The 66794-nt window shown below is 36.4% G+C and overlaps 1 long non-coding RNA gene across 1 annotated transcript; it reads left to right on the top strand.

The window, feature by feature from the left end:
- Positions 1 to 6330: 6330 nt before the first annotated feature.
- LOC128554190 (uncharacterized) lies at positions 6331 to 44942 on the top strand. The gene is made up of 2 exons (XR_008369545.1): positions 6331 to 6451; positions 33969 to 44942. It is a non-coding gene; the product is annotated as an uncharacterized LOC128554190 (long non-coding RNA).
- The last annotated feature ends 21852 nt before the right edge of the window (positions 44943 to 66794 follow it).

Genomic DNA, 66794 nt, shown 5'->3' with positions numbered 1-66794 from the left:
TTGTCGGTTGGTCCATTGGTTTTCATGGTTTCCAGACAATAACTCATGAACGGCTTGACAGCTTTCAAAATATTTTGGTACACAGGTGTAACATAAGAAAATACAGGTCAAGCGACTTTGAGGTCAGTAGGTCAAAGCTTAAGATCACAATGACCTGGAACAGTTAAAAGGTTTCCAGATGATAACTTGAGAATTCTTTGGCCAAGGATCATAAATTTTAGTACACAGATGTAACATCATAAAATGCAGGTCATTTTCAACTTTGAGGTCAGTAGGTTAACGGTCAAGGTCACAGTGATCTGGAACAGTGAAACGGTTTCAGGATGATAACTTGAGAACACTTGGGCCAAGGATCATACATATTGGTACACAGGTGTAACATCATAAAATACAGGTCATGTTCGACTTTGATGGTAGTAGGTCAAAGGCCAAGGTCACAATGACCCAGAACAGGTAAACGGTTTCCCGAAGATAACCTTAGAATGCGTAGGCCAAGGATCATAAATTTTGGTAAACGGATATAAAATCATAAAATGCAGGTCAGGTTCAACTTTGATGTCAGTAGGTCAAAGGTCAGGGTCACAATGACCCGGAACAGTTAAACGGTTTCTGGATGTTAACTTGAAAACGCTTAGGCCAAGAATCATGAAAGTTGATAGGGAGGTTGGTCATGACCAGCAGATGACCTCTATTGATTTGAGGCCAGTAGTTCAAAGGTCAAGGTCACAGTGACCTGGAACAGTTAAACCAATTAAGGATGATAACTTGAGAACGCTTATTTAAATAAAACTTCATATACATTTTCACCACTATGAGGTTATGCGGCCCGTCAAGTTTTAGTCAGATTGCCCAAGTAACACCAGAGTTATGGCCCTTAGAAGTTTCTAGTGTTAACTATATAGGGTACTATAAATATGGCAATTTCTGCATCATAACGTTTGATATATTTGACCTAGAACTATGACACTTAGACAGAATTTAGATCACCATCATGTGGTTGTGCACTTACAATTTCGTTCGGATTTCTTCTGTAACTTTAGAGTTATTGCCCTTTAATTGTATAAAAATCCACATATTTGTACATAACAAACTTACCATTTGGTAGAATTTCATTAAATTTCTTTCATTCTTTTCCATGAAAATTTATTATAAACATGTGAAGTTGTGTACCTTCGCCTACCCCCCCAGCCCCCCACCCCCCAAAAAAAAAAAATGATAATTTGTCATTCCTTATTTTAGATATTATTAGCTCGATTATTGGAAGAATAAGTAGAGCTATCCTACTCACCATGGCGTCGGCATCGGTGTCGGCATCACACCTTGGTTAAGTTTTTCGTACCAGTCCACATTTTGACAAAGTCTTTTGAGATAAAGCTTTGAAACTTTCAACACTTGTTTACCATCATTATGGCCAGTTATAGGCAAGAGCATTTAACTCCATCAAGGATTTTGGCTGAATTATGGCCCCTTTTGACTTAGAAATCATGGTTAAGTTTTTCGTACCAGTTCATATTTTGACAAAGTCTTTCAAGATAAAGCTTTGAAACTTTCAACACTTGTTTACCATCACCATGGCCAGTTATAGGCAAGAGTACATAACTCCATCAGGGATTTTGGCTGAATTATGGCCCCTTTCGACTTAGAAATCTTGATTAAGTTTTTCGTACCAGTTCATATTTAGGCAAAGTCTTTTGAGATAAAGCTTTGAAACTTTCAACACTTGTTTACAATCACCATGTCCAGTTATAGGCAAGAGCACATAACTCCATCAATGATTTTGGCTGAATAATGGCCCTTTTTGACTTAGAAATCTGGGTTAATATTTCGTACCAGTTCATATTTTGACAAAGTCTTTTGAGATAAAGCTTTGAAACTTTCAACACCTGTTTACCATCACCATGTCCATTTATAGGCAAGAGTACATAACTCCATCAAGGATTTTGGCTGAATTATGGCCCCTTTTGACTTAGAAATCTTGGTTAAGTTTTTCGTACCAGTTCATATTTTTTGTAAAGTGTTTGACATAGGGCTTTGAAACTTTTATCACTTGTTTAGTATAATAGTCTCTATCTGTAGGAAAGAGAACATATTAACTCTGTCATCTATTTTGGCTGAATTATGGCCCTTTTTGGACTTTGAAATTGGTTCTGTTTTCATACAAGTCCATGTTTTGTCAAAACTATTTGACATATGGCTTTTAAACTTTGAACACTTGCTTATCATTATGATTTACATCTGTAGGCAAGAGTACATAACTATTTTGACTGAATTATGGCCCTTTTTGGACTTTGAAATCGGCTCATATATTGCCACTTAGTGCAAGACTTATCGAAATCAAAGTAATACAGGAACATTGTTTGTCTAATCTATTTATTTCTTTTGTCTGAATATCCGTGGAAATATTTTGACCCCATTCTTCAATCAATTCTTCGAAAATGTTGAGCGCTCTGTCATCAGACAGCTCTTGTTCAAACCTTTCATGAATATTTATCAACATGCAAGTTGTACCATTCCCCCACCTCGCTCCTCCACTCAACATGTGAAGTTGTAATCGCACTGCATTTAATTTTAAAGCTAAGCTTATTACAGTAAGCACATTCCATTCAAAATAATTTCTTTAGTCAGGATCAACGTATCATACATTTATTATGTACACTTTAAACATTTGTTTTCTGTTAAATTGATTTTGACTTATGAAATTATTTGCTTCTTAGTAACATCCTTAACTTTTTGCCGAATATATATTTTTTTGCCATTCCTCACCACAAACCCTTTCTGCGGGGGATACCAATTCATCGAATTCGCTTGCTTTATTTGGGTTTTACGGCGCACCAACACAGTATAGGATCATGAAAGTTGATTGTGAGGTTGATCGTAACCAGCATATGACACCTAATATGATTTTGAAGTCAGTAGGCCAAATGTCAAGGTCGCAGTGACCCGGAACAGTTAAATCGTTCCCGGACAATAACTGAAGAATGCTTGAGCCTAGGATCAAGGAACTTAAAAGGGATGTTGATCATGACCAGGAGATGACTCGTATTGATTTTGAGTTCAGTAGGTCAAGGTATCAATGACCCAGAACAGTAGAATGTTTTTGCAGGGTTGACAGATTTAAATAATTTTTTTGTCGACTATTCAAAGAATAGTAGAGCTTTTGGACTCGCCGTGCTTCTGCGTCCGTGTCGGCATCCAGATTTGGTTAAATTTTTTTATGTAAGCTGGTATCTCAGTAACCACTCGTTGGAATGGATTGAAACTTCACACACTTATTCACTGTGATAAACTGACTTATATTGCACAGGTTCCATAACTCTATTTTGCTTTTTTACAAAATTATGCCCCTTTTTCGACTTAGAAATTTTTGGTTAAGTTTTTGTATGTAAGCTGGTATCTCAGTATCCACTAGTGGGAATGGATTGAAACTTAACACACTTGTTCACTGTCATGGTCTGACATGCACTGTGCAGTTTCATAACACTATTTTGCATTTTGTCAAAATTATGCCCTTTTTTCAACTTAGCAGTTTTTGGTTAAGTTTTTATGCCCCCGAAAGGGAGGCATATAGTTTTTGAACCGTCTTGTCTGTCGGTCTGTCCGCAATTTTCGTGTCCGGTCCATATCTTTGTCATCGATGGATGGATTTTCAAATAACTTGGCATAAATGTGTACCACAGTAAGACAACGTGTCGCGCGCAAGACCCAGGTCCGTAGCTCAAAGGTCAAGGTCACACTTAGACGTTAAAGGATAGTGCATTGATGGGCGTGTCCGGTCCATATCTTTGTCAACGATGGATGGATTTTCAAATAACTTGGCATGAATGTGTACCACAGTAAGACGACATGTCGCGCGCAAGACCCATGTCCGTAGCTCAAAGGTCAAGGTCACACTTAGACGTTAAAGGTCATTTTTCATGATAGTGCATTGATGGGCGTGTCCGGTCCATATCTTTGTCATTCATGCATGGATTTTAAAATAACTATGCATGAATGTGTGACACAGTAAGACGACGTGTCGCGCGCAAGACCCAGCTCCGTAGGTCAAAGGTCCTAAACTCTAACATCGGCCATAACTATTCATTCAAAGTGCCATCGAGGGCATGTGTCATCCTATGGAGACAGCTCTTGTTGTAAGCTATAGTATCCACTAATGGGAAAGGACACTTGTTCACTGTCATGATATGACATACATTGCAAAGGTTTAATAACTCTGCTTTGCATTTTTACAAAATTATGCCCCCTTTTTAACATAGCAGGTTTTGGTTAAATTCTTATTTGTAAACTTATATCTCAGTACCCACTTTTGGGAATGGATCACACACTTGTCCACTGTCATGAGTTGATAAGCACTGTGCAGGTTCCATAACTCTGTTCCACATTTTTGCAAATTTATGCCCCTTTTTCGACTTTTGTATTCATTCAATTGACAAGGCTGTCGAATAGTCGAGCGTTGCTGTCCTCCAACAGCTCTTGTCCAACACAGGTGTAACATCATCCAATTTAGGAGAAGTTCAGCTTTAACATTGGCTTACTTCTGTGACAAGGCCATATTGTGGGGGTAATATGTGTCACTCCTGTGACAGCTCTAGTTAAATTTGGAGTGTTTAGCTGCTTCTCAAGGCTGCTGGAGCTAAAGACAGAAAAAGCTTTAAACAATTTATGTCGTGAACCAGATGATGAATTTTCATCAAAATTGTTCTGTAGCACAATTCTAAGGTCCAATCCCGAATTAACATCATTACAAGATCCTCTCCAAAGCTTGTTGAAATGGGTGCACTTGAAAGGAGCAGCTAGAGTTAAAAATAAAAAATCCTTTTGATTACTTCTTCTCATGGACAAGTGCACCGGCAGCTTATGATATCCAAATATATGAATGAATGACATATGATGTTTCTGCTCATATCTTTGAAGATAAAAGTTTACATCAGAACCACAGGCATGGGTCCAGTGTATATTTAACCAGGTTTTCAACGAAAACCTGAGTTATTAGATTGGGGTATGTCGTTGGTCGGGCGGGCGGGCGGATGGGCGGCAGCGTCAAACTGGTGTTTCCGGTCAATAACTTTTGTTTCGGTAAAGATATTCGAATAAAACTTAGTACGTATGTAGCTTATATCAAGACAAAGGCTGGGATTGTTTTTGGGGTTTCTGGGGTCAAGGTCAAGGTCACTGTTACTTAAAATAGAAAAAGGGTTTCCGGTCAATAACTTAACTTAGGAATGAGCTATCATGATGAAACTTGGTGTATAGAAAATTTATATAAAGTTGTAACTTGGGATTGATTTTGGGGTTTCTGGGATCAAGGTCAAGGTCATTGTTACTAAAAATAGGGTTAGGGTTAGGGTTGTGCTTTAAAGTGGTGCACTGTGATTCAGTATACTTTTTTATTCTTACGAAAAGTGTTGAAAACCCGGTTTCGTGGCATTGCCACGTTTCTTGTTTTTGTTTAATATAAAAAAAATCTTTTTTTTTCTTTTTTTTTCACACAAATATTCTTTTTATATGTTAGTCAAATAAAAGAAAATCGATGACCAAAAATCAGGTGAAAAGGTGAACTATGCGAGCGCAACGCTATGGGAAGCTACTTGGCAAACTTGTAGAACATTCCAAAATCGGAGTTTATACACTTGCAGCTGCTACTTGCATGATCACACCTTCGAAACATTTAAAGCCTTCCATAAATACTAAACTGACCCCATAAATTGCTTTGAAATACACAGTACAAATCTCTACGAGCGAAATATTTCGGTTATCCCTGGCGATTTCATTCCGGATAGAGGACGTGTTCCTGGCTTTTATCACTTCGTTTAGCAGCTGAAATCGCCGGGGATAACTGAAATATTTCGCTCGTAGAGACTTGTACTGTGTATTTCAAAGCAAAATATGGGGTCAGTTTAGTATTTATGGAAGGCTTTAAATGTTTCGAAGGTGTGATCATGCAAGTAGCGGCTGCAAGTGTATAATGTTCTACAAGTTTGCCGAGTAGCTTCCCATAGCGTTACGCTAGCATAGTTCACCTTTTCAATGTATATGATACTGTGTCCGGATTTTTAGTCATCAATTTTTTTTTTCATTTGACTAACATATAAAAAGAATATTTGTGTGAAAAAAAGGGATTTTTTATATTAAACAAAAAATATACACTGAACCCGTGCCTGTGATCAGAACATTTTTAACAATAAATTGCAAAGACATTGAATATTTGCTAGTGTATATTTTGTATTCTTCTGTTAAGGATTGTTGATTTATAAGATTTGTAGTAGATACCCAAATTATTACTGAGTCATTTTCATGTATTGACAAAATCAAAATGCTGTAAATTTTTTTAAATATAGGTGATTTATATGAGAATGCAACAACAACAGAAATGAAAGATAGACTGGCAAAACGAAATAAGAATGAGGAAACCATTTATGAAAACCCAGAGCCGTCAAAACCATCTGAAGAAAAGGTATTTATAGTTTCTTTTACCTTTATTAGCCCTCCTGAGCACGAAATGCTCAAGGGTGAGCTATTGTGGTCAGTGATTGTCCGGCATCCTTTACCAAGATTGTTCAAGTTATCACCCTATGGTCAAATATGGGGGTCACATGGTTAACATAAACTTATATAGGGAAAAACTTTGAAAATCTTCTTGTCCAAAACCACAGGGTCTAAAGCTTCGATATTTGGTATGTAGCATTATCTGGTGGTCCGGTCCTTTACCAAGATTGTTTAGATTATCCCCTAGGGTCAAATATGGCTCCATCCTGATGGTCACATGGTTTATATATACTTATATATGGAACAACTTTAAAAAATCTTCTTGTCCAAAACAATAGGGTCTAGAGCTTTGATATTTGATATGTAGCATTACTGTAAGTGCATTAATATTAGCGGAGTATTAATTTTCATGCTATTAGTGGGATTGGGCATGCACTAATTATGTCTAGCTCTAATATTAGACTGAAATGAAAGGCTTTCCTAATAAAAAAGTAACACATAATTATATCCTATTGAAAATACTGTGATTACAATGCAACAGAACACAGAGAAACACAGAGAAATACATATTTATTGTGTAAATATGACAATAACTGCATTCCTATCTAATATTCTGTAGAAAGTTTTGAAAAGAATAATTAAACCTGTTAAAACATTAGTACAAAAGTCATCTTTTTTAAGCCCCCGGCATCTACTGATGCGGGAGGCATATAGTGATTATCCTGTCCGTTAGTCCATCCGTACGAGGTTAACCAAATGGGACCGTTTCGTCTAGCATCAATACCCCTTACTAGAATGACTTGATACTAATGCAGATGTAACCAGTGACCATTCCTTATCTTCAAACATCACCTGACCTCAGTTTGACCTTGATCTTGACCTCGTTTTGGACTTAGGTTGCTTTGTATGGGCCATCTCTTGGTTAACCAAATGGGACCGTTTCCTCTAGCATCAATACCCCTTACTAGAATGACTTGATACTAATGCAGATGTAACCTGTGACCATTCCTCGTCTTCAAACATCACCTGACCTCAGTTTGACATTGACCTTGTTTTGGACTTAGGTTGCTTGTATCGACAAGGATGCCACAGGGGGCATCAAGCGTTTATTGAACGCAGCTTCTTGTTTGTAAATTAAGTTTCATTTTTTTATCTTCGCCATTTTTAGCTAACCTGAGCCAAAGGCTCAGAGTTAGCTATTGTGATCGCTCACCGTCCGGCGTCCGGCCATCCACACTTTCCTTAAAACAACATCTCCTCCTAAACCATCAGGCCAATTTTGATGAAACTTCACAGGGATGATCCTTGGATGGTCTTCTTTGAAAATTTTTCAAAGAATTGAATTTCATACAGAACTCTGGTTGCCATGGCAACCGAAAGGAAAAACTTCAAAAATCATCTTGTCCAAAACCGCAAGGCCTAGGGCTTTGATATTTGTTATGTAGCATCATCTAGTGGGTCTCTGCAAAGATTGTTCTAATTAACCTCTAGGGTCAAATATGGTCCCGCCCCGGGGGTCACATTGTTTATATAGACTTATATAGGGAAAAACTTTGAAAATCTTCTTATCCAAAAACTTAATGCTAAGGGCTTTGTTATTTAGTATGTAGCATCATCTAGTGGGCCTCTACAAAGATTGTTCAAATTATCCCCCTAGGGTCAAATATGGCCCCATCCCGGGGATCACGTGGTTTATATAGACTTATATAGGGAACATTTTTGAAAATCTTCTTGTCCAAAATGGTAAGGCCTAGGGCTTTGATATTTATTATGTTGCATCAACTAGTGGGCCTCTACAAAGATTTTTCAAATTATCCCCCTAGGATCAAATATGGCCCTGCACGGGGGTCACATGGTTTATATAGACTTATATAGTGAAAAACTTTGAAAATCTTCTTGTCCAAAACCGTAAGGCCTAGGGCTTTGATATTTATTATGTAGCATCATCTAGTGGGCCTCTACAAAGATTGTTAAATTTATCCCCCTAGGGTAAAATATGGCTCCGCCCCGGGGGTCACGTGATTTATATAGACTTGTATAGGAAAGAAACTTTAATAATCTTCTTGTCCGAGACCACAAGACCTAGGCTTTTGATATTTGTTATGTAGCATTGCATTGTGGTCCTCTACCAAAATTATTCAAATTATATTCCTGGGGTGAAAAGAGGCCCTGCCACGGGGTTTCCTAGTTTTACATAGACATATATAGGAAAAGACTTTGAAAATCTTCTTCCCTGAAACTGCAAGGCTTATGCTTTTGATATTTGGTATGTTGCATTGCCTAGTGGACTACTACTTTTACAATTGTTCAGATTATGCCCCTGGGGTAAAAGAGGCCCTGCCAAGAAGGGTCCCAAATTTTACATAGACTTGTATAGGAAAAAACTTTAAAAATCTTCTTGTCTGAAAGTTCAAGGCCTATGCCTTTGATATTTTGTATGAATCTTTGCCGAGTTGATCTCTAACAAGTTTGTTTGAATTATGCCCCTGTGGTGAAAAGAGGCCCCACCCCAGAGGTCACTTGATATATGAGTTATAATGGAAAAAATACTTCAAAAATTAACAGATCATATTTCCTAGACTGTTTAATTATAATTACCTGATGACCCCAAGTGATAAGGGTCACCTGACTGTGACCTTGACCTACTAACCTACTTTCTTGTTTTTAATGTACAGCCTTGAAATTTGGATGACATGTATAGTTTTGCACACCAATCTGAAAACTGACTTTCAGTGACCATGAATGTAACCTACTGACCTACTTTCTTGTTTTCTAAGATACAACCTTGAAATTTGAATGACATGTACAGTTTTGCACACTTACCTTAGAACTGACTTTCAGTGACCATGAATATGACCTACTGACCTACTTCATTGTTTTTGAAGCTTTAGCAAAGAAATTTGTTCAAGCAAGCAACGTAACTCAGGTGAGCGATATAGGGCCATCATGGCCGTTTTGTTACAGAAAATGACCTGTCCAGAAGACTCGAAATGTTATTTAACCTTTTGTATAGATAAAAGAACTTAAAGAAGTAACGGGTCGCTTTTAACAAAATTATATTATGCAGGCGAACATGTTACTTTATTAAACACACTGTGACTTCTTTGATTCCGATAAAAATATATTAGATATGAAAAGTTATTTATAATGTTGATGGTGTAGTCACGGCTGTGCATTACTGCCAAGCAAAGTCGATACGGCTGACATGTATTTCTGTGTAAATATCAATATAAATTTACTATATAAAACATATATAAGCGTCTTAGGTGCCAGAAACATAATTTAGCCATACAATATGTTATTTTAAAACAAATTAATTTACGCGTATATAGGGAGCAAATTGATTATATTTCTTTTGGACAAAGATTAGGTGGGCTGTTGGTCTAGTGGTAACACGCTTGACTGTCAATTCAGAGGTCCGGGGTTCGAATCCCGGTCCAGGCACTGGAAATTTCTGAGATGCTCCCGAGTGTCTCGCACCTAACTTAGAGGCCTGTACTAGTTCTTCCTAGGAAAGATGGCTTCGCGTGTTTCAGTGCTATACACTGGGCATGTTAAATAACCAGACTGTCTATTCGCAAATAGCTAGGCTTAGTTAGCCGGACAAGTCTGTATCTAAAAAGGATTTCTCTATCTGTCTGGGGGCTTTATCTCACTCTGTCCCTTTATCTAAAGAAGAAAAAATATGTTAACAAATGTTGTTAGTCTATTTGTATAATGAATTTTGTTACATAGTGTAAGGACTGATGGTACTGTTAGACTCTAGAGACCTTTGATACTAGTATGCTGCTGGTGACCTCTTCATTATGTGAGTTGAATACTTACCTTGATATTGGAGCATAATAGGTTGCAGGTAGCTATGTACAATGGGGACCTCAAAGCATATTGTGCTGCTGTGTAATCTTTAGTAAATGTCCAAGATTCAGCCCAGATCCAGAGCTGGAAAGAAGGTGCCCATGACCCCCACCTCCCCAGTTTGCTGAGAAGTGACCTATACTCATCAAAGTTGCACCAAAGTATTTTGGTTAAGGATTAATATTTTTTCAAAATTTAGACTCAAAAGTGCACCAGAGGCCTCAATTTCATACCTATATTTCAATATTTTCCAGGGGGAGAACACACTGGTCCCCTGAAAATCAGGAAAGTACCGCTCCCAGTACCTCAAATTAAAACCAAAAATGCACCAGAACCCACCATTTCGTACTTGTATTTTAAAATTTTCCAGGGGAAGAGCACTCTGACCCCCCTAAAATGACTGGCATACCTCCTCCCATACCTCAAAATTTAGACCAAAAGAATGCACCAGAGCCCACCATTTTGTACCTGTATTTCAAAATTTCCAGGGGGAGAGCCCTCTGACCCTCCTAAAATGACTCCCATACCTCAAATTTAGACCCAAAACTGCACCCGGAGCCCACCATTTTATACCTGTGTTTCAAAATTTTCAAGAGGGAGAGCTCCCTGATCCCCCTAAAATGAATGGGATACATCTTCCCATACCTAGAAATTAAGACCTAAAATGCACCAGAGCCCACCATTTCATACCTGTGTTTCAAAATTTTCCAGAGGGAGAGCCCCCTGACCCCGTAAAATGACTGGGATACCTTTTCCTATACCTCAAAATTCAGACCAAAAAATGCAGCCAGATCCCACCATTTCATACCTGTGTTTCAAAATTTTTCAGGAGAGCCCCCTTACCCTCCTAAAATGACTGGGACACCTCCTCCCATACCTAAAAATATTGACAAAATAATGCACCAGAGCCCCACCATTTCATACCTGTATTTTAATATTTTACAGTGGACAGCCCAATCATCCCCTATCCTCACCACTAAAATGAGGGGAGTACCTCTCCAGTACCTCAGAACTAAGACATTATATCAAAAACATTTAAAGGGAGACCCCACTAATCCCTCCCCCAACTTGGACAGAGACCCCCCCACCTCCCATACCTACCCCATCTCCCATACCTTCCCCATCTTGGCGCTATGCACTTCGTGGGTGAGGCGCGCTGGTGATGCTTTTATTCTAAATCTGGCAAGTTTGTTCTCATAAGTTCCTACTATTTATCATCAGATTCCTACTTTTTCCCTACTTTTCTCCTACTTTTTTTAGCTCATCTGATTTTTTGAAAAAAAATGATGAGTTATTGTCATCACATGATCGGTGTCGGCGTCTGTGTCGGCGTTGCCTGGTTAAGTTTCATGTTTAGGTCAGCTTTTCTCCTAAACTATCAAAGCTATTGCTTTGAAACTTGCAACACTTGTTCACCATCATAAGCTGAACCTGTACTGCAAGAAACTTAACTCCATCCTGCTTTTTGTAAGATTTATGGCCCCTTTTGTACTTAGAAAATATCAGATTTCTTGGTTAAGTTTTATGTTTAGGTCAACTTTTCTCCTAAACTATTAAAGCTATTGCTTTGAAACTTGCAACACTTGTTCACTATCATGAGCTGACCCTGTACATCAAGAAACATAACTCCATTCTGCTTTTTGCAAGAATTATTGCCCATTTTGGACTTAGAAAATCAGTTTTCTTGGTTAAGTTTTATGTTTAGGTCAGCTTTTCTCCTAAACTATCAAAGCTATTGCTTTAAAACTTGCAACACTTGTTCACCATCATAAGCTGACCCTGTACAGCAAGAAACATAACTCCATCCTGCTTTTTGCAAGATTTGTGGCCCCTTTTGGACTTAGAAAATATCAGATTTCTTGGTTAAGTTTTATGTTTAGGTCAACTTTTCTCCTAAACTATTAAAGCTATTGCTTTGAAACTTGCAACACTTGTTCACCATCATAAGCTGACCCTGTACTGCAAGAAACATAACTCCATCCTGCTTTTTGCAATAATTATTGCCCCTTTTGGACTTAGAAAATCTGTTTTCTTGGTTGAGTATTATGTTTGTCAGCTTTTCTCATAAACTATCAAAGCTATTGCTTTAAAACTTGCAACAGTTTTTCACCATCATAAGCGGACGCTGTACATCAAGAAACATAACTCTATCCTGCTTTTTGCAAGAATGATGGCCCTTTTTAGACTTAGAAAATCATGGGCAGGACAATATTTCTATTATACAAAAAAATCAGATGAGCATCAGCACCCGCAAGGCGGTGCTCTTGTTTTTATATCAGAGGCTCCTACTTTACTCCTACTTTTTCATCAAAGGTCACTTGAAAGCCTGCTGGAACAGTTAAACGGTTTCTGGATGATAACTTGAGAATACTTTGGCCTAGGATATAAATTTTGGTACACAGGTGTAACATCATAAAATACAGGTTAAGTTCAATTTTGGAACATGGCATTCCCTGTTTGATATTTGTCCTTGTTTTATTAGGTCAAAGGTCAAGGTCCCAAGGAGCCGGAACAGTTAAACGGTTTCTGGATGATAACTTGAGAAAGCTTGGGCCTAGGGTCATGAAAGGTGATAGGAGGTTGATCATGACCAGCAGATGGCTCCTATTGATTTTAAGGTCAGTAGGTCAAAGGTTAAGGTCACAGTGACCCGAAACAGACTGTTTCCGGACAATATCTTAACGCTTGGGCCAAGGATCATGAAAGTTGATAGGAAGGTTGGTCTCGTGACCAGCAGATGACCCCTATTGATTTTGAGGTCAAAGGTCAATGTCACAGTAACCAATAACAATTAAATAGTTTCCGGATGATAATTTTAGAACACTTGGGCCTAGGATTACGAAACTTAATAGGGGGAGGGTATGGATAATCTGTTTTTTGGTCAATTGGTGGGTACTATTTATCCTAGGGAGCTTCAGTTAATTAAAACTAACAATTCGGATACTGATGCTTCATTTTTAGATTTACATCTCTCTATTTATGACAATATTATACATACCAAAATTTATGACAAGAGGGATGATTTTAATTTTAGTATTGTAAATTTTCCCCATTTGAATGGGGATGTACCTCAGGCTACATCTTATGGGGTATATATTTCTCAATTAATTCGGTTTGCCAGAGCGTGTAGTCATGTCAAGCATTTCAATGAACGTAATCAGTATATATTACAAGTAAACTTCTTCAGCAAGGCTACCGTTATTACAAAATGCGTAAATATTTTGCTAAATTTTACTATCGTAATTCTGATTTAGTTTTAAAATTCAATAGTAATTTAAAGACACTTCTGCGAGAAGGTATTTCTAAACCCGTTTTTTATGGGGATGTGGTTTACAAACTTCGTAAGATCTTGGGTCATGGTAATTTTCCAAATGTATTTGGTAAAATTATAAAACGTTTTATTAAAAGAGGTTACGACCCAACTGTTTTGAGACATACCGCATGTTTAGTGTTCAACCCGTTTACAGTTGGACACTACGCTTCCCTCATTGATTGTGTCTGACGGAAGAGGGGGAGGACTCTATGATAAGCAGTTTTTAAATCCTACCAGCTCTGTCTTCTGAAAAGGCATTGAGTACATACGTTTTTGGTTCTTTTTTTTTTTTTTTTTTTTTTTTCGGGGGGGGGGTTGGGTTTAACGTCGCACCGACACAATTTAGGTCATATGGCGACTTTCCAGCTTTGATGGTGGAGGAAGACCTCAGGTGCCCCTCTGTGCATTATTCCATCAAGAGCGGGCACCTGGGTAGAACCACCGACCTTCCGTAAGCCAGCTGGATGGCTTCCTCAGTTTTTGGTTCTAAAGGTTTGCTTTTTATATATTTATACACGAGCATTTTTGTGTTTTACATGCCATGCCTTTTTGTTTCCATTACTTGTGTTAGAGATTCACCTGGAGGGGATTACTTTTATTTACACTGTCCCGTGTCTTTTGAACATGGTGGGGGTAAGAGTGAGGTTGGGTGCGCACCATAAACCGGTTTAAGCTCCCCAGTGGTGTTTTTGCCACTGACCGTTCCAAGGCGATGCCCCACTGTGTTCCTTTGTTTGTTCGTTTTGTCCTAATGTGTCGGCTTTTTGTGTGTGAGCGCATGTATGTGTTTGTGGTGTGTGCGTCTGCATACTGTGGGTTTCGTTTTGGGGAGGCTGCGTTTTTGGTACGTGGCATTCCCTGTTTGATATTTGTCTTTGTTTTTTTTTATCATTATCAGCAGATGACAACTACTGATTTTGAGATCAGTAGGTCAAAGGTCAAGGTCACATTGACCCAGAACAGTAGAACTCTTTTTCAGGGTTGACAGATTTAAATCATTTTTGATACACAGGTGTAACATCATCATATATAGGAAAAGTTTGACTTTGACATTGGCTAACTAAATTCTGTGACAAGGCCGTATTGTGCGGGTATAATTTGTCATTCCTGTGACAGATCTAGTTATATTTAAAACATGTTCCTTTTTAGCTCACCTGAGCTTTTGTGATCGCCCTGTGTCCGTCGTCCGTCCGTCAGTCGTCAGTCGTCCGTCGTCAACAATTTGACTGTTAACACTCTAGAGGTCACAATTTTGGCCCAATCTATATGAAACTTGGTCAGAATGTTACCCTCAATAAAATCTTGGACGAGTTTGATATTGGGTCATCTGGGGTCAAAAACTAGGTCACCAGGTCAAGTCAAAGGAAAAGCTTGTTTACACTCTAGAGGTCAAAATTTTGGCCCAATCTTAATGAAACTTGGTCAGAATGTTACCCTCAATAAAATCTTGGACGAGTTGGATATTGGGTCATCTGGGGTCAAACACTAGGTCACCAGGTCAAATCAAAGGAAAGGCTTGTTAACACTCTAGAGGTCACTTTTTTTGCCCAATGTTAATGAAACTTAGTCGGAATGTTACTCTCAATAAAATCTTGGACGAGTTTGATATTGGGTCATCTGGGTTCAAAAACTAGGTCACCAGGTCAAATCAAAGGAAAAGCTTGTTAGCACTCTAGAGGTCACAATTTTGGCCCAATCTTAATGAAACTTGGTCAGAATGTTATCCTCAATAAATTCTTGGACGAGTTCGATACTGGGTCATCTTGGTTCAAAAACTAGGTCACCAGGTCAAATCAAAGGAAAAGCTTGTAAACACTGTAGAGGCCACATTTATGACTGTATCTTCATGAATCTTGGTCAGAATGTTAATCTTAATGGTCGCAAGGTCCAGTTTGAATCTAGGTCATGTAGGATCAAAAACTAGGTCACCAGGTCAAATCAAAGGAAAAGCTAGTTAACACTGTAGGGGCCACAATTATGACTTTATCTTAATAAAACTTGGTCAGAATATTAATCTTGATAATCTTTAGGTCATGTAACTTGGTCAGAATATTAATCTTGATGATCTTTAGGTCAAGTTCCAATCTGGGTCATGTGGAGTCAAAAACTAGGTCACCGGGTCAAATCAAAGAAAAAACTAGTTAACAGTTTATAGAGATTACATTTATGACCATATCTTTATGAAACTTGGTCAGAATGTTAATCTTGATGATCTTTAGGTCAATAGGTCAGGTGAGACATACAGGGCCTTCATGGCCCTCTTGTTTTACTTTTGGAATAGATTTTCTTCAAACGGATGTATTTAAACATGACCTATTATTACAGTTTAGTAAAATTAAGTTTCCTTACCATATTTATGAAAACTAATGTATATGTTCTATAATGTAGCATCAGTGCCTATAATAGCTACTGGTAATGCTAATGATGGATAGTCACAATTGAAAATAGTTTTGTTTTGAAAAAAACAAACAACAAAAAAAAGAAATCAATATACAACTGCAAACATGTCAAACAGTTTTCAAGATAATATAGACAAAAACAAGGGAGAATCGTTACTTTTAAATATACTGCCTTCTGTCTAATGCCGGTTTTAGAAAGATATATTTTGGTGTGGTCAGCTAATAACATACAAATGGCTACCACCAATAAATTGGTATAACATAGTTTCTGACTCTAAATATGTATATCCTTCAAAAACAGCAAGGAGCTTTATTCCACCTGGATGGTACCGCTGATCAAATTTACCGGTTCGGGCACATTGACTAAAATAGTTGTAGAATTTACCATTCCCCATTGGTTTCAATTTGAATATCACTGAAAAATATACAGAAGTATTTAATAGAAGTTAAGATCTACAGAGGTATTGATTATAACTTAGATTCAAGATTTGTTTCAAGTCCCAAACAAAGACATATTCAAGTTTAAGAATGTACATAAAATGATGCATCTCTCCCATATTTATGACATAAATTGGCATTTGTTGCAGGAAGAATTTTTAACTGATATGATTTTGTTATAAACACATGCTTCCTGTTTTTCATTACACTAATGTTTAAAAAGTTTATCTTTATCTGAAAACACTTAGGGGTGAATTTCATGATTTTTAAACCCCCACCACAAGTGGTGGGGGGTTATAGGAATGGTCTCAGTCGGTCCTTCCATCCGTCTGTCCGTAACACTTTCGTGTCCACTCCATATCTCCTAAACCCTTTGAAGGATTTTCATGAAACTTGGGTCAAATGATCACCTCATCAAGAAGATGTGCAGAACCCATGAGTCAGCCTTGTCGGCTCAAGGTCAAAGGTTTGAGCCTTCCATTTTGTGTCCGCTCAATATCTCCTAAACCCCTTGAAGGAATTTTATAAAACTTGGATCAAATGATCACCTCATCAAGGCGATATGCAGAACCCATGAGTCAGTCATGCCGGCTCACGGTCAAGGTCACAACTTAGGGTCAATGGTTTTAGCCTTCCATTTTGTGTCCGCTCATATCTCCTAAACCCTTTGAAGGAATTTTATAAAACTTTGGTCAAATGATCACCTCATCAAGACGATGTGCAGAACACATGAGTCAGTCATACCGGCTCAAGGTCAAGGTCACAACTTAGGGTCAAAGGTTTTAGCCTTCCATTTTGTGTCCGCTCTATATCTCCTAAACCCCTTGAAGGATTTTCTTTAAACTTGGGTCAAACGATCACCTCATCAAGGGGATGTGCAGGACTTATAAGTCAGCCATGTCGGCTCAAGGTCAAGGTCACAACTGAAGGTCAAAGGTTTGAGCCTTCCATTTCGTGTCCGCTCTGTATCTCCTAAACCCCTTGAAGGAATTTTATAAAACTTGGGTCAAATGATTACCTCATCGAAACGATGTGCAGAAATTATGAGTCAGTCATGCCAGCTCAAGGTCAAGGTCACAACTAAGGGTCAAAGGTCTGAGCCTTCCATTTTGTGTCCACTCTGTATCTCCTAAACCCCTTGAAGGATTTTCATCAAACTTGGGTCCAATGATCACCTCATCAAGAACTCATGAGTCAGCCATGTCAACTCAAGGGCAAGGTCACAACTGAAGGTCAAAGGTTTGAGCTCTGTATCTCCTAAACCTCTTGAAGGATTTTCGTGAAGCTTGGGTCAAATGATCACTTCGTCAAGACGTTGTGCAGAATTCATGAGTCAGCCATTTCAGTTCAAGGTCAAGGTCACAGCTAAAGGTCAAAGGTTTACCCTTTCACTATCCATAGCAGTGGCGGGGGATTTAGCTGTCTTTCAGACTGCCTTGTATATTTAGTTTTAGATGATTGAACCCTTTTACATACATATTATTCCTTTAACCTTTCATAAAACTTTGAGAAGGTCTCTATACCCTTATTGTTTTGTCACAAGATCATTAGAAATTTAGAAAAGGGTGATAAGATTCTATATGTTGCTGAACATAATCAAACTTATTTTTACGAATTCAAATGATTGAATGATAATGTCATAAAACAGGCTGCAACAACTTTCATAATTGACAGATCTGAGTGTTCCATATCGAAAATTTTCTTCTGGTATTGTTCTTTAAGAAGTCTATTACCTTAAATATGTGCCACAGAATAGCTGTGTTGTATCTTATTTTCATGATGGTAAATATGCATGATTTTGCATGAGAAAAATGAGAATGACAAAAAGATTCTATCCAGCTACAAACTGACTGTGATTCATTTTAGGCAAAGGTATAAAACATTTTAATAGCTCACCTGTCACATACTGACAAGTTGAGCTTTTGTGATCACCCTTCGTCTGTCGTCAGTCCGTGCGTCCGTCCATGCATGCGTCTGTCCGTCCGTCAACAATTTCTTGTCTGTACGATAGTGGTTTCATTTATGATTTTATTTTAACCAAGCTTGCACACAACTTGTATCACCGTAAGATCTCGGTTCCTGTCTTAAACTGGCCAGATCCCATTATGGGTTCCAGAGTTATGGCCCCTGAAAGGGCCAAAATTAGCTATTTTGAGCTTTTCTGCACAATAGCAGCTTTATTTATGATTTGATTTTTACCAAACTTGCACACAACTTGTATCACAATAAGATCTTGGTTCCTTTCTGGAACTAGCCAGATTCCATTATGGGTTCCAGAGTTATGGCCCCTGAAAGGCCCAAGATTAGCTATTTTGACCTTGTCTGCACAATTGCAGCTTTATTTATGATTTGATTTTTACCAAACATGCACACAACTTGTATCACTATAAGATCTTGATTCTTTTCTGGAACTGGCAAGATTCCTTTATGGGTTCCAGAGTGATGGCCCCTGAAGGGGTCAGAATAAGCTATTTTGACTTTGTCTGCACAATAGCAGCTTCATTTAGTATTTGATTTTAACTAAACTTGTACAAAACTTGTGTCACCATAAGATCTTGGTTGCTTTTTTGAACAGGCCAGATCCCATAATGGGTTCCAGAGTTATGGCCCCTGATAGGCGGAATTAGCTATTTTGACCTTGTCTGCACAATAGCAGCTTCATTTATGATTTGAATTTAATCAAACCTGCACAAAACTTGTGTCACCAAAAGATCTTGGTTCCATTCTTAAACCGGCCAGATCCCGTAATGGGTTCCAGAGTTATGGCCCCTGAAAGGGCCAAAATTGGCTATTTTGACCTTGTCTGCACAATAGCAGCTTCATTTATGATTTGATTTTAACCAAACTTGCACACAACTTGTATCACCAGAAGATCTTGATTCTTTTTTATACGCCCGCAGGGACGTATTATGTTATCACCTCAGTGTCTGTCTGTCTGTCTGTGTGTTGGTTAGCAATTTCCCTTCCGCTCTTGAATCCCTTGATGGATTTCAGAGAAACCTGACACAAACGTTCACTCATTGAAAAGATGTGCAGAGCGCATGTTTCGGATGGCTAAATTCAATGTCAAAGTCACACTTAGTGGTCAAAGGTCATATGACTTTGTTTTATTTGAATATTGCTCTGCATTTGCGTTGCATTGCAGTGCTCTTGTTTTTATTTGGCAGATCCTTCTTTTGTTCGCTTACAATATTTTTTTTATTACTTCCCTTTTATGTTACTATAAATAGCTTATTTAGTAACTTTTTTATTATTGGCTGTAGGGAAAAACTGAGACCACTTTTCTGTGGTACAACATGGATGGTACCTCCAATTTTTGGGTGTATTTTGACATATCTGTACCTTGTAAAAAAAAAATTCTTTTTGTTTTTGGTTAAAGCAGTGGTACTCAGGTGGGCGATATAGGGCCATCATGGCCCTCTTGTTGAGTGTATGTTGCAGTATGCACAGCATATGATATATTAAGTAGAGTTTAGACCACACTTTATTTCTACAGGGCAAGATAGTTACTTGTCTATGTTTTTAGCTCACCTGAGCAATGCTCAGTTGAGTTTTTCTGATCGCTCGATGTCCGGCGTCCGGCGTCTGTCTGTCAACATTTAGCTTGTGTATGCGATAGAGGCTGTATTTTTCAAATGATCTTCATGAAATTTGGTCAGAATGATTACCTTGATGAAATCTAGGCCGAGTTCGAAAATGGGTCCCTTGGGTCAAAAACTAGATCTCTAGGTCAAATCAAAGAAAAACTTTGTGTATGCAATAGATGCTGTATTTTTCAATTAGTCTTCATTATTTTGGTCAGAATGATGACATTGATGAAATCTAGGCCGAGTTCGAAAAGGGGTCATCTTGGGTCAAAAACTAGGTCACTAGGTCAAATCAAAGAAAAGCCTTGTGTATTCAATAGAGCCTGTATTTTTCAATTGATCTTCCTGAAATTAAGTCAGAATGATAACCTAAATGAAATTTAGGCCTAATTTGAAAATGGGTCATTTGGGGTCAAAAAGTAGGTCACTAGGTCAAATCAAAGAAAAACCTTGTGTTTGCGATAGAGGCTGTATTTTTCAATTGATCTTCCTTAAATTAAGTCAGAATAATTGCGTTGATGAAATCTAGATAGAGATATGAATATGGGTCATCTTGGGTCAAAAAGTAGGTCAGTAGGTAAAATCAAAGAAAAACCTCGTGTATGCGATAGAGGCTGTATTTTTCAACTGATCTTCATGAAATTTTTTCAGAGTGATAGCTTTGATTAAATCTAGGTCAATTTCGAATATGGGTCATCTGGGTTCAAAAACTAGGTCACTAGGTCAAATCAAAGAAAAACTGTGTATGCAATAGAGGCTGTATTTTTCAATTGATCTTCATGAAATTTTGTCAGAGTGATAGCCTTAATGAAATTTAGGTCAAGTTCGAATATGGGACATCTGGAGTCAAAAACTAGGTCTCTAGGTCAAATAAAAAAATACTTGTTTATACTTAAGATTTTTGCTCCAATTTTAATGATAATTGGTCAGAATACTTTTTCCATGAAATCACTAGGTCAAACATGTTTACACTGTTATGGTGTGTTATGGTGTGTTTCTCAGGTTAGCGACCTAGGGCCATCCTGGCCCTCTTGTTTTAACTATACAGTTTACTGAAAAGAGACTGACTGAAAAAATTGCAAACAAGAGCTCGTCGAACACGAAATGCCCCCATTGATGCATTCAGTAATTGCACAAGGAACAAATTATTTGCTCACTGTAAACAAAAGTTCTACTGTTCTGGTTCAATGTGACCTTGACTTTTGACCTATTGACCTCAAAATCAACAGGGGTCATATACTGGTCATGGTCAACCTCCCTATTAAGTTTTGTGATCCTAGACCCAAGCGTTCTCAATGGATCATCCGGAAAGGGTTTAACTGTATCAGGTCAATGGGACTTTGACCTTTGGCCTACTGACCTCAAAATCTATAGGGGTAATCTACTGGTCATGACCATCCTCCCTATCAAGTTTCATGATCCTAGGCCCAAGCGTTCTCAAGTAATTGTCTGGAAACGGTTTAAGTGTTTCGGGTCACTGAAACCTTGACCTTTGACATACTGACCTCAAAATCAATAGAGATTATTTGCTGGTCATGGCAAACCTGTCTATCGTCTTTCATGACCCTTGGCCCAAGCGTTCTAAAGTTATAACCCAGAAATCGTTCAACTGTTCCTGGTCAGTGTGACCTTGAACTGTGACCTAATGACCTCAAAATCAAGAAGGATCATCTGCTGGTCATGACCAACCTCCCGTGATCCTAGGACCAAGCAATCTTGAGTTATCATCCAAAAACCGTTTAACTTCTCTGGGTCACTGTGACCTTGATCTTTGACATACTGACCTCAAAATCAATAGGGGTCATCTGCTGGTCATGACTAACCTCCCTATCAACTTTCATGATCCTAGGCCCAAGCGTTCTTGAGTTATCAACCGGAAACCGTTTAACTTTTCAGGGTCACTGTGACCTTGACCTTTGACATACAGATCTCAAAATCAGTAGGGGACATCTGCTGATATGACCAACCTTCCTATCAACTTTCATCGTCCTAGGCCCAAGCATTCTTGAGTTATCATCCGAAAAAGGATTGGTCTACATACCTACCGACCGATAGACCGACAGACAGACCGACATTGCAAAACAATATACCCCTCCTTCTTCGAAGGGGGGCATAATGAAGTTGTGAAAACACATTAATTGTGGGAGGGCCTAAATTGTCCACTTACCATCCTTCAAAAAGCTGTATTATACTTGTATTAATGGCAAGATTTTTACGATTTTTAAGTTCCTGTAGGAGGAAAAAGTAGGCCCCTAGGTTGTGGTGGGTCTTTAAGTCTTTACTAAAATTTGCAAGGTTTTGCCATATTTTAGGATTTACACATTTCAAAAATATCTATGAACAAATTATTTTACGGTATGGTTCACCTAATGGTGAATATTTCAAATGTTTAAAACAGTGTTACAGCGAAATACTGTATTCAGTGAGAGACTTGTATGCAAAATTCAAAGAATTTTTATCGTGCCTTTTTTTTTATAAATTTTGTATAAATCAAGTTTCCTCAAGCTCAAGTAGAGACAAATTTCAAAGTAGTGGCCACTGTCCAAAACGTTTACAGAGAATTCATTTTACCATTAATTTTGATAAAAGAAACGTCAAACTATTGGTAAACAGTTTTAAAACACAAAATAAAACTATGAATATCATTTTTGCTACAGTGCCTCAAGTAAAAGGATTTAATGAGGCAGAATTCTAACTCCTAACATTGAAAAATTAAGGTCGAGTCCTGTGGGAAATTTTGCCCACTTCATTCAAAAATAACTTTGGGCCAGAAGTAAAACTTACCTTCATTTCTTTCACAATATGTAATCTAAAAAGTAAAGGCAAAATAGAGAAACTTTTACCGCATGTAATGCAGTATTTTCAAAGATGTCTAACTCTATCCCCTTCTATTTTCAGAGGTAAATTCACTTTGAACAGCACGAAATCACTTATCAAATGATTTTTTTTTTACTTTTGTACAAAAATTAATAATATAAAGTCTTGAAAAAAAGTAAAAACTTACTATACACCGTTCAACCAGATCTAGTGACAGTTCTGTATATATATGTACCTATTTTGGTAAAAGTGAGTTTTGGCCTGATGTTTACATTTTCCCGCAATATCTTAGCAGAAAGAATTATACAGATTTATTCCCTGTTTGAAAAGGACTCTACTGACGAAATGTAAAAATCAGGTCAATACTCACTTTTACCAATATAGTTGTATTAGCCCGGCTTATAAATCCTAAAATATGGCCGAACCTTGCACATTTTAGTAGAGACTTAAGATAATACATTTCTTAAAGGACAATACCAGAAGATAAATTCTGGATATGGAACACTCGAATCAGTCAACCATGAAAGCCTGGGCAAACTGTTTTATGACGTCATCATTAGGACTATTGAATTCATAAAAATAATTTGATCATGTTCAGCAACGTATAAAATTTTATCGCCCTTTTCGAAATTTCTTATAATCTGGTAACAAAACAATTGGGCTATGTAGAGCTTCTCAAAGTTACATTATTTTAAGAAATATCAAAGAAAGGTTACTTTTGGAATAATTTATATGAACAGGGATAAATCATCTAAAACGACGTATCACTTTTCGTAAACTTAACATCCTGTTTTCAAACAAAGACAAAATTTTTATAAAATAGTGTTATAAAAAAGAGGAAACATGTGTTCATAATTAGATTATATCGCTTTAGAATTCTTCCGACTATAAATGCCTTTTCGGATCATTTTAAACTTGTCCACACATACGGGAGAGATGTCTCATATTTTGCTCATTCTAAATGTTGTTTATTTCTTTCTTGTGGATACGAACTAAACCTTGCATTTATGTAAAAACAATTCATACGTAGATCTTAATTCGAACTTAAAATTCTTTTCTATACTTTTGCATTGATATATTACTTGATATAACATAATGAAGAACAACGTAGAGTGGTTAATTTCATGACTATTTCGCAACAGAGCTAGGCTAAGGGATGGCATATAAAATACTAAGAAAATCAAACTCTTTCTAACTGTTAAAAAGCAAGGAACGTATATAAAACTGAAAGAAGAAATATTCCCTTAAAGAATATTTGTAAGAATATGTCAGAGAGATTTTATTTGTACCGCGATGTTGCATACAGCTGTAAACTGTATCACAACATGCACTTACCAAATCTTCTAGTGTAATACTAAGACTTTTATTCAAATACCTTTCAAATTACTACATGCACATATGTTTACTCATTTAGAAAAGTATATTGATAGTAAAATATCAAAATTACAGCTAATTGAAACATCCAATATCAAATACTTTTATTCACATTAATGCCTCAACCCATTTAGAAGGGACTCAATGTAAAAAACTTAATATATTTATTAAAGTATCTAGCTCATATTTTATTGTATATTGTAGTCATTTAAAACGTTTGCAAGTTGATCCCGATAAGGTAAAATATCCGGAAAGAAGATGTATTGTGTGTGTGGGAAGGGAGAGAGAGGGGTGGTGGGGGGGGGGGGGGGTACTCATCCTTCGAATATACTTTTTAACTGATGAATAAAACTGAACATTTGCGCATATTTGAAACGATTGCCTTACTAAATTTCATTTTTTTTTCACCTGACCGAGATACATTATTCAATCATATAAATTAATGAGAAAAAATGTATGATTGCTTAACGTTTTTCTTATAGTGTGGCGACTTTGATCTAACATATTTGTATCAAACTGCATTTCACCAGTGAGATGATATACTGTGCTAGTCTGTCGTATGACTGTAGACAAAATATTTATAAATGTACTTTTACATATGTTTCTAAGTCACAAAGTACATTACAATTTGGACAGGCTACCTCATTAGTATATGTTAAAATTTTTCTTCTGCATTATAAACGATAAACTTATGTACCATTACTACGACTTTACGTAAAGGTGGAACAATTGCGGTATGGTAAATGTGTATGTTACGGGATGTGACCAATGGGAAAAGTGCATTGTGCACCACATTAATACATTTGCTGTAGGGTTCCCGAGAAGTATAACTCCCCAAATACGTAAAATCAGACTGAATATTTCAAGTAGTAGTTATAAGATACATATCGCCATCGTGGTTTACAAATTTATATTATGGTATGAAATACATGATTTTTATGTAAAGCGCGTGTGAAGACTACCGCCCTCTATAACCTAAACACGTCCATATGTTTCATACCCAGATGTGAACCGCTAAACCACAGTCTATTTCTGAAAGGGAATATAAGATGAATATAAGCATTTTTACACAACTTAGTACTCTAAAACGATTGCATTTGATGAAATGAAATGAAATAAATAGTTCTACCGATGTTAATTGGCTTTCCAAAACGGGGCTACAAATATCAGAACGTTTGGATGTACGATTGCTTACAGACATCGCGTCGTCATTCTTTTGTGTTTGCACTGGACATTCGTCATAAGACACTTTCATGATGATGCATGCTAGTATAACTATATGCCGTAAGTTGAAAAATTTATCTATAAAAACAGTTAAAGTAATGCAAAACTTAATCAGTGTAAACAATGTTAAAGAAAGACAAATAAAAAATGTACTTATTAATATAATATATGATATAAATAGCAAATTAGAAGTTTCCATTTTGGTATGTACTGCACTGATGCGTTAGAAATACGAACCCCTTAACATTTAAAACACGAATATATTTAGCTGATTCTTATTTTAAACTATGGCCATAGACCTTTAGGAATTGATAGGTCAATAATAACTCTGTAAGACTTTTTCATGCTTTGTGTGATTAAATTATATTCTGATGTCAATTTTCTTTCAATCTGTAAATATCCATATGTCAGATATAAATACAGTTTGATTAACGTAAGAAATAAATCGCGACTTAGTACTGTTCATTTGAGTATATCTTTTATTATGTTAGTTTGCAAAAATATACAGAATGATACACATACCATGCCGTTACAAAGAGTAAAACAGCTTTGTTAGATTTACAGGAACATTTCACTTAAAATATCACAGTCATGTCTTTATATAAATCACGTTGTTAAAAAATATCGCATTTTAAGTAGATATATTAAAAACATTTTGGTTCAATTTCTGCGCATCTGAGCTCTGAACCGTGATAAATCGGGTGAAAAACCACTCCACGGCCTTCTTTATTTTTACTCTTACATGGTCATTGAAATTTTATGATAAAATTTTGCTGGGCTTCATTTATCCAAGCAGTAATAAACCGGACGTTATGCCACTATTTGACGCCATAGTGGACTTCATAATGCTGTCTTACCGGTCCGCGCGTCAACCGTTGTTTATCGCACATTATAACCCAACCGAATTCATTTTCCTAGCTGATTATTGTGTACTTTTATATATCAATACATTTTCCTGACGTCACAATTATTACGTCAGTCGCGCAGGAAAAGAAATTAACACAAAACAGAAAATAGGCAAATACAAGCATTCGATGGATGTCGTCAAGGATGTACTTTAAAGTCCTTCGTAACGTGTTAGAATCGAAATAATATATCTAATTTAGTGATTTGCTCTTCATTGTTTGTCGTTCTGATGAGTATTATTATATCACTCGAGCTACGCCCCCATGATATTAATCTTTATTTCTTAAATATGCTGAGATTGACTACTTTCGTCTTTGTTTAACTTGCAACCAAATCCAGCTATGTCAGAATATGTAATCTATTTAATGGTAAATTGCCTTGAATGATTCCACTCAATTATTCTTTTTGAGACCAGGAACAGTTTAATCTAAATACATAAGTGCCTGGATACTTGTAACTAACTAATATATAACACATTTATCACGGTAATGCAACAAATATGCAAAATCTATTTCCATTTACCGATTACCTCCCTTTTAATTGCGTTAACTGATTTTTTTTTCCAGGAAAATGATATATTCGATTGCGGATAATGTCACAAAAGTGTAATAGGTGTTGTTTTAAGGGTTTTGTATTGAAAAATGAAAATTATATTACAAACATTTTACGGTAGTTTTGATAAAAAAGAAGGACCGATAGCTGTTTATAAACCACAATGAATATTTTTGTCTTTTTCTGAAATATATTATTTATTTACATTATTTCAATTTTGCATTCCTATAAGGATAAATTATATAACAATTTTGTCAGGATTCATTAAAAAATATAACTACTAAGAGCATTTTTATCAAAATAACGGAAGTCGTTGCGCATGAATAAACTTGAGAGTAAACCTGCTTTTAATACTATAAATAGAAAGATATTAACATAAAACACTTAAATCCAAAAAATCTTAAAGTTTTATTAAAAATTGAGCGAAATATAACGATATAAAAAGAAATTTGCTGAAAATATCCTTTATATGAGTTGTCTGCCCCTGACAAGAAAAGGTGCGAAAAGTCAGTGTTCCATATCCAGATTTCTATTTGACATAACCTTCAATCATTTTATGTTCATGGCTTGTCTCTACTAAAAAGAGCAAGATCGAATGACTTATAAGCCGGGCTATATACTGAACTGTGTATATACTGAACTGTCCTCAGCAGACAATCGGTATCACTAGATCCGGTTGAACGGTGTGTTACTAGAAAAAAAGGAATATAGGGGGGTGGGGGGTTGGGGTGAGGAGTGTCCCAGCGGGGATTGAACCTATGCCTCCTGAAGAATTTAAGTCAAAAGTAGGAATATGTTAGAAACTGGGTTATGCAAGGTCAGAAAGTAGGTCTTTAGGTCAGAGGTTAAGATCAAAGTGACTTGAGACTGAAAACAATTTTTGTTTGAGTAAATAATGCTTTTGCCTTCAGTCATCAAACTTCAAATGATGACTGTCTGTGGTCAGCAGATGACTCTTGTTTTGGGGATCAGTCTATCCATTAACCATTTTCTTGAAATGACATCTCCTAGGAAATCATTTGGTGGAATTTGATCAAATATAGCCAGGAAGTTCCTTAAATGGTCCTGTTTCAAACTTGTTGACTATTGATTGGCGAGTTATGTGCTCTTGATTTAGCAATTATTTCCATGTAGCATCTTAAATTGATCTTTTTCAAGTTTGTTCAGTAGTTCATCTGGACCATTGTTAGGGACTGACAGAGCTTAAAAAAATAAAACCTTTAAACAGGTTCTTTTTGTCAACTGAATCTTTGATCAACTTTCATATGGTTCTGGTTAACCTTTTAGGCCAAAAAAAATTAATGTTTAGTTTCTCAGGCCACTTTTTTTGCAAAATTTAATGAGGCAGTGTGGATTTTTGTGCCCCCCCCCCCCCCATGAGTGATGGGGGCATATAGATTTGCTCTTGTCCGTCCGTCCGTGTGTCCGTCCGAAGTTCGTGACACGCCTAGCTCAAAAAGTATTTTATATAAATTAATGAAACCTTGCATGAGTCTTCATCATGATATGAACTTGCGCACCTTCTATTTTTTGTCTGGCTCCGCCCCCTAATTTTAGAGTTATGAACCCTGAAATAGTCAAAAATGCACATTTTCACCTCTAATAAGACCCCCCGGGTCAAATATGGCCCCGCCCTGGGGTTCATATGGATTACATAGACTTATATAGGGAAAAACTTTGAAAATCTTCTTGTCCAAACCACAAAGCCTAGGGCTTTGATATTTGTAATGTAGCATCATCTAGTGGTTCTCTCCCAAGTTTGTTCAAATTATCCCCCTAGGGTCAAATATGACCCCGCCCCGGGGTTCACATGGTTCATATAGACTTATATAGGGAAAAGCTTTTAAAATCGTCAATAACCTACAATATTCAAATTTGGACCACATGTATATTTTTAGTGGCAAGATGAACCTTGACTTCAGTTGACCTTGATTTTGACCTAGTGACCTACTTTCACATTTCTGTAGCTACAGCCTTCAAATTTGGACCACATGCATAGTTTTGTGCACTAGAAAAAACTTTGACCTTGACATTGACCTAGTGACCTACTTTCACATTTTTGAAGGTACATGCTTCAAATTTGGACCACATGCATAGTTTCTTGTTCCGAAATGAAATTTGACATTGATTTTGAGCTAGTGACCTACTTTCACATTTATGTATCTACAGCCTTCAAATTTGGACCACATGCATAGTTTTGTGCACTAGAAAAAACTTTGACCTAGACATTGACCTAGTGACCTACTTTCACATTTTTGAAGGTACATGCTTCAAATTTGGACCACATGCATAGTTTCATGTTCCGAAATGAAATTTGACATTGATTTTGACCTAGTGACCTACTTTCACATTTCTCAAGCTACAGCCTTCAAATTTGGACCACGTGCATAGTTTTGTGTACCGAAAAAAACGTTGACCTTTACATTGACCTAGTGACCTACTTTCACATTTTTGAAGGTACAGGCTTCAAATTTGGACCACTTGCAAAGTTTTGTGTTTCAAAATGAAATTTGACCTTGATTTTGACCTAGTGACCCACTTTCACATTTCTCAAGCTACAGCCTTCAAATTTGGACCACATGCATAGTTTTGTGCACTGGAGAAACTTTGACCTTGACATTGACCTAGTGACCTACTTTCACATTTTTGAAGGTACAGGCTTCAAATTTGGACCACTTGCATAGTTTCATGTTCCGAAATAAAATTTGACCTTTATTTTGACCTAGTGACCTACTTTCACATTTCTCAAGCTACAGCCTTCAAATTTTGACCACATGCATAGTTTTGTGTACCGAAAAAAAACTTTGACATTGACATTGACCTAGTGACCTACTTTCACATTTTTGAAGGTACAGGCTTCAAATTTGGACCACTTGCATAGTTTTGTGTTTTTGAAATGAAATTTCACCTTGATTTTGACCTAGTGACCTACTTTCACATTTCTCAAGCTACAGCCTTCAAATCTGGACCACTTGCATATTTTTGTGTTCTGAATTGAAATTTGACATTGACTTTAAATAGTACCTACTTCCACATGTCTCAAGCTGCAGCCTCCAGATTTGAAGCACATGCATAGTTTTGTATACTGAAATGAACTTTGACCTTGAAATTGATCTTGTGACCTACTTTCACATTTCTCAAGCTACAGCTTTCAAATTTGGACCACATGCATGGACCACATGCACAGTGTTGTGTACCGAAATGAAATTTGACATTGAGCTAGTCTTGAAATTGGAACACTCAAAAATGGCTCAGTGGTGGGCACCAAGATCACTCTGTGATCTCTTGTTCATCTGAATCCGCCCACTATTTCTAGAGTTATGGCCCCTGAAATAGTCAAAAATGCACATTTTCACCTTGTGACACGCCTAGCTCAAAAAGTATTTGATATAAATTGATGAAACCTTGCATGAATCTTTATCATGATATGAACTTACGCACCTCCTATTTTTCATCTGGGTCCGCCCACTATTTCTAGAGTTATGGCCCCTGAAATAGTCAAAAATGCACATTTTCACCTTGTGACACGCCTAGCTCAAAAAGTATTTGATATAAATTGATGAAACCTTACATGAATCTTTATCATGATATGAACTTGCATACCTCCTATTTTTCATCTGGGTCCGCCCCCTCTTTCCAGAGTTATGGCCCCTGAAATAGTCAAAAAATGCACATTTTCACCTAATGTGCCTCACCAAAAAGTATTTAATGTAAATTCATGAAACCTTGCTTGAGTCTTTATCGTAATGTGACCTTGCACACTTCTCATTCTTCTTGAGAATTTTAGCGTTTATTACAGAGTTATGGCCCTTGAAATAGACAAAATAGTGGATTTTTTGTTTGTGATGCTCATAGCTCAAAAAGTATATGGTATAGAATAATGAATCCATTTCATAATTGTTTTTTTAGGCTATACCCCATTAAGACTGCAAACATTTGAATGATTTCCCCTTATTTCTGACAAATGTACCAGTGGGGAGCACACCCTGTGTCCTACAGACACATTCTAGTTTTTTATTTTTATATATTTTTTTATTAACGAAATTGCCCGTTTTATATGGAATCCAGTGATGTACATCCATTTTTAAGACACTTAAAGACATTGCATCTTATGTAGAAAATAATTTATAAGGACAATACTTGTTCTGAATGTTGCATTTGGCACTCGGTATATTCTGAGAAAATTACTACATATACTAAATAAGATATTGTTGAAACATGGACATCAAACGAAATTGACGACAGACAAAACATGATCACAAAAGCTCACATTGTCACTACGTGTGACAATTGAGATCAAACAAATTATCTATTAAAAGAAACTGGGATGAAAGCACTGTGTAAGTTTGTATATATTATGATATGTTTGATGATTTTTTTAAATTTGTGTTGATAGGAACACTATAGCGGAATGTTGGCAGATTCAACCCATGTCCGGCAGCCCATATTAAGCCCGGGTTTCGCGGTGTAGGAGATGCAGTCCTGCACTTGTAATCTCTGAAACCTCTGACTGAAACAGGGTTGTAGGTTCGAGCCCTGCTACCAACTAGGATTCTTTATGCGAGAAAGTAGGCAGTTGCTTATGGACTTTAGGGTCTAGTACAGGTCTTTCCCAGGAGTGATGATGGTTAGGTGAACTGATATAACTAAAATAATGTTGAAAACGGGCATAAAACCGAACACTGAAACTGACCCATATTTAACAAACACTTCTTTAATGTACGCTTATAGAATAAACAGAATACCAAACGCCTATTATGCTGCTTTCTCCTTGATTTGAGTCTCTTAAATCTTTAATGGGTGTGCATATTTTTGTTAACCTGTCCAATAAAATGAAGGTGAGCTTCTGTGATCGCCCTGTGTCCGTCGTCCGTCGTCGTCAGTCGTCAGTCGGTCGTCAACAATTTGACTGTTAACACTCTAGAGGTCAAAATTATGGCCCAATCTTAATGAAACTTGGTCAGACTGTTACCTCAATAAAATCTTGGATGAATTCGATATTGGGTCATATGGGGTCAAAAACTAGGTCACCAGGTCAAATCAAAGGAAAAGCTTGTTAACATGCTAGAGGTCATAATTTTGGCTCAATCTTAATGAAACTTGGTCAGAATGTTACCCTCAAAAAATCTTGGATGAATTCGATATTGGGTCATCTGGGGTCGAAAACTAGGTCACTAGGTCAAATCAAAAGAAAAGCTTGTTAAAACTCTAGAGGTCACAATTTTGGCCCAATCTTAATGAAACTTGGTCAGGATGTTACCCTCAATAAAATCTTAGATGTGTTCGATATTGGGTCATCTGGGGTCAAAAACTAGGTCACCAGGTCAAATCAAAGGAAAAGCTTGTTAACACTGTAGAGGCCACATTTATGACTATATCTTCATGAAATTTGGTCAGCATGTTAATCTTGATGATCTCAAGGTCCAGTTTGATTCTGGGTCATGTAGGGTCAAAAACTAGGTCACCAGGTCAAATCAAAGGAAAAGCTAGTTAACACTATAGAGGCCGCATAGAGGCCACATTTTTGACAATATCTTAATGAAATTTGGTCAGATTGTTAATCTTGATGATATATAGGTCAAGGTCAAATCTGAGTCAAGTGGGGTCAAAAACTAGGTCACTAGGTCAAATCAAAGAAAAAGCTTGTTAACAAACTAGAGGCCACATTTTTGACTGTATCTTCATGAAACTTAGTCAGAATGTTAATCTTTATATTTAGGTAAAGATCGAATCTGGGTCATGTGGGGTTAAAAACTAGGTCACTAGGTCAAATCAAAGGAAAAGCTTGTTAACAATCTAGAGGTCACAATTTTGGCCCAATCTTAATGAAACTTAGTCAGAATGTTACCCTCAATAAAATCTTGGACGGGTTCGATATTGGGTCATCTGGGGTCAAAAACTAGGTCACCAGGTCAAATCAAAGGAAAAGCTAGTTAACACTGTAGAGGCCACATTTATGACCATATCTTAATGAAATTTGGTCAGAATGTTAATCTTGATGATTCCTAGGTCAGGTGAGCGATACAGGGCCTTCATGGCCCTCTTGTTGTTTGTTGTTACAAAAATATTTGCATTTAACAATGGACATTAAGAATTACAATGTTATCATCTTTTATATGTACTTTTTGCACGAGACTGAAAGAGGTCAAACTCCACATCATTTTAAATCTTTCTCATCGATTCGAGCCCTTTGTTTGGTCGGTCAATAAGTATTAATGTTTGCACAGTCTAAAGCAAATTTTTTATCAAGATTGAATTCTTGTTCACCAATTTCAACAGTCAGAATATGCTCGGGATGCTTTTAATTTGAAATTTGAGCTCACAATTTTACCTACTGTGTAATATCCTTTTGAAATAAGCAGAATGAGGCAAAATATTAAAACAGGTATTTACTCAATTTTTCAGTGGTTTCATGACTTATATTTTCCTAGGCATTATAAAAAGTAAATGTCACAATTTTCTGATGGATGAACTACTATATGAGCATGAATTTTATTAAAACCAGGGGCTCGAATCAGTGAGAAAGGGAAGCCCGAATTGGCGAGAAACAGGTATAACCTGGAGTAACCGTTCTTGTGGATTTATTCATACTCACTTAATTTCGTTCTTTCGTCCACATTTTTTTTGTTAACTTTTCTCTTTTCGCGAATTTCGTCAATTGTTTTCTTTGATAAAAAATTTAGGTGCGGCGGGTCAAAATCTTATACGGCAGGGCCTGTGAAACTAAACTTAATTTTTTGGCCGTAGGGGCTGGAAAACCTAAAGATAGAAAACCCTTTAAATGACTTTTTCTTAGGATCAGCATGATGGATCTTGACCAAAAGTAGTCTGTAGCATCCCTGTCCTATTTTGGAAGTCAACAGAGCTAAAGATGTGTATACAGTTTAAACTATGTCTGCTCGTGAATCTGATGAGCATTTACTGAATTCTTCTTTCCATAGTATATAATTGGTCATCTGTGTTCCACATTCTTTGTTGAAGGCTTTTTATTCAGACATTTGATATCTATTTTTCATATAGAATGTGAACAAGGATGGACTTATTTATGCTGACCTTACATTCAATGATCCACCAAAGGGCCAAAAGAAGCTTGTAATACATGGACTGGACAGCATGACAGAATATGTTCAAGTTGACTTCACAAAGAAAGCAGATCCTTTACCAGATAGTGATGATGAAAATAATTCACCAAAACACTCTACTTAATGTGTCTATTGCAGATGTCTTCCATTCAAGTCTTAACAAATCAATATTTTTGATAGACATTTACATGTTGATTAATATTCATTATTTGTTTAATTGTTTATTGTTATAATTTGTATTCAATTCAAACTAATAGTTGCTAATGATTTAAGAAAATGATATAAAAGTTCAGCATAAATACTGAATATGGCGTTCTTGTATTAGCATTTTTTGCATCAGTAATTAAGAATTGTTTTACATAATTACCCTAGAACTTATTTGGAGTGATGCATGGGCGGTTACATTCTTTGAATGTGGCTTTTTTCTGTTGAACTTTTGTCATTATTTTTGTTTTAATTAAAGTAATTTTTATTTAATTCTTTTGATCTGTTAATTATGTTTATGCTTTTGTTACTTGAATATTTCAGTTTTATACGCCTGTTTTAAACAATGGACGTATTATGTTATGGCATGTCCGTCTGTCCATCTGCCATACAGAGTGTCTGGAGTATGACTCAGTATCAATTCAAGATATTGACTTTTAACTTTGTATATTGGTAGATGGCGATTAGTAGATATGTAGAGCATATGAACCTGGTCAAAAGTCATGGTCACAAGTGGAACTCAGAAGTTCATATTAGACCATGTTTGTGTTGGGAGCATAACTGAATAAGTATGAAATCAAGTTATTGACTTCAATCTTAGCATATAGGTAGGTGGCAATGAAACAATGTGCAGAGCGCATAAATCAGGTAGGTAGGTCAATGTTCCAGGTCACAACAAGGTCAGATACGTCCGTCAAATTTTATGTCTAGAGCATTAGTTGATAACTCATGGTATTTACTTCAAACTTGACATATAGGTAGGTAGCGATGAAATGAGAGCATGGTGTATAATTTTGGTCTCAAGGTCAAGGTTAATTTTAAATATGTTCAGGGCACAACTTGAAAACTTTTCTAGATACACCTGGAATGTTCACCTTGATGATATCTAGGTCAAGTTCAAAACTGGGTCACGTGCCATCAAAATCTAGGTCATTAGGTCAAATAATAGAAAAACCTTGTGACCTCTCTAGAGGCCATATATTTCATGGGATCTGTATGAAAGTTGGTCTGAATGTTCATCTTGATGATATCTAGGTGAAGTTTAAAACTGGGTCAGCTGCGGTCAAAAACCAGGTCAGTAGGTCTAAACATAGAAAAATCTTTTGTCCTCTGTAGAAGCCATACTTTTCAATGGGTCTTCATGACAATTGGTGAGAATGTTCACCTTGATGATATCTAGGTCAAGTTTGAAACTGGGTCACGTGTGATTAAAAACTAGGTCAGTAGGTCTAAAAATAGAAAAACTTTGTGACCTCTCTAGAGGCCATATTTTTCATGAGATCTTCATGACAATTGGTGAGAATGTTCACCTTGATGATATCTAGGTCAAGTTCAAAACTGGGTCATGTACCTTAAAAACTAGGTCAGTAGGTCAAATAATAGAAAAACGTTGTTACCTCTCTAGAGGCCATATTTTTCAATGGATCTTCATGAAAATTGGTCAGAATTTTTATCTTGATGATATCTAGGTCAAGTTCAAAACTTGGTCACATGAGCTCAAAAACTAGGTCACTATGTCAAATAATAAAAAAAGGACATCATACTCAGTTCAAAACTGGGTCATGTGGGGACAGGTGAGCGATTCAGGACCATCATGGTCCTCTTGTTTTTATTTCTCTCTGCAGATCCAGAGTTATGTATTAAGGGCACATATGTTTATGTCCTGTGTATTTCATAATGTACTTTGACTTGACCTAAAGTCGTAAAACATGAGAAGATTGTTATATAGCCTATCAAATAGAAAAAAAAAGAAACTCCAGAGGTTGCTCAACGAAAAAAAAACGAAAATGTTGCAGGCTCGGTTTGATTGAGCCTGTTCATGGACGGTAGTGGAAATGCATGCTACCGTCCACGCCCTCTAGCCCCTGGTTGAGCAGAACTCAACATTAACACATGCTCCAAGTACAAAAATCAATTTAGAAACATCTGCAGATGTATTCATACGTTGGTGCACATTGAACCTTCAATGATACACTAGGGTGTAATTCCATGCAAAGCCTGCATATCACAGGAAAGACAAAATTAAAAAAGCAGGCACCATATCCAAGTACCCAAAGCTATGAAAGCGGGAGTATTGAAACCGCCGAGGCCGAAATGTTCAAGCTGATAAACTAAACCATGCCAATAACACGACATAAAAGTCATGCTGAACAATCTGAGAATATCAAATATGAAGTTGTACACCCTGTGGTCTATTTTGGATTTCTCTCGGCTAGACCAGAGTTATGGTCCTTGGCATAGTGAAAAATACACAAAGTGTTTAGAAGTTTGTCTTGCATATAACTTTCACATAGTCATGAAATGTGTAGTTACAATAAGTGGGGGCACCTGTGTCCTATGAACACACATCTAGATAATAAAATTGATGAGTTTTAGCTAATTGACCTTAACAGTTTTGTTACAGTAAGATCCCTAGGACCATACTTTGGATCACCACAGGGGAGCTAGACATAGAGTTTCAGTTGTAAATCTTTATTAAATTTTTTCGAAACTTCTCTTTCAATGGATTATATATACTTTATTAACTATCACAACAGTCTTTAAGTGCCAAGTACAGGGGCATCATTAACAGCCACCGCACAGCACTGAAAGGCTGCGTTTTTAATATGTAATAAACATATTTAAAGATTCTTTTGAGGCAAAGAATGCATTTGAGCAAAGTAAAACTAAGCTTGGTTTGATCTAATGAAACATGCACTACAAGACCCCGTAACACATACTTCAAACATGGAATTCATTCATTGTGACATAAACTACATGATCAATTTTATAATTTGCAGTATGGTCTTACATGTCTGCCTGTGTCAGACAGGTTTTTCCCAACCCCCAGGGCAGCACAGACAGGATAACCTGACTAGCAATCAGTTTTACATTTCCCGCTGCTCCTAAGGTTGTGAAGACCCTGTCTTACACAGGGAGGTAATTAAGATCCTTATAAGCCCAAAGGACCAGGAAATAAACAGAGTCTACAATTATTATGCTTTGTATGCTGAATGATCTTTTACATTGAAATAACCCTTATTATGCTGGACATGATTGGTTTTATCTTTGCGACCAGTGTAGATCATGATTAGCCTGCACATACATGCAGTCTGATCATGATCTACACTGTTTACTATTTAGCCAGTATCTTTTTCGTAAGCACCCCTTATAATGGTAATGTCCAAATTGGAAGGGACAAGTTCATTATAGAAATTTAGCAGTGTAAGGGTTAATTAAGATAATGACCTTAAAAGGGCAAAGCTGTATGTTATGGGTTTTTTTTCAAAGAAACCAAGTGTTAATTTGTTGAAAGTTCAAGCTAAATCTACAGGTGTCTGTATTTTGACATGGATTTACATATTTCAAACTTAGTTAAAAAAACAACTGCAAAGTTACAAGACTTTGAAGTAAGATATTTTACAAGCTGGTCGTCCTTTCTTGGACCAGTATTTTGACTGCCACAGGGGTCCTTTTTCTACACATGCAAGAAATTTCTACATGGTATTGATACCCATGAATAAATTTTTAAGGTCCTTGTGAATGATTGCAACACTTGTTCTTGTCCATTTGAATAAATTTTTAATTCAAAACATACATATTACCTTAGGTCTGTGTAGCATTGCATATATTCAAAGGTAAAGACTCCCATGTGTGTCTTAGACCTCTTGTTGTGTGTTAAAATGGAAGCGCTCTTACCATTGCATGATATGATCGTAAGAGGTGACTAATGGGGTCTTGACATGTTTGAATGTATCTGTACAAGTTTTGATGTAAATTAGATCTGAAACCAAAGTTTTAGTCCTGTTTGGCTCCTTGTAACCTGCTGTTTGTTGGTGTACTGTGAAACCAAAATCAGCAAGAGTAAAGAGTGAAGGTCCGTTGAGTGCCTAGGAGTAATTATTGCCTTCTTGTTTTGAGTGTGCAAATATATATTTAGATTTTATGTGCTTATTCTGATACATTTGTGTATATGTACAATGATTGAGAAAATATTTAATTTTAATTTATGACAATATAACATTCCTACAGTTGTGTTCATGTCTGTTATTGTAGTTGCATATGTTACAAATGATATGTGTATATTTTTAGATTTTTTGACTTGCAGAGTATTATTTTGAAATGAAATCTTTTTTTCAAACTGATTTGAACCAAAGGTTCAGTGTGAGCTCTTAGAATAGGCTGATGATCCGATATTCATTCATTACTAACACTCTAGAGGTTACGATTTTGGCATAATCAGAATAAAACCTTGACGAAATGTTTATCTCAACAAAATTTCCTTTGGGTTATCCAAAGTTAAAGTAATACCACAAGATCGATGGCTGCACTGACTTCAGATCATTTGCCCCTCATCGATATAGGTTTGAGCCTCACTTTGGGCATTGAATTCTTCATGTGAGGGAGCTATCCGGTTGGCTTACAGAAGGTTGTTGGTTCAACCCAGGTGCCAGCTCGTGAAGAAATAATGCACGGAGGGTCTTCCTCTACCATCAAAGCTGGAAAGTCACCATACGACATATGATTGTGTTGGTGCGACGTTAAACCCAACAAAATAAAAAGATATATCACAAGGTCAGATAATAGAAAAAACCTTGTAAACATTCTAGCCACCACAATTTCAATTTTATTTGTCTAGGTCAAGTTCAAAACTAGGTTATTTAGGCTCAGAAAAGAAAATTATAGGAAAAACATTATCAATTTACATGAAACTTAGGTCAAGTTCGAAATAATGTCATCTTAGATAAAAAAAAATGATGCACTAGATCAAAATGAACAACATTTTTTAAGCTCTTCAGGTATCTTTTTCCCCTTATATGACTTTGCAAGTTCAAATCTGAGTCATCTGGTCATGGTCTTTCATTACTTTTGATCAGTGTTTTTTGTTTAAATGCCAGACAGTTTTGTAGAAATCACCCACTTTTGCCATCTTGGATATAAAAGATGTTCCAAACTTTACAATCAGAATGTTATTAATTCAATGTAGCCGAGGATTTCTTGGCATTATTATGTCTCCCACCACACAGTGGTGTGGGAGACATATTGATTTACTCCAGTCTGTGTGTCTGTCTGTCTGTCACAAAGCTTGTCCGCACTCTTAAGTCGAACATTTCTTATCCGATCTTCACCAAACTTCAACAAAATGTGTCTGCCAATAAGTGCTCGGCCAAGTTCGATAACTAGCCAAATCGGCCTAGGGACTTCGGAATTATGGCCCTTGAATTACCAAAATCACTCAGATTTCTTGCGTAGTTTTACCTCCAAACCGAGCTCTATACTACTAGTAGTATAGGGGTCCTTTTGGGGTCAAGAAAGTGCAATGCACATGTGGATTCAGTAAACAGTATATAAAGACTGACTTATTATTTAGATGATTAGGCAGTTGTGGGAGACATGCGCTTTTCTCAAAAGCATCTCTAGTTTTTGGTGTAAATGAGATGTGGAACCAAAATTTGTAGTCCTGTTTGGCGCCATGCTGGTGCGCTGTAAAACCCAAATAAATAAATTATAATACATACATAATGCAAAAAACAAACTTTTTTTTTGTGGGGGTGTGGGGGGAGATGGGACTTATGATGGGATCTACTTTCCAGATTTTATCTATTTTTCTTCTGGTAATATTTTGACCTCATACTTCCATTAATTCTTCGAATAGCCGAGCACGCTGTCAACAGACAGCTCTTGTTGAAAAGAAGTATGGTTTGACCTTGAAATTGACCTGGACTTTGAACCATCAAACACCAATTATGACAATGTTTTAAATTGACTAAACTGTTGAATTATTTAAAAAAAAAAAATTTTAATTAATTTTTGTCACACCTGGCAAAAATGATGGCTATCTTGGATTTCTCATCAATTTGTTGGGGTTTTTTTTGCAAGAATGATAAATTTGCCAGATATTTATAACATCATTTGGTATACTGGTACTTTGATGACCAAATAGCCCTTGAAATAAGCTCTTCTTTGGCTGTAATATAGGGATATTGTAATGCAGTCCCAGTGTTTAGGCATTGTACCTATTTTAAAGAATGTTAAAAAATTGAATTAAGTATATACTGTTATATATGATCAATGGCATGATATAACAACTTTTGTTTCTGTCATCAGTAATGGAATAATGTTCAAAAGATGATGGTTACTTAAGACAGTACTAGATATCTCCCTTATCAATTTGCATATACAGTGTCAGAATTCACCCAAACTGTTTCATGTAGCAAACAAAAAACATGTATGTTCTTAGATATTTATTCAGTTCTCTTTTTATGATATATAATGGATTAAAGATATATATGTAATTAATAAAAATATTTGGTATTTTATAAAAAAATTAAAATGAGGTCTTTATGATAGTAATTATGATGTGACAACTTAACGTTATGATATCTGTAAGACATACTCTATGTAAGTTATAATACATATATACAAGTAATCTTATGTCTTTGACATAGTATCTCATAATTTGCGAGTTTCAATGTCAAAAGGGAACATTTTGTCAAATTTTTAAAAATGTTCATATATTGTTTCAATAAATAATAACTGTGGTCGTCATTTCCGGATTGAAAGTTAGGGACCAAGAGGGTAAAACATAAAATGGTATGACATGAGGTATCTGTATACATAGTTTTGTCTGCATGATGGACATTTTCATGTGATATAGCACATAACTATCAGTTATATAAAATCAGTACACATATATGGAAAAGCAACTTAAACAAAAACAGTTGCCAGATATATGTCGCTACTTAAACAAAAAAACAGTGTGTTAAGTTCATCAAAATAAGCCAAACAATTTCTACGAAAAGGCAATTTCAGAGTAACGGTGAAAATGTAAAATTGAAATTCAAGAAGTACAAGAGGGCAAAGATTGCCTTATACTGCTACTTTAATGTTTGAATAATGCAAGTCAAATCCAAATACAAATTTTTTGGAGAATTTTATGTAAGTTTTATGAATGATGCTAAAGACCACGCTAATGTGATAAAAATCTGAAATACAAACTTTTGACTTGTACAGTCGTGACATCACTGGGGTGTTACTAAAGTAATCGTGCCCACTATTAAAGTTGACAGGGAACTAAAATGGAAATTAACATGCCAAGTTTCGTAACTTGAACTTGAAAAAAATCTTCTTGTCTGAAACCACAAGACCTAGGCCTTTGATGTTTGGTATGTAGCAGTGCCTTGTGGTTTTCTACCAAGATTGTTCAAATTATGCCCCTTGGGTGAAAAGAGGTCCCCGGGAGTCCCAAATTTTACATAGACTTATATAGGAAAAAAAATCTTCTTGTGTGAAACTGCAAGGCCTAGGCTTTTCATTTTTGGTATGTTGCATTGCCTAGTGGTCCTTTACCAAGATTGTTCAAATTATGTCTCTTGGGTAAAGAGGCCCTTACATAGACTTATGTAAGAACAAAATTTTAAAAATCTTCTTGACTGAAAGTTCAAGGCCTAGGCTTTTGATATACAGTATGTAGCATTGCCTAGTGGCTCTCTAACAAGATTGTTCAAATTATGCCCCTGGGGTGAAAAGAGGCCCCGCCCTGAGGGTCACATAGTTTTTATACGAGTTTTATAGGAAAAAATACTTCAAAAATATCTGATCATATTTCCTAGACTGTTTAATTATAATTAAAACTGACTTTTAGTGACCATGATTGTGACCTACTGACCTACCCTCTTGTTTTTAGCTCACCTGAATATGGGTCATGTAGGGACAAAAACCAGGTCACCCGGTCATATTAAAGAAAAACTTTGTATGCGATAGAGGCTGCATTTTATACTGAATATTCATAAAATTTAGTCAAAATGATTACCTTGATGATATCTAGGTCAAGCTAGAATATGGGTCATCTGTGGTCAAAAACTAGGTCACTGAGTCAAATCAAAGAAAAACCTCATGTATGCGATACAGACTGTGTTTTTCAATTGATCTTCATGAAATTTGGCCAGAATGATAGCCTTGGTGAAATTAAGGTCAAGTTTGAATATGGGTCATCTGGGGTCAAAAACTAGGTTGTTGGGGGAAAAAAACAAAAAAACGTTTCGTATGTGATAGAGGCTGTATTTTTCAGTTGTGGTTCATGAAATTTGGTAAGAATGATTTCCTTGATCAAATCTAGGTCAAATTTGAAAGTAGGTCATCTTCGCTCAAAAACTAGGTCACTAGGTCAAATTGAAGTTAGTACTTGTTTACACTTGAGACCACATTTTTGGTACAATCTTAATGAAAATTGGTCAGAATATTTGCTTCCATGAAATCACTAAGTCAACCATGTTTACATTGTTATGGTGTGATCTCAGGTGAGCGACCTATGGCCATCTTTGCCCTTTTGTTTAAGATACAGCCTTAAAATTTGGATGACATGTACAGTTGTGCACACCGATCTTAAAACTGATTTTCAGTGACCTTGAATGTGACCTACTGACCTACCTTCTTGTTTTTGTGCCCCCCCCACCCCGAGTGGTGGGGGCATATAGATTTGGTCTTATCCGTCCGTCCGTCTGTCCATCCGTCCGTCCGAAGTTCGTGACGCGCCTAGCTTGAAAAGTATTTGATATAAATTGATGAAACCTTGCATGAGTCTTTATCATGATATGAACTTGCGCATCTCCTATTTTTCGTCTGGCTCCACCCCCTATTGTCAGAGTTATGGCCCCTGAAATAGTCAAAAATGCACATTTTCACCTTGTGACACGCCTAGCTCAAAAAAGTATTTGATATAGATTCATGAAACCTTGCATGAGTCTTAATCATGATATGAACTTGCGCACCTCCTATTTTTCATCTGGCTCCGCCCTCTATTTTCAGAGTTATGGCCCCTGAAATAGTCAAAAATGCACATTTTCACCTTGTGACATGTCTAGCTCAAAAAGTATTTGATATACATTCATGAAACCTTGCACGAGTCTTAATCATGATATGAACTTGCGCACCTCCTATTTTTTATCTGGCTCCACCCCCTATTTTCAGAGTTATGGCCCCTGAAATAGTCAAAAATACACATTTTCACCTTGTGACACACCTAGCTCAAAAAGTATTTGATATAGATTCATGAAACCTTGCACGAGTCTTAATCATGATATGAACTTGTGCACCTCCTATTTTTCATTTGGGTCTGCCCCCAATTTTCAGAGTTATGGCCCCTGAAGTACTGTAGTCAAAAATGCACATTTTCACCTTCTGACATGCCTAGCTCAAAAAGTATTTGATGTAGATTCATGAAACCTTGCATGAGTCTTAATCATGATATGAACTTGTGCACCTCCTATTTTTGATTTGGGTCCGCCCCCTATTTTCAGAGTTATGGCCCCTGATGTACATTTTCACCTTGTGACACACCTAGCTCAAAAAGTATTTAATATAAATGGTTGAAAACTCGCATAAGTCTTTATCATGATATAAACTTGCACACCTCTAATTTTTTGGCTGGCTCCACCCCTTATTTTTAAAGTTATGGCCCCTGAAATAGTAAAAAAAGGCACTTTTTCACCTAATTATATACCTAGCTCAAAAAGTATTTGATGTAAATTCAGGAAACCTTGCTGGAGTCTTTATCGTGATGTGACCTTGCACACTTGGCATTCTTCTTGAGAATCTTCGCTCTTATTACAGAGTTATGGCCCTTGAAATAGCCAAAATAGTGGATTTTTTGTTTGTGATGCTCATAGCTCAAAAAGTATAGGGCGTAGAATAATGAATCCTTTTCATAAAATGTTTGTTTAGGCTATACCCCATTACGCCTGCAAACATTTGAATTATTGCCACTTATTTGTGACAAATGTACCAGTGGGGGGCACACCCTGTGTCCTACAGACACATTCTAGTTTAAGATACAGCTTTGAAATTTGAATGACATAGTTTTGCATGCCGATCTTTAAACAGACTTTCAGTGACCATCAGTGTAACCTACTGACCTACTTTCTTGTTTTCTAAGCTACAGCAAAAGGATTTGGACCACCTGTAATATTTTTTTTGCAAATTTCAAAAGTAATCTTGCATAATCTTTACCTTGACCCACTCTCCTAATTTTCTTGTTTTTAAAGCTTTAGCTAAGAAATTTTTCAAGCTAACAGCTCTACTCAGGTGAGCGATATAGAGACATCATGACCCTCTTGTTGATTTCTCTTCCCCCCCCCCCCCCCCCCCCCCCACCAACCCCGAAAAAAAAAAAGGAACCAAAAATGTACGAACTGCTGAAGGGTACCATGGTTTTCATATTTGTGGTGGTTTTCCAAGGTGAAGTAACTCTCGTGGCCAATTATTCCGATGCTAACTCGTTACTGGACCCATACAATGACTTTATTTTGGGCAGTCTAGATCTTAAAGCGCTGAATGATCGTGGCGAAACCGGCTGTATACAAGCGTTCGTTGGTTGATCTAAAGTTGGGTCATCACAAACGCAGGTACATCCAGCTACTAAATAAAATGTTGATAACATGTAATATGAGAGTAAAAAAATAGGTCTACAAGTTTGTTTTTCCTTTATTCTGTTTTTGCTGTTTGTCTTGACTTATACTCAGGGGTTCGATTTATATATAAATAGCTGTCATTTTGAATATAAAAGGCTTGATTATGTGAGTTTAAACTGAATATATCTCGTGTTGATAAAAAGGACCCTTCAGCTGAAATCCTAGGAGTCTGTATGTACACTTTTGTTAATTTTCAAGAGTCAAAATCCCTACTCTCGGGTCAAATGGAACCCCTGCGTACAGTTGTTTTAAAGATAAAATTTTGAAAATAAAATTCCCGCCTTCTCCGACTCCCCCCTTTTTAAACAAAATTTGGATGATAATCTAGCAACTAGTTTATTATAGCCGTATCTTTGTGATTACTTGATGGATTTATTTAAAACTTGAAATATTTATTCCTCATCATCCACATCTTATGGCACAAGAGCCATAACTCTCACACCAATATTTCATGAATAATCCCGCCTTTTTACTTAAAATTTCAGGTTTGATGCACTTTCACTTTATCTCAGTTAATACTGAATGAATTAGATTCAAAGTGAAAGTAGTTGTTCCGCATCATCTCCCACATCATATGTCACAAGATCCATAACTCTGGTACCAGTATTTAATGAATAATCCCCTCTCAGTTTACTTAGAATTTCAGGTAAAAGGTTTGATGCACTTTCATTTTATCTCAGTTATTACTAAATTTGATTTAAACTTAAAATAGTTGTTCAACATCATCACGCATGTCATATGACACAAGGGCAATAACCTATGCACCAATATTTCATGAATTATCTCCCTTTTTACTTAGAATTTTAGGTTAATGTTTTCGAGCACTTTTACTCAGTTATTACTAAATGGATTTGATTCAAACTGAAAAAGTTTGCCAGAAGCGGATCACCAGTACCATCTTCAAAAAAGTTTTGAAACATCCCTTATGCATGAAACTGGATGTAAATATGAAGCATTCTCTTCCTGTTATAATGCAACATCTTTTTCACACAATTCCTGAAACTGCAGTATGGGGTGAATAGAACATTTAAAACTATTTACTTCTATATCATTTTTTTTTTGAACAATTTTGTTAACTTTTAACTCTGTTGCACACCTGTTAGTTACACAATTATTTTAGCTTTTGGTAAAACTCGACTCTTGTTTGTATTTCATACAGAGTCACCAATATCTTCTAATACTTCCTAAATAGTTTCAAATTATGTTTCAGCTTTTCCATATGAAACTTTTTTATGCCCCCAAAGGGAGGCATATTAGTTTTCAACTGTCCGTTCGTTCGTTAGTCACAACATTAACTTTTTGCATGAAGGCACTTTACTCGCGAACCACTGCACCCAGGACCTTCAAACTTCACACGCTGATAGTACTCATTGAGTACACGACCTGTACCGATTTTGGGGTCACCAGGTCAAAGGTCAAGGTCACAGTGGCCAATGTTAACTTTTTGCATGAAGGCACTTTACTCGCGAACCACTGCACCCAGGACCTTCAAACTTCACTTGCTGAAAGTACTCATCGAGTACACAATCCCTACTGACTTTGGTGTCACCAGGTCAAAGGTCAAGGTCACAGGGGCCAACGTTAACTTTTTGCATGAAGGCACTTTAATCGCGAACCACTGCACCCAGGACCTTCAAACTTCACATGTTGATAGTACTTATTGAGTACACGACCCGTACTAACTTTGGGGTCACCAGGTCAAAGGTCAAGATCACAGGGGCTAATGTTAACTTTTTGCATGAAGGCACTTTACTCGCGAACCACTGCACCCAGGACCTTCAAACTTCACATGCTAATAGTACTTATTGAGTACACGACCCTTACTGATTTTGGGGTCACCAGGTCAAAGATCAAGGTCACAGGGTCCAACGTTAACTTTTTGCATGAAGGCACTTTAATTGCGAACCACTGCACCCAGGACCTTCAAACTTCACATGCTGATAGTACTTATTGAGTACACGACCCCTACTAACTTTGGGGTCACCAGGTCAAAGGTCAAGATCACAGGGGCCAATGATAACTTTTTGCATGAAGGCACTTTAATTGCGAACCACTGCACCCAGGACCTTCAAACTTCACATGCTAATAGTACTTATTGAGTACACGACCCCTATTGACTTTGGGGTCACCAGGTCAAAGGTCAAGGTCACCAGGTCAAAGGTCAAGGCGCTACGGGGGCATTTGTCACCATAAGTGACAGCTCTTGTTAAGTCCTAAAGTAAATGTCCGACAGTTGTTGCATCCCTCTGTCTTGTAATAACTGATGAATTTGAAATTTCTTCATACATTTGCATCTTTTATATAATGCCCAATTCAGTCTGAAAATTTCTAATTGATTTTTCTCACGGGTGTTCATCCAACTAATAGTCTTGTTAACATTATATTTGCCTTGTCAGAATGTTTGTTTGTACATTTTATGGCAGGTTTGAAATTGGGTCACCTATGTATTTGATTTATTTCTTTATGTAAAGTCTTGTAAATAATCGTTAACGCCCAAGGTATTGCATTTTTGACATGATCTTTTAAATCTAGAATTTTTTATGCATGGATGGATATTCAAGTAACTATTCATCAAAAAACACACTAACGTCATGTTGCGTTTAACCTCTACCTCAAAAGGTCAGTTTTCAGGATTAGTTTTTAGATTAATTATAATATTTTTTGTTTGAGGTAAGAAATCAGTGATATGAAATAATACAATGGACGACTTTTGATTTGGCATCACCTTGGGTACTTAAGTTTGGTCTTGGCAACCTTCACATTGTGAGCGACTTGAAGCCATCATGGCTTTAATTCATTTTACATGACATGCTAATTAGCTGTGGCAAGTAAATCTGTGCGCTGTTGATTGTTAATTAAATAAACATTATATTTAGTTGATTGTTAATTAAATAAACATTATATTCTTACTAAACTGTGTTGTTGAACATTTGTTCAAATCCTTTGAAATAAATTTCGTTGAAATTCCTGTTCTATTTCTGCAGACAAAATGCAGGGTTTTTTATGAACCAAAGGTTTACTCTTCGTCTAAAGTCAACATGCAACCTCATCATATCTTCTCTTTTAAAACATCTGGTCACAACTACACCAAATTTTGTCATGAAGCCATTGTTGAGAGTTCTAGAGGCTAGTGACAATTAAAAACTTTTAAGTGACTTCTGATCTGTTTTATGGATGTTTAAAAAAATTGAGAAGGAAGCATTTCTCAGACTCAAGTTTGTTCAAATGGGTTGATTAACTCCTGTTGGAAGCCACTGTAGCTAAAAATGAAATGCGTTAGAAATTACTGATGGAAATGTCTTAAAAGTATGTAACCGTTTGCATAAGCGTAATTCAATTTAACCTAAAAATATCGTCGAGAAATCCTCTGCATTTTTTGCATAAGCGTAATTCAATCTAACCTGAAAATATCGTCTAGAAATCCTTTGCATTTTTCTCTGATTCTTGTATAACACGATCACCCCAAGCGAAAGTAGAACCAACAGCTTGGAGTCTCTTATTTGCATATAAAATTTGGGCTCTTGGAATGTAACATGAAGCAGTTGGCTCCATTACCTGCCCTTTGGGAAGTAGTTCAAATAATGCCTATGCTCTACGCCTTCCTGAATAAATATTCCAACATTTCAAGATATTATTTTTTACGTGCTCAGTAGTTATGTTTTCGGCAGAAGGTTCATTGATTTGCCTATTTTCTTACCCAGGTTATTTTACTTCCGTGATCGTATGCTGACGTTCGCCTTTTTTTCCATAAAGTAGTGTTTTGTCATTTCCTCTGCAGGGTTCTAGCCAGGATTTTCTGAAGGCATGTTGCAGAAGGATATTTTGTGACGAGCAAAGGGGTGGGTGCGGGAGGGGTGTCCCCTCCTGTATGAGGGGTATGGGGATCACCCCAGAAAATGTTGTGTTACTACAACTCATTTTGGTGCATTCTGGTGCATTTCAGAGTGAAACAAGAGCTGTCACTAATGGTGACAAATGCCCCCGCAGCACCTTGACCTTTGACCTGGTGACCCAAAAGTCAGTAGGGGAGGTGTACTCATAAAGTACTATCAGCAAGTGAAGTTTGAAGGTCCTGGGTGAAGTGGTTCGCGAGTAAAGTGCCTTCATGCAAAAAGTTAACACTGACCCCTGTGACGTTGACCTTTGACCTGGTGACCCCAATGTTAGTAGGAGTGGTGTACTCGAATAAGTACTATCAGCATGTGAAGTTTGAAGGTCCTGGGTGCAGTGGTTCACGAGTAAAGTGCCTTCATGCAAAAAGTTAACGTTGGCCCCTGTGACCTTGACTTTTGACCCGGTGACCCCAAAGTCAGTAGGGGTGGTGTACTCGATAAGTACTATCAGCATGTGAAGTTTGAAGGTCCTGGGTGCAGTGGTTCGCGAGTAAAGTGCCTTCATGCAAAAAGTTAACATTGACCCCTGTGACCTTGACCTTTGACATGGTGACCCCATAGTCAGTAGGGCTGGTGTATTCAATAAGTACTATCAGCATGTGAAGTTTTGAAGGTCCTGGGTGCAGTGGTTCGCGAGTAAAGTGCCTTCATGCAAAAAGTTAACGTTAGCCTCTGTGACTGTGACCTTTGACCTGGTGACCCCAAAGTCAGTAAGGGTGGTGTACTCAATAAGTACTATCAGCATGTGAAGTTTGATAGTCCTGGGTCAGAGGTTCGGGAGTAAAGTGCCTTCATGCAAAAAGTTAACGTTGGTCTCTGTGACCTTGACCTTTGACCTGGTGACCCCAAAGTCAGTAGGGGTGGTGTACTCAATAAGTACTATCAGCGTGTGAAGTTTGAAGGTCCTGGGTGCAGTGGTTCGCGAGTAAAGTGCCTTCATGCAAAAAGTTAACGTTGGCCTCTGTGATCTTGACCTTTGACCTGGTGACCCCAAAGTCAGTAGGGGTGGTGTACTCAATAAGTACTATCAGCATGTGAAGTTTGAAGGTCCTGGGTGCAGTGGTTCGCGAGTAAAGTGCCTTCATGCAAAAAGTTAACGTTGTGACTAACGAACGAACTAACGGACGGACAGTTGAAAACTAATATGCCTCCCTTCGGGGGCATAAAAAACATAGTGGTATTTTCAGTGATTAATAAGCATCATTTACATGTACAACAAGAAAAGATATTAGGTCATAAAAATCCTAAGGAGTTTATTTGCTGAGTGACAATTAAAAGTTCATCAATTTTAAGTTGCTAAAAATGTTCATTTACTATTTATTGTACATAAAACAACACAATTTTAGCACTGCATACAGATCTATTTGTATTTTAAAGTTTATGACTTCTATTCCTGAGGAGTTCATTTGCTGAAAACTTATCCATTTTAAGTTTTTGAAAATGTCAACTATTTGTTGTACATACATGTAAAACAACACAATCAGAGACTGTCATCCAGGGAAACTAAGTTTCCATTTTGGATCATTGTCCGATTTCCTTTGGCCATTTGGCATGGCTGGGAGGGATTCTGAAATTGTGACCGTGACCGAGTGGTTAAGGTCGCCGGCTCAAATCACTTGCCCCTCATCGAGCCTCACTCATGGCGTTGAATTCTTCATGTGAGGTTCATCATGTGAGGAAGCCATCCAGCTGGCTTACGGAAGGTCGGTGGTTCTACCAAAGTGTCCGTTCGTGATGAAATAATGCACGAAGGGTATTTCAAACTTTTCTCTACAAGTTCTATTTTGAAAGTGACGACAGAAAACATCAATTCTTGCATTGTCTTTTCGATATTCCGCCCGCGAAAAAAGGTCTCATACATGTGAAAAACATTAATATTACAGCGATAATTGTTCAAAAGCATTTTACCGTGTTGCACAATTTTTGACTTAATTCCTTACATTGTCTTTCCTTGATTGCGAAAAACATTCGGACGATAATTGTTGAATCATCTGTCATTATATCTAATGACATGTATAATCTTAAAACTGGCGAAAACAGTCACTTTCATGTACACATCACAAGATACCGCCTGTCAAAGGATTATAAGGCGGAGCTACGATGAAATTTACGTCACACGTTCCACATATAGGAAGCTGTCATTGGTTTATCGGTTATCTTAACTGGCATCGCTTTACCTAAACTATTGGGTAAGCACGTGGAAGCTTTTCGAATACACTATCGGATTAATCGGGGTGTATATTGGGATGAATTTACGACATGTCGCTTCGGCAATTAAGGGATGACGGCGGAAATAAGGGATGTCGAATATACAACTCAAAGTCTGAAGGCATGTCGCATGCGACAGACGATAATAGCCTGGCGAGAACCCTGCTCTGTATGCACATTGGTTCTTGTTTCATGTCTATATAACAAATGAGAGATTTCATTGCTATGATTGCTTAGGAAATTACACACATTGGTTAAATATTTTCATCTGGTTATCAAGTTTGTGATCGGTATAGAAACATGAATTCCATGTAAAACGGAAATAACCGTCCGCTGCAAATAGGCATTACAAGTCAGAGGGTATAAAAGTTTACCAGATAGAGACTGTATTATTAGAGATGTTTACGCGAAGACCAATGTGAAGATGGACAATGGATTATCATCTTATGGTGGCATATTTCTGCCAACCACATACCCACTTATATATCTCGAAATTTTTCGTAAAATTGTCACTTATTCAGTTATTATCTGGCAAATGATAAAACGGCGTGTTATCCGCTTAAGCGGAAGGTCTTTTTGATTTAAACATATATTTTATTCCTTCCTTTTTGTGACAACATATACAATGTACATATACAGAAAATATACAAAACATTCAAAGAAAGGTAAAAGGGTTGGACCACAAGTTCATATAACATTAGTAGTTCGGTCCGTCCCCGAAGGTATATATAAAGGAAAATTTTATATTATAGATTGCATTGTATTCTTATGAAAAATGACAAAATGTAATTGGAAGAGAACGAAGTTAAGCGAAATGAATAACAACAATGTTGGAGAAGAAGTAGAATGACTTAACTGTAGAAATTAAAAGAAAGCTAGATAGATGATAATATAAGAAGAGGGAGAGTCCAGAGTCTTCCAAGGGTCGTAACTTGATGTGTGAGGTACAACTGCGTGAAGTTTATATACTAAAGTAATATGGCAGCAATCAGATATCTTAACGAAAACGATTTGTATGTTTGATATATTTTTGTACTTCTAAAAATATTAGTGAATTTTCTTCTTCAGTATAATTTTCATCTCCAAACAAAAGAGTACGCGTATTCAGTGGATGAAAAATACGTGTGGCGTTTAGAAGTTGTATTCTTTGTAAAGCATAATGTCTACATTTAAAGAGAAAATGTTCGGCATCTTCAGTCACATGCAGCATTGTCTCTCAAATGATTTTTATATAAATCAGCATTTAAATTACTGCATTCATTACGCATTTGAGCATGGTAAACCGAGTACAGCCTTTCGCCAATACAAAAATATGTAGGTACAAATGGAGGTTTGTATTTTAGTTTGTTTTGATTTAAAAATATGAATTGTGGATGACTCTTATATCGGATTCTAAACCGTTCCATAAAGAAGAAGCTGATGGAATAACGAGTTAGCAAAGATTTGCGTTCGACGAGCAACTGTTATATAATCATTCCTGTTTCTTAGAAGCAACTGTATCTGGAATAAGATTTAATAGATAGTCCGGTAATGTACGATGCTTAGCTTTATACATGGTAACAAGTTTCTGAATGTTTCGTCTATCGGACAGAGATACCCAACCAATTTCATTAATAAGACGCCCGATAGAAACAGACCTCGTAAGACCTGTGACAATACGTGCAGCCTCATACTGGAGTTTTTCAAGAGAATGTTTTTCGTAATCTGCACGGCCATCCCAGACTATTGATGCGTATTCTAGAGCAGGTCTCATGTAGGATATATAAATCTGATTTAACATATTTCTTTTTAGTTTGAACTTTAATGCTCTCATTGACGCTAGAATTTTTGAGGCAGATAAAAGTATATTATTGATATGATCGTGCCATTTACCATCTAATCTAAAAGTAACTCCTAAATGTTTATGACTGTCAACATAATCAAAAAGAACATTATCAAAGTAAAGAGAAGGTTTAGTAACTTCAGATCCGAGAGTAAAAAAAATACCACTTCTGTTTTGTTCCGATTAAAAGTTACTAACCAACGCTTGGACCATTCAGCGTATTTTATTTAAGTCGTCATTTAATGTACTTTCCATAGAAGCAATATCAGAGGTGGAAACTGCGAGAGAACTGTCGTCTGCAAAGAGCCGTGTTACACTAACAAGGTTGTCTGCAATGTCACTGACATAGGTTAGAAATAATAAGGGCCCAAGTACAGAGCCCTGTGGAACACCTGCAGTGACATACTTACAATCAGAATATGAAGAACCTACAAATACCTTTCGATTGCGATTACTTAAATAATCTTGAATCCATTGCAAACTGTGTCCATTAATTCCTTTTTGTTTTAATTTAAAAAGTAATCAATCATGCCAGACACGTTCGAAGGCTTTTGAAATGTCGCTAAAAACCATACATGTTGGGATTTTATTATCGAAGGAGTAACAGATTTGGTGATAAATGTCTTACAGCTGATATACAGTAGAGTGCCCTGGTAAAAAACCTGACTGCCTTTCGTAAATTAACTTATTAGCAAATAGATGATTGTAAATGTGTTTAAACATAACTCTTTCCATAACCTTACCAACGCAGCTGATTAAAGATATAGGTCTAAAGTTTGAAGGACTATTTTTATCACCTTTCTTAAAAAGCGGCATAACTATGGCCGATTTCCTGATTGCGGGATATTTTCTTTCGGATAATGACCTATTAAAGAGAATACACAATGGCTTACCAATTGAGTTTTTACGTTCTTTTAACATTCTGTGACTTATTTCATCGGGCCCAGATGATTTATTTAAAACGAGAGAAGATTAGATATCAATAATTTCTTGTTCATGAATATAAAAATCCTGTAAGACGTTATCAGTTTTTGGGAGAAATTCTGGAAGGTTTGTTCGTGAGTCATCAACTGTAGATATAGATACAAAGTAATCATTTAAACAATTCGCGTTTTCGGTATCTGACGTATAAATTACATCATTGCCATCGATATCAACATTTAATGGTGGTATAATTTCACAGTTTTTGTTGTCTTTTACTAACTGTTTAACTGTTTTCCAATACGATCTTGGATTATTATACATACTGTCACTTAATGTAGATTCTAAGTCATTATAGTATTTTTGTTTAGCATGTGTTTTAAGATTGTTTACTTTATTCCGAAGTTGTTTATAAACGTTCCAGTCATTAATTTTACCTGATCTTATAGCTATAGATTTTTGACGGTCTCTTTTACGGGAAGTACGACAGATGAATGAGTCGTACCATGGTCTATCCTTTGGCCTTATCGTTACATAGTTGGACGGAATACAGAGTTTTGCTAGTTCCATACATTTAATATTAAAATTTTCGGAAGCCTTATCGGTTGTGTTTAAATCAAGAAATGACCAATTAGTTGCAATGATCAAGTCGTTCGGTTTATCGAAATCTGCACGGTTATAATACCATACTAGTCTTTTATAAGGAACAGATGGGGGTAACTTAAACTTCATGTAGATAAAAGTGCCAAAATGGTCACTTATATACCTCGGGGTATGAAAAATACAGGAATGTAAAAGTAAATCCGCATCAGAGATGGCAATAGGGTCGATTAATGTTGATGAATTAGCTGAAACCCTTGTTGGTTCTGAAATAATATTATACATATTGTTTAATAAGAGGACGTCTCGAAATTTATGATTACTGGAGTTAAGCTGGTCTTCATTAATGTCCCCTACTAACAGAATTTTATCACATTTTTGAAATGCATTTTCAAGACAAATATTTAGCCTGTCCCAAAATTCAACACCTGTGTTTGGTGGTCTATATATATTTGCAATTAAGTATTTTTCATTTCGGCATTTTATTTCAATCCAAAGAGATTCCGGTAAGTTATTTTCTAACTCAATTAATCTTTTAGATATTAAATGATCCTTTAATAACGTATACTAAAAGTCCACCCGAGTGACATGTATTTATAATAGCAACAATCACTGATTTTGAAAAATGCCAAAATACATGTGAAACCATACATTTTCTGGTAGATAGGACCAAACCATTCACAAAAATGTATACTTTTAATACTTTTTGTCAAAACACTTTCAGTTTAATAGTTTAAGAACATCAAAAATTTCAGTTAAAAAAGGGGCCATTTTTCCATTTTACAAAAAAGTTGACCTGGGTTTAATTTTCCATCCCAGAAATGATTTTTAGCACAATAGTCAATTCCAACAGGTTCTACATACATCTCTGACCTGTTTTGTAGCTTGAACTTTAACTTCCAGGTTGTTGTGCCACCACTATATGGAGTCTAAGTATGTTACTTCACATCAAAAATACCTGAAAATATAAAAAAATATATATATTAAGTTAGTTTCATTACTTATAAGATTATTATATGATGCTGCAGTAAAGTTTTATGTATATGTACTTGAAGCATTTCAGTTTACCAAGAGAGGAAAGATATGCCATCAAGAAATTGACAGAATATGAGTTTGGAGGATATAAATTTACCCCACCCACTTTCAGTAATAGTGTTTACAAAAGTACAAAAGTTATGTTGAGAAAAAGAGAGTTGTTAAGCATTTAAGATATATGAATATGTTAGATACCTACACAAAATAAACTCATTTTAGTAAAGATAAGAGGCTGAAGAAAAAAACATAATGAAAAAAAGCTTTGTGATGAAAATGTAGGGGAGGGGGGGGGGGGGGGGTGTGAAATGACAGTTTATGGATACATGTCTTAACACATTTGCAACCAGTGCAGAACCAGATCAGCCTACACATCTGTACAATCTGATCAGGATCTCCACAGTTTATTTTGACTGAGAAGCAACCAATGAAGATCCTGATCAAACTGCACAGATCGTCAAATGCATTTAAACATGTATCCATTGGTTAGAAAGTTTAAAAACTTTGCATTCTTATTGATATGATTAGCTTCCAACTGTCTTAAACTAATTAAACAATGCGTATGCAACCTTCATGATGTCTAAAATAAGCCTGACTGCAATGAACAGTTAGTGTAAGCCTTGTAATTTTATCTTCTTTGGCACCAAACAACTGTACATCTTATATACAAAAGATGAAGATAACTTCCAGGATATTTTTACAAGGCTATTGTGATTCAAATATGTAGCCATGAACAGCAAAATAACATGCAAGTCTAGCAGCCATACATGAGAGTTAACAGGAGTGGAGAGTGTAATGACAAATGACCAAATGTGTTACTTCAAGTGACAATTAAGCAAGAAAAATTTTGAATGATATTTGATTTGCTTACTGACATAGATGTGTTATTTTATGCATATAAATAATAAACTTATTCCAATGGAAAAAGGTGGAAAGAAGTGGAAGTCGTTTTACACTCTCCTACATACTCTCTTAATCTAAGCTGAAACCAACAGTGAACAGATGAAATGAGCTACAGCAAAGCGGATTAACTCTGAGCAGCGCTTACATGAAAATAATACAGTATATGCCAACACCAGTCTCCATGAAAAAATCTGAAATACTCAAGTAGACCTTCACAGATCTTAATTTTCACAGTATAAAATAAGTACATGATTCTGCAAAAACAGTCTAGAATTCAACTGGTTTAACTTGTATCTTCTGTAATTAATCTATCAACAACTGTAAATCACCCTGCTCATAATCTTCACATAAATTATATGCATAAATAGCATCATCTTCTTCATACTTTACATTGTACCAATCACCAAATCCTGGTACAACAGATATTTCATATCCTTTATATTCCTTGCCATCACTGAATTTATGCTTAATATGTTTACCAACCAGTAGGGGGATTCCTTCTTGCTGTTTTTCTGTTGTTGTGCCATGTACACAATCTTGGATCAAAGTTATCACATTCCGTTTTAATTCCTCAATCGTTAACACACAATATTTTCCATCTGGACCCTTCCTTGAAAAGTTGTACACTTTTGGATCACGGTGTTTTTGCTTTAAAACAGTTTTGCGGAACCTCAATTGTGATTTCAGTGCTTCTCGTCTGTCATGTTCTGTGTTTAGTCTCTGTAAGGCTTCATTCAGCTGTGCTTCACTTTGCCATAATCCATAGAAACAAACAGCATTTCTCATTTTCTCCAAGTCCTGTAATATTTTCCTTCCTATTTCCTCAAGTTTTCGTCTTCGCTCTTCCTGTATTTCAAGTCTTTTTGCTTCAATTTCTTTCAATCTTATTTTGAACTGATTCCTGACTGCTTTCCCCTCTGTTCTTGCATTATTCAAAAGTTGCTCTCTTTCATTCTCTTCTAAAGCTGAAAGCCACTCTCTTGTTTTATTGTGTGAATACAGTAAGTAAGATTCATTAGTGAGTAAAGTTGCATTTGGTCTATAACGCAGTAACTGATCCAACTGCCCAAACACAAATTCTGGTAACTTGTTGTGTTTCATGACCGACTTTGTGTCTGCTATGACTTGTTCTGCTGGGTTAAAAAAATTTCCACTTGGCAGATGGTCAGAAATCATGCGATGTAGCAGTTCAGACATAGACAGGAAAAGTGCTTGCAACATGGGTGTCAGTATTTCGTCCAAAGTATTATTGTCTTCTAGCAAAGCTCGTGATTCTTCGTCTTGCTTCATGACAGTGTTAAATGGACTTGCTTCTCCTCTGATAAACTTAGCAATTAAATCAATATCATTTGCTCCTCTAGTCAGGAAGTCTACCAGTTCCTTATAATATATATTCATTTCAAGTATATGACCTGGCGCCTCCAGAAGTTTCCACAGTGGACCAGTTATAAGCTTTGAGATCAGTCCAAATGCCTTCTACCCTGCTAAGAGGAGGTCTTCTTTTATGTCCAATGTGACAGCTTTTAATAAATCATTGCTAGTTCCGTGGACTGTATCCAGAAAATCTGATATTTGTTGACGGTGGTAATAAATGGCTGAGGCTAAGCTAAAAACAAGATTAAACCGGTTATGTTTGAATCTGACTATATAGTTCTTCTCATTTCTTGACTTTAGGTATGTCACCCATTGTAAACTAACACCATTTTTCTCATCTTGCCCGACTGCAAAGCACTTTGAAGAAGCTCTCATTAGACGCAGGGCCCCACTCTCATTTTTGTGGTATCTTTTAAGTTCTGGTTTCTTTGCTGAGCCTATATCTTTCCAATCTAAGTAATTGTTTTCAAACTTTTTTAGAGTACTTTCACAAGTGTCTGCCATACCTACTAATAAGTGTAGGCCACAGTAGAAATTATTCATTTTAGAACACAGTTTTCTTTCATCAACACTTAGTTTTCCCAATTTTCAACAACCTGTGACAAAATATCACTTCTGAACTGTTCTAGTAGAACATTAAAGTGTTTTTCTGTAGAAGCCCTATCAGACATTGTATCCCTAATGTTACAGAGTATAGTGTATCCAACGTCTTTATCATTAACAGCATCATGGCAGTAAGTTGTAATATCTGATATAATATCCTTGAAAGTATCCAAAGTACTTTGACCACTTTTATCCACCATCTCCCTTAAACCTAGGATAAACTTCATCAGTACTATATAGGTCTGCATACATTTGCCGTACTTCCTGGTCTCATCTGTGTACAGAGTTGTACCATCTTTCTCTTTCAGGACAGAACCAGCCTGTTTTTGTGAAACCACTAGTTTACTATCCACAATTCTGTTTACGGTAGAAGCAGATGGTGTCCTGTCAATGTTTTTACCACACAGTTTTGCGACTTCTTTTATAACAGGCCCTACCCTTTCAACGGGAACTTTCATATCTGTTAAATTCATCACACACATAACTGCATCATTTGTATACAGTTGTACATCTGGAAAATCATTTAACAGTGCATCCATATAGTCAATTGTTACATTAGCCTCAGCTAGTTCTTTTGCAGTTTGATCAGCAGCTTCAACAATGTCTTCATTTCTACGAATGGTGTCTCTTAAGGCAACTACCTCAGACTCTATCTGTTTATTTTTGTTCTTCAACTCAAATGTGGTGTTTTTCATTTCATTTACAGAAGCTTGGAATTTCGCATTTCTCACTATTTCTCTGCCTAATTTATAGTTAATCTGCTTGACATTTTTTTTCACTAGCCTTTAAGTCCTTTTTAAGTTGCTTGTTTTCATTCTCTAATAAATGTAATTTAGCTTTTTTTCACCAAATTTTTTCTCTAATCTTTCAAATTTTCTTTTAATCTGTTTTGATTTTTCACGAGTTTCAGTTAAGCTTTCTCCATTTTCCTTTATTTTTTTAAGTATTTTAACATTTGGTGTTGGTACTTCATATGAACTTTGTGAAGTTGAAGGAGCTGGTCCTGAATCACTTGTCTGAGACGGAATAACAAACCTTTCATTTAAGAAACTTAACTTTGCTGCTCCTCGTTTGTTTTTTGTTTGTTTTAAAACTCTATGAACTTTTGAGAAAAGGGCTTCCTTGTTTAAATTGTTTATATCTATGTTTACAATAGCTGAAACCCAGTTATGATAATAATCCTTAAATGTTAATTTATGGTCTATAGCAAAATGATATAAGTCCACTGCAAGGCCATTACAAAAACTGGCTTCACCGACACAAGTTATATTACTTTTATTCAGAAGAGACTCTTCAGATATGTGATGAATTTCTAAAAATGAACTCATTTTACTTTTAAAGGCTATTACTGAGGACAAGTACCATAAAACTGCATATTGCCAGATAACAGAGTTTGTGACACAAAGTTACTTTCATCCATATAACACAGAGAGTCACCTGTATAAATATTGGAACTTTTACAAAGTAATTCCCCAGTCAAAAATGTCTGGGAAGCCCTGCTGCTAGTGTTAATTGCCAATTTAATTCTTTTCGGCCCTAGACTAGATGGTTCACTCTCAAGCTGGAGACTTCCACATTGAAAAGCATATCTGTATTGTGTGTCAATGTCACTTAATTTTAATTCAGTATTTGAACCACTCTGAAATGTTTGAAATTGAGTGTCTATATCAGTTAATGTCAACATCTGACTTTCATCATCAGTAGGATCAATGTCTTTGTTATGCTGTGTCAAGTATGAAGGTGATCTTACCTTTGGTTGAGTGGTGTTGACTGTTGCTGGTGTAGAAATTGACAGCTGAGCTTGTGTTACAAACAACTGTTGATCAGTACTTGTGTTGCTCGAAATTGCTTCTGCCACAGTACACTGTTCTGTTATTGTTGACTCAAAAAATGGAGAGGGAGGCTGAGTCTCAGAACCTGGAGTGGGGGGTTGAGTCTCATCTGAATCTGAAATCTAAGTAAGACAGAAAGATTTCACATATACGTATGCAAATACATGTATATTCACATATACGTATGCAAATACATGTATATAAACTTCTACTTTTCTGGATTTTAAAATTGATTCTGTAGTTTTCTCTGCCTGCTTTGGTGCTATTTTTCTTACTTTAGTTACTTCAAAATTGTGAGTTTACAGACAACAATATTGTGTTGCATGTGCTGTGTTAATCATAAAAAGTGACATATTACTGCAGTCCTTTAGGAAGGCAAAACCTGTTCAAACCTTTATGCAGTATCAATTAAAATCAAAAATGATTTCCTTTTTTTATTTTTATGGTTTGATTTCCATTTAGACTGGCCAACTGGGCTTTCCCTTTTCCAAAATCAGACTGAACACAGACAAGGGATAACATCAGTTTTGAGGACTTTCCAGGGTATAACATCGGGTTGTCTTTAATTATAGACACCGTGTCTGCTTTTATACAGTTCCTGCCAGTACTGTTTACCCACTGACTGATCTAGGTAACTTCCACTGAACCAAACATGAGACTTTTCATAACCCTCATGTTCCTATTCATAATCATTCTTGGTTTTAGGTTAACAGCACAGTACCAGATCCCAGACTTGGTCAGCACCAGCAATATTACAGGTTTGTCAGTGAGAGTCCAAACCAAGAATGCCATTGTCAACCACACCATTAGATCTGTTAAGGGCAGGAGTAGGCCTGTCCTAGGTAAAACGACCCTGGTATTCTTACACTGCTTGTTGGTCTGTCAATGCCCAGATATTGAACTAAATCCTGGACCCAGTACTTCCAAATCGCAATACTTATGTGGTCACTGTGAAGAGGAAGTCACTTGGACCCAGAAGGGCATTCTGTGCGACACCTGTGAACAATGGTACCACACAGACTGTCAAGGTATCGGAGACAGCATGTATGATCGTCTTTCTGACTCAAGGTTTGCCTGGCACTGTCAATACTGTGGACAGGCGAACTATTCCTACTCCCTAATTGAATCCCTTGACTCCCTTAATGATAGTAACAAATACTCCCAATTAGATTATAGTTCTACCATTTTAGATGCGAGTCACCGACCAGATCGGTCAGTTAGGTCACTCTCAGATACCCCAAATTTCAAACCCTCCCCAAAAGATACTTCCACTCCCAAAACAAAGGTCAAAAAACCCTCCAAAGTCAAACATGACAAAAGCGAGAGGATAACATTCTTAATATTAACTGTAGGTCCATAAAAAATAAAATCCCAGATCTCCATCAATTAATACAACAGGTCAAACCAGATATCATCTCTTGTACGGAAACCTGGTTGAAACCAGATATCCAAACCTCTGAAATCTTCCCCAAGGACCTAAACTTCCAGGTTTTCAGGGATGATAGAACCTCAGGCCAGGGAGGAGGTGTCCTTACTGCAATCTCCAAACACCTCATTTCTCAAGAACAACCTGAACTGAAAACCAACTGCAACCTGTCCTGGGCGAAAATTACTATCAAAGGGGCCAAGGATATATACATTGGCACATACTATAAGCCCCACGAAAATGATGAGGACTCCCTCACAGAGTTATGGTCATCCTTTCTAAAGTACCCCAAGACAGTACAATTTGGTTACTCGGTGACTTCAATCTACCTGATATAGATTGGTCATCTGAGGCCCCCAAGTCCAAATGCAGATTCAAGGAAATGTATGAGGACTTCATTGATAGGATAAATTCCTTTAATCTACAGCAAATGGTCAAGATCCCAACCAGAAATGAGAATATTCTGGACCTGTTCCTCACTAACTTCCCTTCCCTAGTTCAATGTACTAAAACAATCCCTTGTCTAGGTAAATCTGACCACGACATTGTTTTCCATGAAATCAACATAAAGATAGGCCGTCCCCTCCAGCCCAAAAGGTCAATAAAATGCTTTAACAAAGCAAATTGGGATGATTTCAAAAGGGACCTATCAGAGTTTGGAAAGAAATTCGCTGATTCTGACCACTCTGACCCTGCCTCAGATTGGAATCTGTTCAAAGATGAACTAAATCGACTTAGTTCCCTACACATTCCAACTAAAACTACTAAGACACGCTGCGACCTCCCATGGTTAACTCCCAAGATCCTTAGGCAAATCCGCAAGCGTGATAAAATGTACACTAAATTGAGGAAATCCAACCAATCCCCATGTAAAAGTAACACCTTCAAAGCCCTTAAATATAGCATCCAAAAACAGCTAAGGAACTCATACTGGTCTTACCTAGAATCAGTCATATTCATGGACGATTCACAACCAGGTAAAAATAAGAAATTCTATTCCTTCATAAAACATAAGAAAACAGAAAATTGTGGTGTAGCACCTCTTAAGCATGAGGGTCTAACATATACTGACCCTGCCACCAAGGCCAATATACTAAATAGGCAATTTGAGTCGGTCTTCTCAAAACCACAACCACTCAGTTTGAAGCAACTCTGCAAAAAAGTTACTACAAACACTTCAGCACCCAACATGCCCATGATCTCCGTTACAGAAGAGGGTGTTGATAAACTCCTGCAGGGGCTCTCTCCAAACAAAGCCTCTGGCCCAGATGAACTCTCACCAAGAGTTCTAAAAGAGCTACACCACGAGATAGCGCCCATCCTTACAATTATATTTAGGTCATCCCTGGAAACTGGCTGTGTCCCGCCAGATTGGAGAAGTGCAGTTGTCGCCCCTGTTTATAAGAAAGGCCCGAAATCCAAGGCCAGTAACTACAGGCCAATATCTCTCACCTGCATAGCTTCCAAATTATTGGAACACATTCTAGTCTCCAACATCATGACACATCTTGACAATAATGACCTCTTAAGCCAGTACCAGCATGGCTTCAGATCTAAGCATAGCTGTGAATCACAACTGATCAGCTTTACACAAGAAGTTTACGACAACCTTGAGCAAGGTCAACAAACAGATGTAATAGTAATGGATTTTAGTAAAGCATTCGACAAGGTTGATCACAATAAATTGATATTTAAACTTAATGAGCTGGGTGTCCACCCTCTGGTATCACAGTGGATAAAGTCATTTCTGAAGGGTCGAACCCAAAGAGTAGTTGTAGACGGCTGCACTTCTGACACCCTGCCTGTCCTGTCCGGTGTCCCTCAGGGATCCGTCCTAGGGCCCTGTCTCTTTCTGGCTTACATTAATGACCTACCAGATTCTATTAGAAGTAAGGCAAGACTGTTTGCAGATGATACCATAGTATACCTTACAGTCAAGTCCTCATCTGATGCCCAAACACTACAAAAAGATTTGTACGCCTTGAAAAGTGGGAACAGGACTGGTCAATGGAATTCAATCCAGACAAGTGTGAGGTGCTGAGAATTACTCGCAAACGAAACCCTGTCATGTTTCCTTACACCCTGCATGACAAGGAACTGAAATCTACCGATACCGCTAAATACTTAGGTGTTACACTAACTAAAGACTTAAAAATGGTCTGAACATATTAAGACTATTTCCTCTAAAGCAAACAACTCTCTTAAATTCATCAAAAGAAATGTTCAGACAACAAACAAAAAGGTCAAAGAGAAAGCCTATAACACCTATGTCCGTCCACAACTCGAGTATTGCTCATCCATCTGGCACCCCTGGCAAAAGTCCCTCTCATACAAAGTCGAAAAAGTGCAAAGATCAGCTGCACGGTTTATCTTTAACGACTATAACTATACAAGCAGTGTAACCCAGATGATTAACACCCTAAACTGGCAAACTTTAGAACAACGGCGCATACAATCTTCTCTCATCTATTTTTACAAAATCCGAACAAATCATGTATGCGTCGACCATAACCATCTAACACCGACCAGAAACCTGAACTACCTAATTCCACAGTCCCGTACTCAATACCACATGAATTCCTTCTTCCCCCGTACAATCAGACTATGGAATGGCCTTCCCCAATATGTACAGTCCAGCCCCAGCCTCAACATATTTGCTGAGCGGCTGGCCACTGTACATCTGCAGTAACTTCCTTCACTATGTTTTTTAACTTAGCACCTGTAGTAATTTTTATTCTCTGCACCTAATGAGTTTTCTCATTTTTAACACTGCCCAGACAAGCGCCTTCCAGTCATAATCGTTAATGATTGTTGGAAGTATCATGTAGATGTAGATAGATCAGTAATAAAGTAGTATTAAATACCTATCTACAGTAAATAGAATTACCTCTACATATGACTCAACAATAAAACGAGAGGCAGGATCTCTGGCACTGTTTGAATCACAGTCACTCATTACTTAAGCAAAAGCACAACCAACAGGATAAGTCATTCTGGAAAAGAAAGCACAAAATAATTAAACTTAAAAAGTGTTAGTGGTGAGTTATTGTGCCTGGCTGAAAGTCATTCAAAGTCACACATCTTGGTGAGTCATAACCATACAACCTGGAGTTCAGCTGCCTGGTCAATGCTGCAACAAAGACATTCCAAAAGTCTTGCATTGTTTTTAATAAAATTATACATAAGTGATAATTAAACAGTTACACAGATGAACAAGGTTCTACTTTATAATAAATTTAATTGTGAATGGGCAATGCTTCAAAATTTGATTTTCAAATCAGTCATTGCCTTTGTCTGAATCCCTATCCTACATAATGCAACATATAATCTATAGGCTATTCTTTACATTCAATACCATCAATAACTGTTATTGCGTATTATCATCAGTACTTTAGTACGAACGAGTTTTGGTACGAAAAACATAGTTTTACATATGTCTTAAACTCTGTAGAAACACAAAAATATAGCAAATTCATACATGCATACAATCAATAAAACAACTTTGCATAGAAACAAACCACTGTCATAGGACAGATGACGATGTATTTGTCAATCTTTGTTTATTTCTGAAGATTTTTTCTGGAAAGAACAAACGTTTTCGTCCACTGACAAAATGGCTGACGGTGTAAATTACCTCCCCTGTCGGCCGAGCACTTGCTCAGAAAATGAGCTAAATACTGGTATATCACGTTAATATACTATCCTCAAGTGGCCCAATTCTAAAGGAACAAAGATAAAACTTTCAAAAAACCACAAAAACAGCAGCGTATATGGCCGTTTTGATGAAAAGCGCGAGCTTTGTTTTTTTCGCTCCCTATTCTCTTTACTAAATGTCAACCGTAGAAGTATAAATATGTCATATACGCCATATTTGGACTTAACCCCGCCCATTTATGCAAATTTTTCATTTGGTTAACCTTTACTTTATTCGTATAAGGTTATAACACACTAAATCGTTGTTGTTCTTTATTCTATATAAAACTGACCTATTTCCGATGACCGCAGCACACATCAGGACCCATTTTAAATTTCTGTAACTTACATTTTCTTCAAGAATATTGTCAGTGCTAACTAAAATCAAAGAAAGGGGGGGTCATTTTTGAGCAAGAAAAATAATTTCAGTAAAAACCACAAAGAAAAATCACAAAAAAAATGAGCCCAAAAAATTTTACTGGTGGTGTAGATTAATTTTCCCATAAAAATTTGTCATGTTGTTATTTCTTATAAAAATGAAAATGTCAAGCATAGATCTGTCATGTGTTTTGCAAAAAAAATGCAAAAAAAATAAGGAAATGTTTAAAGAGAAAAAAAACAAGGACTATTTGTGTCCCCATTTCCACTACCATTTTTTTCGCCCCATTTTTCTATTAGGTCTGTATGCCATAAGAAAAATTTTTTTCTTGACTGTGCCATTTCATTTGAAATGTAAAAAAAAACCAAAGCAAAAGAAATAAAAGGTTTTTAGCTTGATATCCCATTTTTCCATTTTTTTCGGCTTTTTCATTTCCCAAAAGACAAAGGTCGATTTTGTCAAAAATAGCGTCGCGACAAAATTTTTGAAGCAGTTTCCCCAAAATTCAGCCTTGTTTTGCCCTTTTTTTGACATTTTCTACTCTGATTGATAAAAATTTTAACATTAAACTTTTATAGATGTTCACTTTCCCTCTGGGCCAGAAATAGAAATCGTAGAAAAAAATAGGGTTTTTTGAAAAAAAAAACCCCAAACAGTGAAAATGTGATATTTTTGGATTTTATCCTCATTTTCAACAAAATTGCAATTAATTTGTCATTTTCTATCAAATTCTAATCAAACTAGCCCATTCCCACCATCATCTGGCCAGATTTCATTTTTTACCAATGTCATCTTATAGGTTTATAACACACTAAATGTGTTGTTCTTATTCTATATAAAAACTGACCTATTTCCGATGACCGCAGCACACATCAGGACCCATTTAAATTTCTGTAACTCATTTCTCAAGAATATTAGTAAAAAAAAAAAAAAAAAAAAAAAAAAAAAAAAAAAAAAAAAAAAAAAAAAAAAAAAAAAAAAAAAAAAAAAAAAAAAAAAAAAAAAAAAAAAAAAAAAAAAAAAAAAAAAAAAAAAAAAAAAAAAAAAAAAAAAAAAAAAAAAAAAAAAAAAAAAAAAAAAAAAAATTTTTTTTTTTTTTTTTTTTTTTTTTTTTTTTTTTTTTTTTTTTTTTTTTTTTTTTTTTTTTTTTTTTTTTTTTTTTTTTTTTTTTTTTTTTTTTTTTTTTTTTTTTTTTTTTTTTTTTTTTTTTTTTTTTTTTTTTTTTTTTTTTTTTTTTTTTTTTTTTTTTTTTTTTTTTTTTTTTTTTTTTGTAAATCCTAAAAAAGAGCCCCCAAATTATAGGGTGGTGTATGTTTAAAGTTTCCATAAAAAATTTTGCATTTTGTTTTTTTATGAAAAAAAACCTACTTTTGTCAAGCTAGATCGTCTGTGATTTTAGCAAAAAAAATTAAAAAGAAAATAAGGA

This window comes from Mercenaria mercenaria, unplaced genomic scaffold, assembly GCF_021730395.1.
Source record: "Mercenaria mercenaria strain notata unplaced genomic scaffold, MADL_Memer_1 contig_4813, whole genome shotgun sequence".
Taxonomy (NCBI): domain Eukaryota; kingdom Metazoa; phylum Mollusca; class Bivalvia; order Venerida; family Veneridae; genus Mercenaria; species Mercenaria mercenaria.
This window is presented reverse-complemented; position numbering and strand designations above follow the sequence as displayed.